General features: G+C 33.4%; 1 protein-coding gene across 1 annotated transcript; it reads left to right on the top strand.

Moving 5' to 3' along the window:
- Positions 1-8,812: 8,812 nt before the first annotated feature.
- Positions 8,813-42,209, top strand: LOC132743719 (DNA-directed RNA polymerase III subunit RPC1-like). Its single transcript, XM_060732276.1, has 4 exons — positions 8,813-9,040; positions 19,343-19,478; positions 21,557-21,708; positions 42,196-42,209. Exons 1-3 carry the CDS (start codon positions 8,997-8,999, stop codon positions 21,698-21,700), a joined length of 324 nt encoding a protein of 107 aa, XP_060588259.1. The 5' UTR covers positions 8,813-8,996; the 3' UTR covers positions 21,701-21,708; positions 42,196-42,209.
- Positions 42,210-69,632: the final 27,423 nt, after the last annotated feature.

Consider the following 69,632-nt stretch of genomic DNA (forward strand, 5'->3'; position numbering starts at 1 on the left):
AGGGTGACTACTATTATGCGCTAAATTTATAGTTTCTACTGAAGGTGGATTGAAATCTCAACACAATGTTCCGTTTTATATATTTTAATGTTAATCTTTCTTAGTGGAATACCACAAATAATATATAACATATACACAGGTTATCCTTATGTTTACAAATAGATATTAAAAAACAGTAACAAATATTTCTAGTGGAGAGCCACAACGTTATCACTTGGAAATCCAAAATCTAACTGTTCGATTTCTCTATCTTTACAATATTTCTAAAAATGGTTTCGTTTTAAACTGACCAATAAAATTTTAACATTTTTGTGTCTTAAATAACAAAAATGATCAATCAGGTTTCAATACAAAATAAGGTAACATAGCAACATAGAATTTATAACAACAATCATCACCTGGACATTTTATCAGTAATAAGGTTTAACAACTTATTAAGTACAGACGGCTAAATTGACATTATCACCTAAATATAATAAAACTTTTAGCACAGTTGATTGGACAAAGAGGAAAAGCCATATTTAATCTTCCGGTTACATAATTATTAATTTGACATCTGTTATTAAAACATATAATATTTGTAACTTAACATATTTGAAATTTCACACATTGTTTTGAAAATTTGACCTTTTAGAAAATGATTATATTTATAAATCTTTGTGTTTAAAAGAAAATCATCATGCATATTTATTCATTTTTTTTTTAAAGAATTTTATCATTTTTCTGCTGCACAACACTACGTTGAAAAGGTGCGACGATCGATAGACATTAACGTCGCATAACGTTGCAAATGACGTCGGCGTGCTCCGGGTGTTTGTTATAGAGGATATTGAATGAGTGTAGGTTTAATACTAAATTTATTGAACGAGTTGAATAAAATCATATTATGCGAGCCTCTGGCGAGCATAATATTGTTTTATTCAACGAGTTCAATAAATTTAGTATTGAATCTACACGAATATAATATTCTATTTATCACATATATAGAATAAGAACGGTAAACTGTTAACAAAAGTCATTTTTCTTTGACGAGCCTATAGTGTAACGCTAATATTAGCGCGCTTTAACGCTATGTTTATAGTGCAAATGACGTGACGTCAAAGTGTTATTACACTAGTGTAATATTGTCTAGTGTAATATCGTTTTTATTAAATAGAGGATATTCAAGTTTTTTCTATAAATACATGATTTATTTTCATTGATTGGTATGAAATAAATATTTCATGAGTGGCGGTAGCCACGAGTGAAATATGGTAATTTTCATGCCACAAGATGAAAATAAATCATGTATTTATAGAAAAAACTTGAATTTTCTGTTTATTATATACATTTTTCTCTTTTTTGCGATAAAATTGGAAAGACTTTCCCTTAAATTTTGTGTACTGGCAGAATTTAAAAGAAAGTAGTCCGGCAAGACACCAGTGAAAATACGGAAAATATGTTTCACTGCAGTGAAAAATAAATTTTTACAGTGAAAATTTTTACGGAAAATGAAAATACGCATTTTATTCGATCAATATTTCTCAATATTTCATTTATAAGTATTAAATAAATGGCTTTATTACACTCCTGCGCCGCGGTTTATGTGATAAATATGGTTATTTACTATTTTTATTATGTTTTAGTTTCTGTGTGTATGATGATGATATTTTCAGATACTGTACAGTATATATTGAAATAAATGCGTATATATTTATATTTACGCTAACCCGACTACAACGTGTGCTATAAAACAATTCTCAGAACTTCCCGAACAACCCTCGTATTTATTGTTATTTGCAGATGATACTGTTTTAATGTCGTATTCTAGAGATGGTCTTCAGAATATTTTAAATAACTTATATACATATTGTACAGATAGGGGGATAAGTGTTAATATAGATAAAACAGTTATTATGGTTTTTAAAAAGGGCAATAGATTAATTTTTTGATAATTGTAAACTTAATATTGTCACAAAATTTACATATCTCGGAGTTACATTATCGTCTAATGGTTGCTTTTTACAGGCTCAAAAATCTTTATCACAACAGGCAATGAAAGCCCTGTTTTCTCTTGCTTCATTATTTGATATCGTATCGTTGACTGTATTGGAAAAATTAAGTTGTTTGATTCCATGATTGCTTCTATTATGAACTATGGGTACGAAATATGGGGATTCCATAAGGCCCCGGATATAGAACGGCTGCATATGAAATTCCTGAAACAAATATTGAAAGTGAGACAACAAACACCCAATGCTTCAATATACGGGAAATTAGGAAATTAGGTCGATTCCCTATGATTATTTTACGTAAGATAAGAATTATCCGATACTGGTATAAAATTATGAAAATCCAGATTCAATTATGTTCAAATTATTTAATATACGTGATGGAAATGGCAATCATATATGTATGTGGTCGAAAAAAATGTTAAAAAAAGTATAAGGTGATACTGGATTTACATATCTATGGAATAATGTTTCTTTGTCTAATGTGCAAATTCAAAATGTAATACAATGCATATATGACCAATATTTACAACAATGGTTTTCTGATCTTAGAACTCAACCTAAACCTGAAACGTATTGTTTACTGAAAACAGATTTTGAACCAGAAAAATATATTTCTTGTGTTAAGAATGAAAATCATAGAATTAGTTTGACCAGATTTAGATGCTCTGCACATAACTTACTTATAGAAGAAGGAAGACATAGAAATATAGAAAGAAACCTTAGAATTTGTACCAAATGTACATCACTTGTCAGTTGTTTATATTATTATTTCTTTTTCCTTTTTCTTTTTTGTAACTATTCTCATCTTTTGTCGATAAATAAAAAGAACGGTAATATAAAACGAAATTATACCCTTAGAGAGTGTCTAAATTACGTGACTCTCCACGGTTTTTTGTGGTAACATATTTCAGATACTGTACAGTATATATTGAAATAAATGCGTATATATTTATATTTACGCTAACCCGACTACAACGTGTGCTATAAAACAATTCTCAGAACTTCCCGAACAACCCTCGTATTTATTGTTATTTGCAGATGATACTGTTTTAATGTCGTATTCTAGAGATGGTCTTCAGAATATTTTAAATAACTTATATACATATTGTACAGATAGGGGGATAAGTGTTAATATAGATAAAACAGTTGTTATGGTTTTTAAAAAGGGCAATAGATTAATTTTTTGATAATTGTAAACTTAATATTGTCACAAAATTTACATATCTCGGAGTTACATTATCGTCTAATGGTTGCTTTTTACAGGCTCAAAAATCTTTATCACAACAGGCAATGAAAGCCCTGTTTTCTCTTGCTTCATTATTTGATATCGTATCGTTGACTGTATTGGAAAAAATTAAGTTGTTTGATTCCATGATTGCTTCTATTATGAACTATGGGTGTGAAATATGGGGGTTTCATAAGGCCCCGGATATAGAACGGCTGCATATGAAATTTATGAAACAAATATTGCAAGTAAGACCACAAACACCCAATGCTACAATATACGGGGAATAAGGTACATTCCCTATGATTATTATACGTAAGATAAGAATTATCCGATACTGGTATAAAATTACGAAAAATCCACATTCAATTATGTACAAATTATTTAACATGCGTGATAGAAATGGCAATCATATATGTATGTGGTCGAAAAATGTTAAAAAAATATTAGATGATACTGGATTTACATATCTATGGAATAATGTTTCTTTGTCTAATGTGCAAATTCAAAATGTAATACAATGCATATATGACCAATATTTACAACAATGGTTTTCTGATCTTAGAACTCAACCTAAACCTGAAACGTATTGTTTACTGAAAACAGATTTTGAACCAGAAAAATATATTTCTTGTGTTAAGAATGAAAATCATAGAATTAGTTTGACCAGATTTAGATGCTCTGCACATAACTTACTTATAGAAGAAGGAAGACATAGAAATATAGAAAGAAACCTTAGAATTTGTAACAAATGTACATCACTTGTCAGTTGTTTATATTATTATTTCTTTTTCCTTTTTCTTTTTTGTAACTATTCTCATCTTTTGTCGATAAATAAAAAGAACGGTAATATAAAACGAAATTATACCCTTAGAGAGTGTCTAAATTACGTGACTCTCCACGGTTTTTTGTGGTAACATATTTACTAAGAACTTTAACAATTTGTGGTTTTGATACATTGTTAAATGAACGTACTGCAGTTCAGCAAATGATATGAATAAATACTCTTTTTACGAATTATTTTACCACTCAAATTATATATACATTGTACATTTGTTTAAAGAGCCTCTACTAACATTGTATTTATTACTAACCACATTTATTCATGTTAACATGAAATGTGTGTAATAAAGGAAATTTGACTTGACTTGACTTGACTTGTAATATGAATGCCATTGAGAATGAATATCACTTGCCAACTTATTATTGTCATTGGCCTAATTTATTCAAGTGTAAAAATCTTCTTAACTTATTAAGCTAGCTAAATATATATACCAATCATTTTCTTTAAGAGGATGACTATTAATAATTTATGTATTGTGTAACCTGTGTTATAGTGTTTTTTTTATGTTCAAAGTATATAATTGTTATTATCATGCTTTTCTCATGTTCAAAATATGTATTGTTTTGCCTTGTGCCGCCAGAATACTATATGTATTGGCGATAAACATTGTATATATGTTAAAGCCAAATAAACATTGAATTGAAATTGAATTGATGTAACGTATGACACGTGCACATGACTGTCGGCAGCAATCAATGCGCTAATAGTATTATACGATGATTGGATTATTGGATTTTCGCACTTATCGTAATCGACACACACTTATTAAAGCCCATCATCAAAGGTGTTTATTCGCGATTAATCAGTCACCAATAATAATAATAATAATAATAATAATAATAAATGTTATTTTCGTAGACTCGACCTTACACGGCAATTTCAGCTATTTACGTACGATGGTATTTTTAGCTCAAACTTCACTTTTTAATAAAAAATTTTTTTTGGTTCTGAAATTTTAATGTACTGTAAAATCATTCAAAGAATGCACAAATATATAATTAACATAATTATTTAAACATAACATAACATAACATAATCTTTATTTCTCTCAATACATGTATACATGCAAATTTGAGGAATTTACAATAAATGTTAAATTAAGAACTAATGTAATATAAATAACATAAGTATTTTCAGTGAATAGTTAAGTTCTTATCTTTTGAATAATACATTTAACACATTTACACAATTTGAGAAATTCAGATTTGTTTTTAGTACACATAATATTTTCTAATTTAAAAATGTTTGGTCGTTGATAATATACTTTTTTCAAAAATCGTTTTCTTTCTTCGTTAAATTGACAACATTCAAGTAAATAATGAAATTCGTCACCAATTTTATTTTGACAATTAGGACAAAATCTTTGGTTAATTGGAGTACTGGACCAATTACTCGTTTCTATTGGAAATCGATGATTTCTTGTACGAAATTTAATAAAATAGTACAGTAATGAACTATCTAAATTAACCAAGTACGATTCAAATCCAAATGTTCTTTTAATTACTCTATAAAACATACTGTTACTCGAATTTTCAATTTTAGAATACCACTCATTTAAAAAAAGATCTTTTAACTTTTGTTGAACAGAAAGTTTGAGCCACTCAGAGTTTGTAAATGTGTTGTCGAACCACATTTGTGATAGATCACATTTGATTAAAATAGTTTTGACATTAAAAAACCATGGAAATTTCTTTTTAAGCAAATTATCACTTAAACCAGCTGTTGAGTGTAGTAAACTATTATAGACAAGAATTGACAATTTATTATTGACGTTAACACCGTCGTTTTTACATAATTTTGACCAGAATGATATTATCCTTTCTTCGATGTCAATAGCTAGAGGCATACAACCGGTTTCTCCATAAACAAAATAATTTGCTGTTGACTTCTTTAATTTAAGAATAATTTTTAAAAATGTCGAGATTACCAAATCCCCAAATTTCTACACCGTACAGTAAAATCGGCTTAATTGTTTTGTTAAATAATTCAATTTGTAAATCTATTGGAAGATTGAGACGATTAGAATTTTTTACTAAACTATACATGGCTCTTGTAGCTTGGCTTGCGATATGTTTTTTACATTTTAGAAAAGAACCTGTTTTACTAAAATAAATTCCAAGATATTTGTACTCATTTACTACCACGATAGGTTCGTTTTTGAAAGTAAAATTATACATGTGTTGTCTACCTTTAGAAAAAAACTACGATCTTTGTCTTTGACGTATTAACCTTAAGTTTCCAAGCATCACAGTATTGTTCATATATATTTAATGCTTTTTGTAAATCATCTGCTGTTCTGATATTATTACCGTATCGTCAGCATAGAGTAATATAAATAATTTTAAAAGACAGAAAAGCTCATTTGTATCACTTCCATTTACCAATGTTATTCCATGTACGTTACTATCATTTAAAAAATACGATTCTAGATCGTTTAAAAATAGTGAAAATAGCAATGGCGATAAATTTTCTCCTTGTCGTACACCTATATTACAAGGAAAGAAATTAGAAAAAACAAGAATTTACCTTAACACATGACTTAATGTTACTGTACAAATTTTTAATGACCTGAAAACATTTTCCATTAATATTTAAGTTTATCAGTTTTTCCCATAAACCATTTCTCCAAACTGTGTCAAATGCTTGTTTAAGATCAATAAAGGAGCAAAAAAGCTTTTTTCCATTGTTATTAAGATAATGAATAATGTGTTGCAAAACAAATAAATGATCTGAAGTAGAAAATCCTTTCCTAAAACCTGCATGTACATTGTTAATTATTTCATTAGATTCAACATAATCAGTTATTCTTTTATTTAAAATACATGTAAAAACTTTACCTAAACAACTTAACAAAAAAACTTTACCTAAACAACTTAACAAAGTTATAGGCCTATAATTTCCAGGGTCAGATTTGTCCCCTTTGTTTTTATATATTGGGTTGATTATACCAATAGTCCATGATTCAGGAATTATACCGGTATTTAATATTTGGTTAAAAAGTTTAACATATATTGTTTTCATTAATGGAAATGTTGCTTTAAGGTGTTCATTTACTACATTGTCATATCCACTGGCTTTATTATTTTTAAAGGTTTTGATTGCATACTCAATTTCATTGTCTGTGATTGGAACATTAATCTGTTCGTTACTTTCATTTACTTCATTAGAATTTGGTCTATCTATAATGTCATCACTTTCATCATTTTTGAAATTTACACTTTTAAAGAAATTATAAAGGTCAGTTAGGTCAGCCTCGCAATTTTGTTTTTTTTTTTGTTTAGAATTTTCCAATAGTTTCGTGGGTCTTTACCTTTAAGATTTTGCAATTTACTTATACTTTCTTTTTTCTCATTTTTATAAAATTGTTTTAACGTGCCTTTATATATTTTTGCGTTTTGTTTCAAGTTTTCCTTTGTGGTTTCGTTTTTTTCTTAATTTATAAAGATGCTTTGCAGTGTGAAAATTTTTTCTAGCCTTTTTGCATTTTGGTCCAAACCAAGGTTTGGAATTATTAGTTATTTTTTTGTTATTAATATCTTTTATTTTTGTATGTCCAAAAATTTCACGGGACGTATTTGAAAATAATGACGATATGGTTTCAGTTATTATGTCAGCATTTTCTTGAGTGAAATTATTATTGACTTCAAAGTTATCTAATGCTTCATTAATGTTTTGTATTTCATTAACATCTATCTTATTTAAAAACTCATTTGTTTTAGTGCTATCCCAAAGTTTTATGGTAGGTTTCTCCATTTGTACACATCATTTGCTCAATTTAAAGCTTAATTTAAGTTCCACAGGGTTATGTACGTCTGACATTAAGGGGCAAAAGTCTAACACATTAAGAGACACAATTTGCTTAAAATAGTTTGAATTACAGATAAAATAATCAACAGTACTTGTGCCTTTACACGTTGTTTTCCCCGGAATATCCATATTTGTTCTACCGTTTAAAATGTATAGACAATTAAGTTTTAAAAAATCGAGTAATTGGGATCCATAGTTGTTAGACGTTTTGTCACTATTTATACGGGTCCGTTTAACATTAACTGCCGAGTCGAACATACTCATCTCAATATTATATTCTGAACAAAGCTCTTCTAAATTTTGACTTTCAAAAAAATCTGTGTCAAGTATAATATAATCATCTAAAGATTTAGTTCTGCTATTGAAATCTCCAAATAGGCAAAATGAGTCATATTTATCAATAAAATTACTGTAATCGTTCTGTATCTCTAAAAAGGGGTCCTCAACGGAATATTCTGAATATTCGGGTGGTATATAAATAACACCACACAATAGATCATTATCAGTTTTACATATTGATTTTGACACAGTAAACCATAACACCAATTTACAATCTGTTTCTATGATCTTAACGTATTTTGAAATATCTTTTCTGACAAATAATGCTAAACCCCCTGATTTACGACGAGTTCTGATATCATGTCTATTTTTCATAAATACATCATGTATTTTATCTCTAAATGTCTGTGGTTTAAAATCGAAACTAGGCTGCCCTGAATTTACAAAGTTATTACAGCAATATTGTATTATTGGTTTACAAGAAACTAAATGTGATAACTTAGACTTTATAGATTTACCTGGTTACAGATAAATGCACTATTTCAAAAATAAATCTTGTTTTCGTAGCCGCGATCTTATTTTCGCGAAAATAGCTTATTCTCGGCTATTATTATCCTAAGACTGACGGAAAGGGCCGAGTAGTTGCGATTGGGTCCGAGGCAGGGGGATACTAATCGACGGTCAAATACCGTCGATTTTGCGGAGACCGTCGATTAGTATCTTTGCCCCTCCGAGGCAGTTCCGAATGGGTCGGAAGTTTGACGGAAAGGGGCCGAGAAGTTGCGATTTTTGTATGAACTGATGTAAAATCCACGCTTATTGAAGGTTTTAAAGTATTTCAGTAATTATGGTAAAGGAGCAGTTCAGGGAAGCTGACGTTGCTAAGAAAATGCAAGTTACAGTTTTTAGATTCGCATTTTATTTCAGGGCCGGTGTAGCAATGGTAAATTATAATTTGTAATAACGATTCGCCACAGCAACGATTCGCCACTAACGATTCGCCACTGAGTAATAACCGATTCGCCACGTGTTAAAATACAAACTTTTTCACACCTATTTTCAATTATTGATAAAAATGATGAACTTACATAAATATGATATTTTATTTCTTTTTCTCACATATCAAACATATGTATTGTAAGAGCTCTTTTAGTTTACATGAAGATGTATATTTAAATGCAGATGAAAAAAATTCATATCATAACTGAAGCATCGAAAGGAATAAACTCAGTAATGTGTAATTTTGCACAAGACAATATAAATAAATATTTGCATGTACATAATGTTAAAAATGTAACAAATTTCGGTACTTTTTACAGAATTATTATAAGTTATCTGTGACATATAACCTGTCAGGAATATTTATAACGAATTTATAAAGCTTCGAACTTCCTTTTTTTTAAGAGTAAAAGTAAGATTTCCAGCTCTTAAAAATATATGGAAATTTATCATGTTTCGTGAAAATATTCTATATTTCACTCAAACAGAAAACATCTTAATATATTTCTTTAAAACTAAACCCATCACCCCTATTTATTACAGAGTAATTCAATAAAACTTCATCAATCATTCAGGTCAACCATAATGTAAGGAAATGCAACATACAAAAACCACAACTATCTTTTATTGCCCATAACCAGAACTCTTTTTCAATTCTTTTACAAGGTGTTCTGTTACTTGTAACTTCCTCATTTCCGAAGCAGTCTTGCGGGGGTATTAATCACATTTAGTGATAGTTCTAGTTTAAACTGATGTAAATTGATAGAATTTGGATAATTATTATGAATTAAAGAACTTTTCTTCTTAATTATTTGCATTTAAAAGTTAGAAGTCCTCAAATATAAAAAATTGTTGCATTGATGTAAATCAAATGCTTAAATAAACTTTATTGAGAACCAGTACTTCATGAATTATATATCATCATAGCGATATTCAAATACACATTTGTTTAATTTCCGTGCAATATACATGTACATTTTATATGAATGTACACATATAAAGGCGTACATGTACATGTATATTTTGTAAAATAAAATCAGAAAAAAATCCAATGTTATAACTCAATTTGATGATCACTTCTCCCTAAATTTCAAAATGTATCCCTATTTTTCCTTAAGGGAGAAGATACTTCTCCTTAAATTTTCTGTCCATTGTAGTCCCCGATTTTCCCCTAAAAAAGCCAATATTTTCCCCTGGAATGCCCTGTGCACTTCACCACCAGAAACATGACTCCTCATGTACAGACATAATCAAACCGAGTCTGCAATTTTCTTGTAATTTTGTTGTGATTAATGCACTTTGTTTCCAGATTTTTATACTTCACAACAGCAGGTATCAAGTGCTGTGTGGCAGCTGTAAAAAGTTGCCCTGTACTTCACTTTAGTGTTATTATATTTTTCTGGTCCTTCGGGATCATTGATGCCAGCACCATCAAGTGTTGAGAATTGAGTACCACTCAAGCTGGCGTGAGGGATGTGACACATATTTATTATCCCTCATGTATAGACTCAATTATCAAACCGAGTCTGCAATTCTCTTGTAATTTTGTTGTGATTAATGCTTCAGAGGGATCACTTTGTTTCCAATTTTTGTGCCCCCACTTTAGTTGCTGGCATTTAGATTTACCCTTGTCCGTCCTTCCGTCCGTCTGTCCGAGCAAACATTTTGGGTTTAGGGGCTATATAACAGTAAAGAGAACAAAAGAGAACAATAGGTTCATTCCGTGATCAAAGGGTTTAGGGGCTAGTAGCCCTTAAGAAAACAAAGAAAATAACAAAGAAAATAGCCCCTAAAGCCAAAATGGGACATCCATCCGTCCGTTCTCTTTTGTGTCACACGTAACTCAAAAAGTATTTGACCTAGAGTCATGAAACTTTACAGGAATGTTGATCAGCATGTGTAGTTGTGCACCTGGGTATTTTCGTCTGGATATTTTTAGTATTTTTAGAGTTATTGCCCTTGACTTAGTAAAATTTTGCAATTTTCAACTTGTATTGCATGTAACTCAAAAAGGATTTGACATAGAGTCATGAAACTTTACAGGAATATTGATCAGCATGTGTAGTTGTGCACCTGGGTATTTTCGTCTGGATTTATTTAGTATTTTTAGAGTTATTGTCCTTGACTTAGAAAATGTTTGCAATTTTCACTTGTGTCGCATGTAACTCAAATAGGATTTGACATAGAGTCATTAAACCTTACGGGAAGGTTGCTATGCATATTTAGTTTTGCACCTGGGGTTTCGCTTGTGGATTTATCCAGTATTTGTAGAGTTATTTCCCTTGACTTAGTAAAAACTGTTTCATTATGTTGCTATTTGTTCCTTGAGTGCTTGAGTTAGAATCAACCAACTTTACAGGAATAATGATCAACATCACTAAATTACAGGAATAGTGATCAACATCACTGTGAAGCTATGCACCTGGGACTTTGCATGTGGATTTTTTTCAGTTTTGTTAGAGTTATTGCCCTTGACTTACAGTAGTATAAATTTGCAATTTTCAACTTGTTAATGCATAGCTCAAAAAGTATTTCACTTGTAGGCCTGAAAGTTTACAAGAATGTTGGTCAGCATGTGTACTTGCTTGGGGTTTGCTTGTGGATTTATTCAGTATTTGTAAAGTTCTTGCTCTTTACTGAGTAAAAGATTTTTAGTTTTCAAAAAATATTTGATCTAGAGTCATAAGATTGACAGAACAGTGGCGCGGTGGGGGCACCCGTGTCCTATGGACACATTTCTAGTTATATACTGGAATCAGCTCGTCCGTCTGTCCGTCCTGCTGTCCGTCGGTTTTTTCTTGTCCGCCCAATAACTTAAGATTCCTTTGACCCACAGTTTCATATTTGGCATGGAGGTTAGTCATTATTAGTAAATGACCCCTATTGATTTTGAGGTCACTGGGCCAAAGGTCAAGGTCACAGGGGCCTTCAGTAAAAAAGCTTGTCTATCCAATTGCTTAAGAATGTTTTGGTCAACAGTCTTCATATTTGATATTGGGGTTGTTTATGACCCCTATTGATTTTTATGCTCCCCGAAAAATTTCGGGGTAGTATATAGTCGGCGCCTTGTCCGTCCGTCCGTCTGTCCGCACTCACAGGAGAGTAATTATGTGGCTAGAGGGACAATAGGTAACTGTTCTTTCTCTTTGATGTCATTCATTCCGTAATGCTTTTATGTGGCTATTTTCTTTTGCGTGGCTAAAAAGAACAATAGAGAGAACAATAGAGTAGCCACATAATTACTCTCCTGTTAGAACGTCCGTCTGTCCGTCCGTTTTCTTGTCCGGATCATAACTTGAAAACCCTTGGAGATAATTTGTTTAAACTTCATACAGTGGTAGAGGGCATTGAGGGGGAGTGCAGTGTCAAAGAACCATAACTCTATTTTGCCCGGTTTTTGAATTATCTCCCCTTATAGAAAAATCTTGTCCGGGGCATAACTCTAAAACTATAAGAGATATCAACATGAAACTTTGTAGGTGAATAGATCTCAATGGGTAGATGTGCAGTGCATAAGAACAATTACTCTTTTTGTCCTAATTTTGGAGTTATTGCCCTTTGTTAATTTCAACACTTTGAACTTTGTCCGGAACATAACTCTAAAACTATAAGAGATATCAAGATGAAACATTGTAGGTAGATAGATCTCATTGAGTAGAAGTGCAGTGCAAAAGAACCATAACTCTGTTAAGCCTCATTTTTGAATTATCTCCCCTTATAGAAAAATCTTGTCCGGGGCATAACTCTAAAACTATAAGAGATATCAACATGAAACTTTGTAGGTGAATAGATCTCAATGGGTAGATGTGCAGTGCATAAGAACAAATAACTCTTTTTGTCCTAATTTTGGAGTTATTGCCCTTTGTTAATTTTAACACTGAACTTTGTCCGGAATATAACTCTAAAATTATAAGAGATATCAAGATGAAACATTGTAGGTAGATAGATCTCATTGAGTAGAAGTGCAGTGCAAATAAAACCATAACTCTGTTAAGCCTCATTTTTGAATTATCTCCCCTTTTAGAAAAATCTTGTACTGGACATAGCTGTAAAACTATAAGAGATATCAACATGAAACTTTGTAGGTAGATGTATCTCAATGGGTAGATGTGCAGTGCACGAGAATCATAACTCTGCCTTGCCTAATTCTGGAGTTATTGCCATTTGTTTATTTTTACTTTTTGAATTTGTCCGGAACATAACTCGGAAACCATAAGAGATATCAACAAGAAACTTTGTAAGTTGATAGATAACAGTGATTAGAAGTGCAGTGGAAAGAACAGTAACTCTGCCTTTCCTAATTTTGGAATTATTGCACTTTGAACTTTTTCCAGGGACATAACTCTAAAACTTAAAAAAGCTACTCCTGAAAGTGCAAGGCCTAGAGCTTAGATATTTTGAGTTTAACATCAGCTAATGAAACTCATTAAAAGAATTGAAATTATGGCCCTGGGGTCAAAATTGGCCTTGCCCCAGGGGGTCATTGATTTTTCTTATATGTATAAAGTAAAAATCATCTTTTATGTTTTGACAAAAGCTAGAGGTTAGATATTAGGCATGAAACATTGTGTAGTAGACCTCTACCAAGATTGTTCAAATTATAGTCCTCGGGTCAAACTTCGCCCCACCCTTTGGTGTTATTAATTTTCATTATGTACATACAGTATAAACTTAAAAAAATCTCCCCTCTAGGGAAATTATAAAATATATAAATCTTCTGCCATGAAAATAATATCTACACCTAAGATATTTGGTATGTAGCATAACACCACAATTACTTGTATGAGTAAATATCTTTCAGCTCTAGATTTTGGACATTATTATTATTAATTCTTTCTGCAGGGTCAGTTGTAGGTCAGTGAAGGAATTCTACTGAAATATGAAATTAGGCCTAAAGAAAGATTATATGTGTTTCTTGTACCTTACATACAAAGCTCAATTTTTCTTTTATTGAATTGTTTAAAATTTTCATATTTTTCATTTTCAACCTGATATCTGTTTCATGTGTTTGTAATTTAATTTTGATATCAATTGAGCTGTTATTGATACTTTGTTAAACCATTTGACCTTTTTTCTTGTGTTTTGATGTACAGACTTGAAATTTGGACCAGGAATTTAATTTCTGATGCCGAATTGAATTTTTATACGAAATGACCTACTTTTGACATTAATGATATTGTTATGCCCCCACTTCGAAGAAGAGGGGGTATATTGCTTTGCATTTGTCGGTCTGTCCGTCCGTCGGTCCGTAGACCAAATGGTTTCCGAACCCTTAGGTCTAGGAACTTCAAACTTGGTATGGTGATTGGTCATGACCAGAAGATGACCCCTATTGATTTTGGGGTCAAGGGGTCAAAGGTCAAAGTCACATTGACCTTGTAGGTAAAAACTGTTTCCGATCAATAACTAAAGAACGCTTAGGCCTAGGAACTTCAAACTTGGTATGGTGATTGGTCATGACCAGCAGATGACCCCTATTGATTTTGGTGTCAAAGGGTCAAGGTCAAGGTCACATTGACCTTGTAGGTAAAAACGGTTTCCGATCAATAACTAAAGAACCCTTAGGCCTAGGAACTTCAAACTTGGTATGGTGATTGGTCATGACCAGCAGATGACCCCTATTGATTTTGGGGTCAATGTGACCTTGTAGGTAAAACGGTTTCCGATCAATAACTAGAGAACCCTTAGGCCTAGGAACTTCAAACTTGGTATGGTGATTGGTCATGACAAGCAGATGACCCCTATTGATTTTGGGGTCAATGGGTCAAAGGTCAAGGTCACATTGACCTTGTAGGTAAAAACGGTTTCCGATCAATAAGTAAAGAACCCTTAGGCCTAGGAACTTCAATCTTGGTATGGTGATTGGTCATGACCAGCAGATGACCCCTATTGATTTTGGGGTCAAGGGGTCAAAGGTCAAGGTCACATTGACCTTGTAGGTAAAAACTGTTTTCGATCAATAACTAAAGAACACTTAGGCCTAGGAACTTCAAATTTGGTATGATGATTGGTCATGACCAGTAGATGACCCCTATTGATTTTGGAGTCAAGGGGTCAAGGTCATATTGACCTTGTACTTAATGACGCATTCTGACCAATAACTTAACAACTCAAGTTGCCTTGGTTGATATTTTTATATGAAACTAAAAATGCTTTTGGTATACACATTTGAAGGTCTTATGTAATATAGCAACTTGGCTGTCATTAATGAGGCCTACATGATTCATAGAATTTATGCATATATTATTTGGTAAGATTTGTAATAACTTAAATTGCTGCACACAACCTATGGGGTCACAATAATTATTACCTTGTGAGTAGTCATGACCAGTAGATACAAGATAACTCTTATTAATTGTTTGTTCACTGGGTCAGAAGTCATGTGTAAAAACCTGATCACATGACTAATTGGCTGCCGATAGGGGGCATACATGTTTTACAAACATATCTTGTTTGACCTAGTTTCTCGTTTTTAGCTCACCTGTCACAAAGTGACAGGGTGAGCTTTTGTGATCGCTTTTCCTCCGGCGTCCGTCCGTTGTCCGTAAACTTTTACTTTAAATTACATCTCCTCATAAATCGCTGAGCCAATTTCATCCAAACTTCACAGGAATGTTGCTTTGGTGGTCACCTTTGAAAATTGTTCAAAGAATTTAATTCCATGCAGAACTCTGGTTGCCATGGCAACCGATAGAAAAAACTTAAAATATCTTCTTTTAAAAAACCCAAAGAGGTAGAGCTTAGATATTTGACATGAAACATCTTCTAGTGAGTGTCTATCAAGTTTGTTTAAATAAAAGCCCTGGGGTCAAAATTGGCCCCGCCCTGGAGTCATTGATTTTCCCTATATGGATATAGTAAAAACTTATAAAATCTTCTTTTAAAGATCCCAAAGAGCTAGAGCTAAGATATATAGCACGAAACATCTTCTAATGGGTGTCTACCAAGTTTGTTCAAATAAAAGCCTTGGGGTCAAAATTGGCCCCGCTCCAGGGGTTCATTGATTTTCCATATATGCATATAGTAAAAACTTATAAAATCTTCTTTTAAAGAACCCAAAGAGCTAGAGCTAAGATTTTTAGCATGAAACATGTTCTAATGGGTGTCTACCAAATTTGTTCAAATAAGAGCCCTGGGGTCAAAATTGGCCCTGCCTTGGGGGTCATTGATTTTCCTTATATGTGTATAGCAAAAACTTAAAAAAAAATCTTCTTTGTAAAAACCCAAATAGCTAGAGTTTAGATACTTAGAATGAAACATCTTCTAGTGAGTGTATACAAAATTTGTTCAATAAAAGCCCTTGGGTCAAAATTGGCCCTGCCACGGGGGTCATTGATTTCTTTTTTCTTTGAAAAAAACCAAATTGAGTTTAGAAATTAAGAATGAAACATCTTCCAGTTAGTGTCTACAAAGTTTGTTCAAATAAAAGCCCTAGGGTCAAAATTGGCCCTGCCTTTGGGGTCATTGATTTTCCTTATATGTGTATAGCAAAAACTTTAAAAAAAATCTTCTTTGTAAAAACCCAAATAGCTAGAGTTTAGATACTAAGAATGAAACATCTTCTAGTGAGTGTATACAAAATTTGTTCAATAAAAGCCCTTGGGTCAAAATTGGCCCTGCCACGGGGGTCATTGATTTCTTTTTTCTTTGAAAAAAACCAAATTGAGTTTAGAAATTAAGAATGAAACATCTTCCAGTTAGTGTCTACAAAGTTTGTTCAAATAAAAGCCCTAGGGTCAAAATTGGCCCTTCCCCGGGGGACATTGATTTTGCTTGTATGTGTATAGCAAAGACTTAAAAATCTTCTTTGAAAAAACCCAAATAGCTAGAGTTTAGATACTAAGAATGAAACATCTTCTAGTGAGTGTCTACGAAGTTTGTTCAAATAAAAGCCCTGGGGTCAAAACTGGGCCCACCCTAGGGGTGTCATTGCTTTTAACTATATGTGTATAGTTAAAACTTAAAAAATCTTTTTATAAAAAACTCAACGAGCTAGACCTTAGATGTTTAGCATGAAACATCTTTCAATGTATGTTTACCAAGTTTGTTCAAATAAAAGCCCTGGGGCGCTCTGGTGGCCTATATACAGGTGAGCGACTTCAGGGCCATCATGGCCCTCTTGTTTGAGGTACAGACTTGTAATTTGGACCAGGGGTGTAACTTTTGATGCTGAATTGAATTTCGATATCAGCTGACCTACTTCTGTTATTATTGACACCATTTGAACTACTTTCTTGTTTTTTTGACATACAGACTTTAAATTTTGACCAGGGGTGATTTCTTGGTCAAGTTTGAATATGGGTCACCTGGGGTCAAATACTAGGTAATACAGCCTAAATATTGGAAAACCTTGTTTGCTCAAGGGGCTACTGTTCCAGTCCAAATATCCTGGAAATTGGTCAGAAAGTTATGATGTTTACCTGGTCAAGTTCAAATATGGGTCACTCTTGTTGAAAAACTAGGTCAAACACCCCTTATATGGAAAGCCTTGTTTACACCCTAGAGGCTGCTGTTGTGATCCAAATATCCTGAACATTGGTTCAGTGTTTCTTCCAGAGCGCGTTTTTGCGTTTTTGGGCCTTGACGCAATGAGACTCAATTTGTTTCCATTCTCCATTAATTTACAGTAAATCTCAAATTATGACAATTTCAAATGCATTGCAAACTATTTAACAAATTTAAATATATATCATGCATTGCTTTGATTTTATGACTTAATACCTTTCAATTTAATTGTCCGTTAATCAGACAAAAATCCCTTTCATGCATCCAAGAGGACAATATAATTACATCCAATTAGGCCACATTTAAAAAAGTCTTTGTTTGCTGTCTCCCAACCCTACTTTTTAGAGTTGGGTAGGTAGGTAGGGATTTTTTTTTTTTTTTTTTTTTTGGAAATACATATTAAATGTTTTTGGTTTGATTCTATTTGATTCGATTTAATAAAATGCCAATAAACATTTTAAAATTGATATATCTTCCAATTAATCAATAAAAGAAGTATATTTCTTTTTAATTAAAATACATGTAACAAAAACCAATTTTGAACATTTACCCAACATGTGAGAGGCTGACTAAAACACTCAAATATACATGAATGACAAGAACACTGACTCAAATATACTCAAGTATATTATGCAAAATAACTACTGAACAACAAAAAGCATCATTATACATCAACAGTTTAAAGTCTGCTTACATTTTATCTTCACTTAATGAATAGTTAGTAACACAATCAGAAAAAAAAACTTCAAACACTATGCAACTTCAGACAAGTAAACAGTTAAGCCACAGTCCTAATTGTGCAAATACCAACATAATTTAGGTTCACATTATTCATTTTTTTATATGACATCTACTGGGAATGTCTTTCTTGTGGACAGTGATGCATTTCTCACAAACTGGAAGTACAATCCTATACTTTGTTAACAGTTCAGGAATGCTCTGTGCTTCTAGCTCAGCACAATGGGCACAAATATCTGGTCATCCAATGTTGGAGGCACAGTAAGGGAACTCCATGTGAGATTGGCATGACATCTGCAGTCGTACATTGTACAAACACTCTCCCTTAATGCAGGGCATCTCCTATGAAAACAGACAGAAGGCTAATTAGACTTTATGCAATACAGATTTTGTCCAACATGCAAATATTTTAACATTATTAATTATACAAACACCATGGGAAATATATAAGAAAGAACAAAGTTAGGTTTCTACTTTCAGTTGATTATTTAAAAACATTTTGACATCACTGTTTCAAGAAAATAAGCACAGAAATGTGCAATATCAATACTAATCATCAAAAGTACTGACTGAAACACAGCTGTAATCAAATTCTCAAGGTTGTGTTCAAGAGATCATGTTTCCCTGACTGTCAATTTATTCTTGGAGTAAATACACCTTTGTGTATCGCATTCAGTGCATGGAACAAATAGCCTTGCATTTTGAGCCACTAGAAGACTATTCTTAAAGCCCTGCAATAATGAGAAAATGTGACACCTTTAACATTGAAATGAGTGCTGAAATGGTACCAGTACTGGTAGCAAGACACTTCACCCCCCAGACACTTCACCTCTCAAATTTTTCACAATAATAAAAAAGATATTAAAAATTAAAAAATGGGTACTTTTTATTTTGGCTGAGTATAGTGTGAAATAATGGATTTTGTAACATTTAATTTATATATCATTGCAGAAGCCATGTAACATTTGGTTTGATGACATCTGACCAGATGGGACAGTACTCCCATCTACATGTGGTCAGTAAGAATCTGTACTCTCAAGATGGGACAAGGAAGCCTGTCTCTTATGGTGTGCTTGATCACAGAATGGTAATGTTTTGTAAATGTTAAATACATATTTTTATGCCCCCGGGCATATAGTAATTGAACCATCCGTTCCGTCTGTCCACACTAGGTTAACCTAAAATGGCAAGTTGGATTTTTCTTACATTCTACCTATACCAATGGCTTCATAATTTACACACTTAAACTATTTAACAGAAAATACATGATCTGGGCAAGTTTCATAACTATGGCTTCCATTTTTACCAAGTAATTGCCCTTTTCAGCACTTGGAAAATGAATAATTTGGTAACCTAAACTGGCAAGTTGGACATATCTTAAGTTCCATCCATACTAATGGCTTCATAATTACCAAACTTACTTATCAATACAAAGTAGATGATATTGCCAAGTTATATAACTGTGCCATTCATTTTCCCCGTTATTATCCCCCGCCGATAGATCGGGGGATATTGTGTTGGCGTTGTCCTTCCGTCCGTCCGTCCTTCCGTCCGTCTGTCCGTCAGTCCATCCGTCCGTCCGAATTCTGATTCCGGACTAGTTCTCTGCAACTACTGGCTGGAATTCAACAAAACTTTATGGGAATCATCAATATCAAGAGGAGATGCGCATAGCGTCGCCTTGTTCCGGTCAGATACTTTAACTCAGAGTTATGGCCATTGATTAGTTATGCAGCATGCATATAGACTAAAAATCGTTTCTACGCTACATCTCTGCTACTACTGGCTGGAATTCAACAAAACTTTATGGGAACCTTCAATACCAGAAGGAGATGCGCATATTGTCACCTTTTTCCGGTCAGACACTTTAACTCAAAGTTATGGCCCTTGATTACTTATGCAGTATGCATATACAGCAAAAATCGTTTCCGAACTACTTTTGTGTCGCCTTGAAAAAGGTGACTTATAGGGATTACTTTTGTTGGCGGTGTCGGCGTCGTTGTCGGCGTCCCCTAAGCTTGTCCAGAGCATAACTCAGTCATTATAAGTCGGATTGACTTCAAACTTGGTATGCATGCTTCTTTCAATAACCCGAAGTGCAGTGCACAAGGACCGGTACTCTGCACTTCTTAATTTTTGAGTTATTGCCCTTTGTAAATTTTCATTCTTTAATTTTGTCCGGGCCATTTCTCCTAATGTATAAAAGCTATGATCTCATAGATCCCATTAAGAAAAAGTGCAGTGCACAAGAACTGGTACTCTACATTTCTTATTTTATGAGTTATTGCCCTTTGTTAATTTTCATACTTTATTTTTGTCCGGGCTATTTCTCCGAAAGTATAAAAGCTATGGTCTTGAAACTTCATAGGATGATAGATCTCATTAAGAAGAAGTGCAGTGCACAAGAACTGGTACTCTACATTTCTTATTTTATGAGTTATTGCCCTTTGTTAATTTTCATACTTTATTTTTGTCCAGGCCTTTTCTCCGAAAGTATAAAAGCTATGGTAGGATGATAGATCTCATTAAGAAGAAGTGCAGTGCACAAGAACTGGTAGTCTACGTTTCTCATTTTTATGCCACCGCAGCATCTGCGATGCGGTGGCATATAGCGATTCACCTGTGTGTTTTTGTTTGTATGTTTGTTTGTTTGTGTGTGTGTGTGTTATATAGATTATATAGTGAACTTAAAATATCTTCTTGTGAAAAACCACTAGTCCAATTTAAACCAAACTTGGCAGGATTGATCCTTGGGTGAAGGGCTTCCAAAGTTGTTCAAATGAAAGCCTTTGGGTCAAAATTTGACCTCCAGGGGTCATTGTATTTCCTTATATGTATTTAGTAACAACTTCAAAATCATCTTGTGAAAATCCAAAAGAGGTAGTCTGAGCTTAGATATTTGGCACAAAACATGTTCTAGTGGATGTCTACCATGTTTGTTAAAATAAAACCCCTAGGGTCAAAATTGGCCCAGCCCCAGGGGGGTCATTGATTTTCCTTTTATATACATATACATAGTAAAAACTTAAAAAATGTTCTAGTGGTGGATGCTAGTAAAAACTTAAAAAATCTTCTAGTGGAGGATGCTGTCCTACTGACAGCTCTTGTTTGCTGTTCTTCTGCAGTATTAACCTGTTAATAATTTAAACCTGTTAATTTTTACAGGGTACCAGTGAGAAGAGCAATGATTGTGAGACATGTGGTAAAGGTCTCTGGCTGAATGTATTGGTCACTATGGTTTTGTTGATCTTGAATTGCCATGTTTTCATATTGGATTTTTCCGTACAACAATCACTGTTCTACAAATGATCTGCAAGGTAGTTTTCCAATTCTTAATGTTATTTATAAATATATAGAATATGAAAGGATTGAAGACGGTACTTTTTGTTATCCTTATCCTTCAGGCATCTCAATTATAAATTGATATCCAAATTTGAAGATATTTAACACAACCTACTGGCATATAGCGATTCACTTCTGCCTGGGTGCGTGTAAGATATAGATTATGTAGTGAACTTCAAAAATCCTTTGTGAAAAACCACTAGTCTAATTTCAACCAAATTGGCAGGATCCTTGCAGCGGCCGGCAAAATCAATTGTTCACAGCCTGTTACGGACAAGTGACGATTTTCAAGATTTACTATGTAATATTCTACGGACAATAGATAAAGTGCTTTCACATGGAGACAAATAGGATTTTGCGGCCTTGCTTGCGGTGAAAAATAGACTATCCAAATTTGTTCAAGGTTGATTAGAAATGTCATTAGAGGTCCCTTTTTAAGTTGTCCACAGGCTCAGATAAGATGCGTATTACGCGTAAATTACGCATGGAAAATTAACCGTTACGCATTCAAAACAAAATTTAAGCGTTATGAATACGCACACTAAATCAGGTTCGCAATTGACACATATTCTATTGCGTAACGTACCGAGTAAACTCGGACTTAATTCATTTTTTAATTTCGTTGAACGCTTTGCAAAGAATTCTACCAGGTAACTTCCTGTAGTTCCGACCAAATTCATGGTTGTTATACGTATGTAATAGTATGGTGGTGGAATTAACTTTCGTATAAATTCCTTGCAACGTACATAAACAGTAGACTTTCCATGTAGTTACACGACTAAATCATCGGTTGTTATCGGTATGTATAAGTAAGGTGGTGGAATTAACGCAATTTTATTAAAAAATCCGGTACAATGTCGCTGTCAAAAAGTTAACACGATTGACTCGTATTTTTCAGCCGAAAAAATCGACCCGAAAATAATTGTGAAGTTTATAATCAATGAAATAATTAGCGCTGCCATGTTTTTGAGCAACAGAAACATGTGTCAGCCTCAGATAAAACGTATGCCGTTTGGAAAGACCTGTTCCCAGTGGATTGTCATAAATACAGAAGAACCGTCACAGGTTAATCTTAAATGTTCATTATGTATAAAATTTTCAAATGAAAAAATGCATTAACTACAACTGGTTCTAGCAATATTTCAATAATCAAACCGTTGAGAGACACTGCGAATCTGCGGACCACCAGACTGCTACTATAAAATGTCATTGAAATTAGAAAGTTTCTAAAAAGATCCTACGCTATTAGATCAAGATTTAGAAGAGATAAAAAACTGATATATTGTTGGATTCAGACATTTTTTTGATAAGATCGGTTTACTCTCTCATGAATAATGAATTACCAATTGAAAAACTTGATGCAATTTTGGAACTTCAACTTGTTAAATTCATTAAATATGCACATACAGAAATTTGAGCTGGCACTACTATTACAGAAATTCAAATGTAATTGTTGCTGTTTAAAGAAAAAACTTGTTGTGGTGTTGGGGTACAGGTTCAAGCTATAAATTTGCCCCATTTGTAAATACAAACTCATTGTATAGCACACAGATTAATTTTGGCAGTCAACTGACTCTATTAAACAAATTGAACCACTAAAGAAACTAGAAAGAAAAATTTGCCAAAACCTTTACCATTTCATATCTGCATCAGGAAATAGGACATTTGTGCCTTAAACAAATGCAGGGGTTGTTAGATGAGCCTAAGCTGTCTGTTAAAGAACCATAATTCCATTCGTTGGCTGGGTCTTAAAAAATGCTGTTGAAGCCGTCTATGATAATATGGAGCCATACTTGCAACATTGTCTAGCAATGGCCGATGAAAATTCTACAGCTAAAGGTTTATAACAAAGTCACTTTGCTTCATATAAAACGGCAATTAACTTTTAGCTCTTCATGTTGGACGTTCATACTATCCTGGTGGTCCTATGTTGTGAAACTGCAGGCAAAGAACCTTATTTTTAGTGAATGTTCTCCCTAATAGGACAGTACTATGTGGAGCCACAGATTGAGTCCAAATGAAATCAGAAGAAGGTGATGGATTAGTAGAGATGAAAAACAGCATCTGACGTGAAAGATGAAAGGCCTTTTATAAAGGAGATGAGCTTTAATATTATAGCAAAGATATAGAATCAGATTTCAAAAATGTTCAAACATAATTATTTGGATAACTTGGCCAATAAATTAGAAGAAGACTAAAAAAGAATGAATAGTGACACTTTAATATACTTGAGTCAAGTCTTAGAACCCATCAACAGTATGTCATCTTCCTGCTGATACAAGTAAGAGTGCTCTAGAATGTTTGGGAAATCAGTTTGGAGTTGAAAAACAAGTGAAACAAGTGGAAGGAGATCTGATTAATAGGATATTTTCAAATTGACATTTAACTGATGTAAATTTTTCTTATTTAAACAATTAAAACTTAACTTGATAGATAACATGTTTACTTGCAAACAACATTGTCAAAAAATTAAACACAAAGTTTATATTTATTTTTAAAGAATCTGATATCTAGGACTTTCAAAATATATTATAATGTCACTATATTGCTTCCTGGTTTATTTAAATAAATAACATATTGCATTTTATATTTACAGGGACAACAGAGACTGTCACTCATGTTGATGAGCCATTATTAGACAAAACAAAACTTGGGGAAGAGTTGAAAGGGGTTTATGGGATGGTAAAGGCACATATAGGAACATTTCCGTCAGTGACCTGTGCCAAAGATTATGTCTGTGAAGCACAGTCTGACATATCCAAACATGGCTAAGTTAGCTAAAATAGCCTTATGCATGGAGATTTTCAAGCCACAGAGTGTGAGCGCTCATTCAGCACTCAACAGACTTAAGAGTAACATTAAGTGGGACTTTTATATTAAAGTTCTATCTTATCTTTATATTTTGAATTTATGGCAGCAGTGGATCTACTCTAGTATATAAATTTTGTTAGTAAACTAAGAAAAGTTTATAAGTAATATGATTCTAATTATTTTTGAATGCAAACTGCACTGATTTTATGCATTCTTGAAAATTGTTCTTGAAGTATATATGTTGTTGTTCTATCTCATTGGCAGGCTCATCACTCAAAAGAGATTTCACCTTGAATCACTGACTGAGGGTTAGCCTTTATGGAGAGCCAGTCTCTAGAGTATGACCTGTTACCAAGACACAAGACAGTGGTTTGGTCAAGAATCGCAGAAGGAAGCGCCTGATGCAAGATTATAAAAACCAAGAGAGTCAAAAGCAGAAAGACAATGACTGACATATCTTGTATAATGCAGTAAAAACATGGAAGCATAATAAATGTTTTTTACTCCTTTCCATACATTTTAAGGAGTAAAAATACTCCAGCCAAAATTTCAGATTTCAAGTTTTACTCATTCACAAAAAATCAATGAAGTAAATAACTCCATGCCACTCTAAAAATTATTCTGGAGCCCTGTGTCCAAATGGTTCTTGGTATTGTTACATAAGTAGGTCATAGGGCCAGAAAAAGGAAATTATAAAAAGCAAATTTTAAAAAAATGTTCTTGTCAAAATGGTACAAGGTGCCAGAGCTTTGATATGTTGGTATATGACATCATCTATAGGTCTCTACCCAAACTTGTTCAAATTTGTGTCCTAGTGGTCAATAAATTTTCATATCCCTTGTGTCAAAATTGGCCTTTGCCCCTGTGAGTCATAGGTTTCCATTATTGCTTCCTTGCTTTTTTGTGTTTCTATTTTTTTTTGTCCATGGGCCCGTAATTTTATCAATTAATCCCTTCGATTTACAGATAAAAATAAAATTCGCATTCAATGAACTCCCTTCGATTATTATATTGGTTCCCCCTTCGGTGATTTGCAGCACTGTCATATTAATGACATGAGAACCGGAAAGCAGTTCTGCTGTACTGAATTCGAAAGCTATAATAGCTATAAATGTATTTTGCATTTTTTGACACTATAGGCTATAAAATTTGATATTTCCCTTTTAGTTGTACATGAAATTCATTTTGTTACATTTTGAATTCACATTTACACAACAGCATATCGAGATATATATTAGTGATCGAATTTGTCCAATTAAGATTTCAGGCATAAGACTTTTAATAATTTTGCTTTTTATAATTATTCTTAATATATATTCATGAAACTAAATGTTTAATAATAACTATGTTGATATATTGGTTGTTTTGAAATTATTACAACTTTAGTATATAAGATTACATTTCATTGGTATTGTTGGTAATGCACGGAGGGTAAGTTATCAACTTTTTGTGCTTCAAAATTAACTCTTTTAAGGGCATGACTGGTGGATGTCTGGTGTCCGTACTCAACAGCGAAAACTGCTTTTGTGCCCGTACGGGCGGATAGACACTCATTAAGCATAGACTATAGATAGATAGATCGCATTCATTGGTAACAACAGAAACTTTGATCTGCAAGTTTGAAGATGAGGTGTATTGTTAGCTCGACTTTTTTTTTGGAAAAAAAAGTAGAGGTATTGTTTAGTCAGGTCGGCGTTGGCCGTTTGCCATTCCCCGTCCGCAAACTTGTACCTGGATCATAACTTTTTTATTTCTTGGTGTAATTGTCTTCATACTTGGCCACAACAACCCTTGGGACAAGACCTTTCAGTGCCAACTAACCTTGACATTCATCCATAAATGACTTTGACCTTCAAAGGTTAAAAGTTCCAATTTTTGCTTGTTCATGCTGTTACTTTGGCTGTAATTTGTTATTTTTGAATGGATGTCTTCACCTTGACAATAATATCTTCAAGGAATCCTTCAAAATTAACCGCCAGAACTTGACTTTCACATAATACTTGATTGGAAGTCAAATTTTGAATTTCCATTTTTTGCTATTATGCTGTAATTGTTTTTTTGAATGGATTGTCTTGAAACTGAACATAATACTATATCTTCAAGATAACTTTAAAAACTATACCGAGACTTGACCTTACCTCATGTATGACTTGTTTTGAAGGTCAAATTATTGAAATTTCATTGTTTTGGCGGTAAATGACTGTAACTTTGCTATTGGGTGAAGGGATAACCCATAGAACAAACATTTCTGGACCAACTTGGGGTTTATTCAACTCAAATTGCGGGCTTTTATGACCGACTTGAAGGTTAAAATACTGAATTTTCTCAGATTTGGTGCATTAAATAACATAATTAATATATTTATTGGTGTGTGTGTGTGTATACATATATATTGTAAACAACAACAACAACAAGATTGCGTAATGTTTCTATTATAGACTTGCGTTCATTGTTTTCTATCTTATAGAATTTATTGTTTCTATTTATAGAATTGCGCCATTGTTTCTATTTATAGAATGCGTCATTGTTTCTATTTTGAAATTGCGTTCATTGTTTTACTACCCCCACAAAAAGTTTAAGGGGACGGAACAGCTTCCGCTCCGGCCGCGCCCGGGCGCTGTCGGTTTTCTTGTCCGCCCAATAACTTAAACCTGACCAACATCTTCATTTGTATGGAGTTAGTCAGGATGAAGTAGATGACCACTATTGGATTTTGAGGTAGCCAGGTCAAAGGTCAAGGTCACAGGGGCCTTGATTCAAAAAGCTTGGTCGCCAATAACTTAAGATTCCTTTGACCACAGTCTTCATATTTTGGCATGGAGGAGTCATGACGAGTAGATGACCCCATTGATCTTTGAGTCAACTGGGTCAAAGGGGTCAAGTCACAGGGGCCTTTTACTAAAAAAACTTTCTGCCCATCACTAAATCCTTGCCCACAGTCTTAATTTGGCTGGAGATAGTCATGAACGAGTGATGACCCCTATTGGATGAGGTCACCAGTCAAAAGGTCAAGTTCACAGGCCTTGACTCAAACTTGTCCGCCCAATAACTAAGATTCCTTGACCCACATCTTCATATTTGGCCATGGAGGTAGTCATGACAATAGATGACCCTTTTATTTTGAGGCAACCAGGTCAAAGGTCAAGGTCACGGGGCATTGAGACTATAAAAAGCTGTCCACAGCCATCACTAAGATTCTTTTGACCAGTTCTTCCATTTGGCATGAAGGTATCATGAACGTAGAACCCCTATTGATTGAGGTCACCAGGTCAAGTCAAGGCTCACAGGCCTTGACTTTCGAAAGCTTCGCAACTTAAAGAAACCTTGTCCACCACTTATATTTTGCATGGAGGCTAGCCCTGATATAATGACCATTGATTGAGTAATGGGTCAAAGGTCTAAGGCACAGGACTTTGACATAAAACGTTTGTCGCGTCCAAATAAATTAAGAAAACCTTTGATCCCATAAGTCTTCATATTTGGGCATGGAAGGTTAGTCATAAAGTAAGATGACCCTATGATTTAGTTGACGGTCAAAGTCAAGGTACAGGGCTTTTTGCAAAAGCTTTGTGCCCATAATTAAGATTCCTTTCACCCCCAGTCTTCATATGGCAGGAGGTCAGTCATGATAAGTAGATGACCTTTTGATTTTGGATGTCACTGGGTCAAAGGTCAGGTCAAGGGGCTTGATTCGAATAGTTTCTTTCCGCCCAAAACTTAGACAACCTTTGCCCAACAGTCTCATATTAGCAGGTTAGTCAGATATTAGATGACCCTATTTATTTTTTATTAAGCTGCGGTCAAAGGTCAGCACAGGGACCTTGACTTAAAAACCTTGTCCGCCCAATAACTTGAGATACCTTGGCACAGTCTTCACTTTAGCATGGAGTTAGTCAATTTAGTAGATGAGCTCCTATTGATTTTGAGGTCAAATGGTCAAAGGTCAAGGTCACAGGGTTGAACTAAACAACTGTCCCCCAATAACTTGAGATTCCTTTGTACCCACAGTCTACATATTTGCATGCGAGGTTAGTCATCGATTAGTAAGATGACCCTACTGATTTTGGGGTCACGGGTCAAAGGTCAACAGTCAACAGGGCCTTGGACTAAAAAACTGTCCACCCAATACTTGACATCTTGGCCCACCAGTCTCATCTTTTTTTTCGTATTTGGCATGGGGTTAGTCATGATTAGTAGATGACCCCTATTGATTTTGAGTCATGGGTCAAAGGATCAAGGTCACAGGACCTTGACTTAAAAAACCTTGTCCACTCCAATAACTGAGATTCCTTTCACTCACAGTCTTCATATTTGGCATGGAGGCTTATGATTAAGCTAGATGGACTCCTATTGATTTGAGGTCAACTGGGTCAAAGGTCAACGATCACAGTGGCTAAAACCTTGACTAAAAACTGATTTTTCAAATTTACATTTGGAACATGAGAATACATGTCTAGCAATGCCACTGGCTTTAGTTACCTAGATTAGCAGGGTGGTCTGTCCTTGAGTTCTAAATGGCACTGTTGATTCTGACAAGATGGTATGCGGGGGTATTCATGCATGACAGTGGCAGTTCTACGTATTTGTAGAAATGCGTCATTGTTTCTATTTAAGAAATGGCGTCATCGTGCTATTTTAGCCAATGCGTCAGGGTTGCTATTTAGAAATTGCGTCATCGTTCTATTTTTGAAAATTGCGAATGATTTTATTAGAAATGCGAAATTGGTTGCTATTTTTAGAAATTGCGTCATTGTTTGCTAATTTTAGAAATTGTGTCATTTTTCTATCTATAGAATGCGTCAGTTGTTTCATTTTTAAAACTGCGTCATTTGTTCTATTAGAAAATTTGCATCATTGTTTCTATTTATAGAATTGGCGCATTGTTGCTATTTTAGATGCAATCATTGTTCTATTTAAGAAATTGCGCTCATTTTGCTATTTTTGATTGCGTCTTGTTGCTATTTTTAGAAATTAGTCATTGTTCTTATTTCTGAATTGCGTCATTGTATTTATTTTAGAAATTGCGAAATGCGTCATTGTTTATTAGAAATTGCCGTCATTGTGTTATTTTAGAAGTTGCGTCGTTCTATTTGAGAAATTGCGTCTTGTTCTATTTATAGAAATTGTGTCATTGTTCTCTTTTTTTAGAAATTGCGTCATTTTTGCTATTTTTAGAAATTGCCGTATTGTTTCTATTTTAGAATTGCGTCATTGTTGCTATTTAGAAATGCGTCCATTTTTTCTATTTTAGAATTGCGTCATTGTTGCTATTTAGAAATTGCGGTCATTGTTGCTATAGAAAAAAAATAATGCATATTGTTTCTATTTATATGTAATTGCGTCATTGGTTGCTATTTTTAGAAATTGCGTCATTGTTGCAATTTTTATGAAATTGGTCATTGTTTCTATCTAGATTGCGTCATGTTTTAATTTTATAGAATTGCGAAATGCGTCATTGTTTCATTTTTAGAATTGCGTCATTGTGTTATTTTAGAGTTGCGTCGTTTCTATTTTGAGAATTGCGTCACTGTTTCTATTTATAACATTGTGTCATGTCATCTTTTTTAGAATTGCGTCATTTTTGCCTAATTTTACGCCATAATCGCATCATTGTTTCTATTTTAGAAATTGACGATCACACTTCGTACCATATTTTTAGAAATTGCTCACATTTTTCTATTTTTTTAAGAAATTACGCGTTATGGCATTTTAAGAATTGCGTATTGTTTCATTTTAGAAATTGCGTCATGTTGCTATACTTTAGAAATGGCGTAAGTTTCTTTTATATTATTATAAAAACTATAAAACAATACTATGGTGACAGACAGACAACTAAATTAAAAAAGGAACGTCAAGATATGTTCAATAGATTTCTATGTTTGCGTTTTAAAAAAGTAAAAGTCGAGCGTGCCCCAGCCTGCGGTGGCTCTTGTTTTTTATCCCCGGGCATAGTATTGAATTCCGTTCGTCTGTCAGTCACTTAAATGGACTAAAGGCCATCTAACTGTAAACCAGACAAATGAGACAATGAGATGTTCATTCCGTAACATAGAAGGGGGCATGGCCTCATTAACAAAGGAAATAACAAAGAAATGCCCTTTGTTTCCATTTTAAGTGGCACAGACGTTTTCGTCTGTACGAGGTTAATCTAGAATGGAAGTTGGATTTTTTTTAAGTTCTACCTGTACTAGGCTTCATAATTCACACTTACTAATCCAACAAAGTAATATGAACATTGTCAAGTACATAACTAGGGCTTCCATTCACCAAGTATGGCCCTTCCAGCACTTGGAAAATGAATATGTAACCTAAACGGGCACACCGTCCTACGGCAAATACTCTATGTTCTATCTAAACTAATGGGCTTTTAGTTTTGACACTTACGTTATCAATACAATGTCCAATGATATTGCTAGTTATAATAATGTTGTCACCATTTCCCAGTAATTCCTTTTTATCACTTTGGAAAATAGGCCTTTTGTAGTTAACCTATTTTTCCGCCAAGATTTGGATTAATCAAAAATTTCACCCTATTACTTAATTTATTTAATGATATCATTCATATTTGTAGGTGATCCTTTTAAACGGTCCTCTAATTTGTGCGTTCGGACATCTCTAGTCAAGAGACTTTGTGTAAATAAGAAATCTAAACATTTCTGCTCTTTACCAGCCTTACAACGCAACAGCCGAAAGAACATCCAAGATTTCGCCGTTTTCCTCATTTAAAAATCTTTCGATACACAATTCAAACGTGGCCCCAGCTTTAAGTTTTTTCCAAACTAAAAGCGCTGCGCATTTTTCGCACATCGTAAAGCTTGGGCCAGCGTTGAATTTTCATCGAAAGATTTTGTCAAATAGGAGGAAAACGGACGATAATCTGATTTTATTTTCGGCGTTGCGTTTTGTTTATACCGTGAATTAAAATGGGACCACATCGAAGAAATAATATTGCTGGTCAATGACAAAGAATTATGAAAATATGCGCACATGGCAAAATACAGTGATATGAGTAGGGTGCGATTTTTTCGGGAACATTTTTATCATTATAATAGGATGTTGAACATATGAAATTTTTCAAACGGCTTATATTAAATTTTTTTGATATAATATATGATCAGCGTAACATGTGCTGGGTGGACAAATATGCATTTTATTTGGATTTTCAAGGCGTTTGGCAGCTCGCAAACCCAAGTTTGGCTGGGTGCAGTGTTGGGTCAAAGTTGAACAGTGGCTTAAGAAAATAGATTTTTAACACTGTTGGCCGCATACAGCCTTTATATATTGACAGATTTATTTCATTTTTGGTAGCAAATTAAGTTGGATGATATCTTTCCTTTGATTTGGAGGTTTAGGTCAAGTTGGTCAAGTCACCATGTAAAATAGATTTTTTACACTTTGCCATACAGCCTTATTAAATATTTTCTGAAGAACTGAGCCGGGGGCATTGTGTTTGCAAACATTTCTTGTGTTATGACATGGCTTTAAAAAGCAAGTTCAGCAAAAAAGTGATATTATCTCCATTCAATGTAAACAATAGCTTTTATATATCACCGGATGTCGAAGTAGCTTTATGTCTTTGCACTCGCAATAGTAATTTCGGTCGATGCGCGCCTAGAGTGTTCGAGTGAATGGTCTGTCTATCAGTATGAAAGGAACCAGTGTTTGTTAGCTCGACTTTTTTTTTTTGGAAAAAAAAAAAGTAGAGGGTATTGTTATGTCAGGTCGCGTGCCTTTTGCGGTTGCGTCGGCGCGGAAAAACGTGTTTACTTGATTTCATAAATTTTTTTTCGTTGTATTTATCACGGCACAACAACCCTTGGACAAAAGACCTTTCAGTAACCACACTACCTTGACCTTCATCCATATGGACCTTGACCTTCAAGGTTACAAGTCCATTTTTGCGTTGTCAGGGGTGTGTGAGTGGCTGTTTGACTGGTTGTAGTTTTTTGATGGATTCGGGTTCAGAGCGGGTGGGAAGCAGTGAGATGAGATGTGTCAGGAGAGTGACGTGGTGTAAGGATGATAGCGGGGGAGGGGGCGGTTGACCTTTGCACTCGATTAGTGGAGCATTGGTCTTTGAAGTAAATTATTGAAGAATTTCATGGTGCAAGTACTGACTGTAACTTGCAGTTTGTGAGAGGATAGGACGGGTCAGATTGGAGAGGGACAAGTACATCGTAAGGGACCAGACCTTGGTTGTTTTCAACCGAAATTGCTTTGGGCTCGTTAATGACCTCCTTGAAGGTTATGACTGATTCTCAGAGGTGCATTATTGGGTGTGTGTGGTGTGTATGTATATGTAAATGTATGGATGTATATAGTGAGGTATGGTAGGGGATAGGGGTAGGTGGGGGGGGGGTATAGGAGTATGAGGTAGTAGGGGGGGTGAGTAGTGGGTGATAGTAGGTAGGGGGAGGTAGTGAGTAGGGGGTGAGGTATAGGGTGTGAGGGGGTATATAGTATGATATGATGGTATATATATCTATATAGTATATATAATATAAAGTATAGGTAGGGGAAGGTGTGTTATAGTTATATATATACATATATAGAGTATAGTAGAGGTAGGGTAGGCATAGATGATGAGGTATATCAAATGTATATACATAGTTTACTTTTTTATATAGTGAGGTATGAGCGTAGGTAGGGATAGGGGTAGTGAGGATCAAGTGAGATAGTAGCAGGGTAGTAGTAGGGGGTGGGGGAGGCAAGTTTTAGTGTAGTAGGAGTGGTAGGGTAGGTGGGGGTAGGGTGGGTGTTTTGTTGTGTGTTTTTTTTTGAATATATATATGCCATATATAGGAGTATGTAGTGCTAATATATATAGTATATATAGTCAAAGAATAGTATGAGCATATATATACAGTGGTGTGTGTATATATATAGGATAGTGAGTATATATAGGTAATAGTATAGTAGGTAGGTAGATAGTAGTATGGTGAGAGTATATATAGGGTGTGAGTGTATATACAATATAATAATTATATGCTATAGTTTTTGTTTTTTTTTAATATATATTATGTATATATAATATGCATTTATATATACATATGTTATATCAAATATATATATCATATAGATACATGGTGATATATAATATATTATATATACAGCAATCCTCCATTTACAGGCAACGGGTATTTGAGACCATACTGGGGTTATATAATGGGGCCATACAAAGGCTCGCAATCTGGCAATGTGTAAAAACGATGTATGGGGCGTAGCTACCTCTAACATAGTGCCCGTAGGCCGGTTTAGTAGTAAATGAATATATGTCCCCACAAAATTATATATGTTTTTATGAGGGTTTTATGTATTGTCAAGTATGTTTTCACCTATGGTAAAATTAAATATGATAGTTTAATATATAACTAAGTACCGCCTTAGGTGGGTTGGAAATGTCAAATTGCCTTAAATAGTGCTATACATCAAAGCACTGATGTAAACTGGAGGGAGGCTAGAGAGAAATTTCAAGCTTATAGTATGTTTCTTTTGCTTAAATATTACAAAAATAAAAAGATAGTGCACATTGCGCTATTTATCCTTACTGTTGTGTTCCCAACATGTCATGATATATGCGTTAATGTGTTGACTATTCATGTTTGTTAATATTCCAGAACATTTAATTGAGGGTCTACATATTCGACTGTTTTAATCATGCAAATGTTTGAAAAAGCCTAAAACTGGTCATAATAAATGACATTACAGCAAGTATGACGACTGTTTCATTATCAGTAACAATAACATTGTTACAAACTGACGGTTTCCTATCAAAATATTCTAGGACTGGTTTCATCAATAAATACTTTTATTCATTTTAAATATATTGACAGATAATAACAACTGGGGCAGAGTGATGCAACATTTTTATGACATAAAAATTATACACGTTAATGTACCATATGGAATCAATAAGATACTGTCTTGTGGATGAGAAATTTCATGCTCTACGGACAGAAGGTTGTCTTCTCAAAGAAGCAATCTTCGAATAAATTCAAGTTTCGGAAAATTAATCCCATTTCATTACGAGGCGTCGGATAATATTAAGCTAAATATTTCTTGAAAAATACTGCTCTGCAAAGCTTATTCAAAACTGAATCACCTAAGTGAAAGATTGATCAGGAAGTATATTCTTCTTTTTTACCGCCAAACTCACCAACTTAATGTGTAGTTTATCGATAGATCTTACGTGTGATTTTTAACCTACTGAGCCTTGAAATTCATACTGCGGAAAATCTGTTTGTTAACAGGCGTGTGCGGTTTTATTACGTTAGGTTTTCCTGTCGGACGGACCATTTCCGCAAATAGGATTGAGAACACGAAGCCGTCAGGCTAGAATGGTGTTTATAAAATGGCGTTTTGGGAAGTTTGTTGAAACATCTCCAAATCCTCCAGAAGCGTGCACGTCGCGAGAAGGCACACGGAAGGTCATAGTCAAGTCATCATAGTACAGAGGTGATTTGGTTGACCTGTCTGACTTTACTCGGAGGTTTGGGGCGCTAATAGCATCCGTTTTTGGTTTGTTGTCGTCAGAAAGTTGAATGCCTGACGGTAGTGTCGTCTCCTTAACAAAGAACGAGAATGGGGCTTCCAGGAAGAATCTGCTTTAAAAGACGTCCCAGATGCTATATATTCGGACATACTGGTTATTCCGGCGCCGGGGAGTATAAATAAACTTAAAACACACACACTTTGTTTGAAACCAAAACAACGACAAATTTTCTGTAGTAATTTTTCAAGTTTGAAAATGAATAAGAATTTCTTATGCCCGCCCATGATAATTTTTAGAACACAACCATAAAAGTTCTTTTTTTTATTTTTCAAATAAACATGTAATCACGTTCAGCGCGCGGCAATAGTGGTTTTCAAATTAAAGTTCGTAAGAATGTTAATGACTTCCCGAATGCTGCCGACTGTAAGTAATTTGTATATGTACGCGCGTTTTTTTTTTTTTTTGTTTTTGTTTTTTTGTTTTTGTTTTAGATTAAAGCTTGCTATTCTGTTAATAATTTTTTATGTATCTCATAGAGTCTTGTATCTGAAATTTTGAATTTTTTTATTACACATGGATATCAAATATGATGTAATGCCCTATAATGAATAAACTTTCTAATTACACAATACGGGGTCATAACTGATCTTTGCGTCTTTCTCTGAATTAGTTATTTCCTTGTTAAAACATATTGGACCAAATATTTCTGTCATTAACTGTTCACTTTACTTCCATTTTGTTGTACGGAACACATGTTTCTATTTGTGTTCTAATACAAGTTCGAAATCTATAATCAGTTTAATGGGATGACACCGGGTAAACGACTACTAGTGTACTCTTGGGTCATGTTTTTTACGCGACAAATATTTGAATAGTTATCTAATTGGGAATTAAAGATTGAGATAAGCTTACATAACAACTGTTGTTGATTAAATTCCTGACCTGTCTAATTCCTAATCTATGAGATTAGTGAATATATAAGACTTTCACTCAAATATTCTAAACAACTAAGAAGCACATGTTTAAATTTTCCTATATCAAATAAAGAGACTCAGAGTAGGCGATCTGTCATTGCCAAAGATACTTTTATGTAAAGTTTTTTGGATTATGAATTATGTTAAGATGAAAATATAAGTATTGCTTTTTTTTATTTTGCTAAGTAAAAAATTTAATATTGTCTGGAATTTTTCGAGCGCCTCCATTCAGGGTTTTTGTTTAAATAGTTTTTTTTTTCGGCGATAATGGTTAAAAGAATATAATGTTTTCCAACTCTATATGTGTCATCACCATCAGTGAATTTTTAGTTAAATGTAATGCAAATTTTACTAACGACAGCTAACTGATTTAGGCGGTTTATGAGCGTTTCCGCGTACAGGCTCCTGGGGTGTACAAATAAGTTAGTTTTCCATTAGTTATCACGCAAGCATGATCCATCGTCTCTGATGTAAGCGACAGTTTACAATTATTTGTCTTTAAAATTTCAAGGACTATAATATTTACATAACAACAAAAGAACATGCATGATATTGGAATAGGTGGTTGCCAACCGTTCTAGTTAACTGACCCGTCATAAACAGTTTCGCTGCGTCGTAATTGGAAATGATGTTATAAAAAATCATAAAGAATATTTGCCACTGAATCAACGCATTTCTTATAAATTTTAAATTTATGTTTTGTCTAACAAAATATTGATCGTTATTATTTTGAAGGGTTTTCATTGACCAAGAATAAGTTATTACACGAGTAGTATTGGACTAAACCATTAAGCGGCAGTATGACGTCACGGCAGTAGTGATTTAAAACAAAATGCAAGAATTTTTCAAGAGAATTATTTCTTTACAAATTGCAGATTAATTAAAGATGAAAATTATTTTCATATTGTACAATGGTTCTTGTGATGAGTGATGAGTCAGCCTTTAGAAAAAATCAAGGTAACTGATTTTTGACCTGATTATCTCCCACTGGCAACGGGATGACTCTAGAGAATAACCCGGTGGTTCCACGGTGGCGTATGAAAGTCACGGAGTAGTGATTAAAACAAAAAATCAGAATTTTTTTCCGAGAAAATTATTTACTTCTAAAATTGCATGATATGAAGATTAAGAAGGGAAATTTTTCATATGTAAATGTCTGCTGATGAGTGATGAGTCAGCTTAGAAAATCAAGCCTATTTTTTTGACCGATTACCGCGGCAGTAAGATTTGACAGACGGTTATTAACAATTGGTCGGCTAGCCTCCAAAAACTGACTGCATGAAATAATCGGCACTCAACTCGGTCTTATAATAGCCCCGTAAGTGAAAGATATGTGTGATAATATACTATATAATATATATATCATATATATTATATACTATATATATATATCTATCGATATATATATATATAATAGTTCACTATCTTCAGTCTTACGGGCCATATATAAGACCGAGTTGGAGTGGCCATTATTTCATGCCGTCAGGTTTTTATATCGGCCACTTTAGGCCTAATAAGAACATTTTCCATACAACAAACTAAGGGGTACTTAAGTTATATTATAAATATAAAAAAATATTTGATTTTACCATAGTGAAAACATATTGGACCAATTAACAAAAACCCCATTAAAATATATCATTTGTTGGGACATTATCATTTACTACTGAAAACCGGCCTACGGGCCACTCATGTTAGAGGTAGCATATGACCCATACATCGTTTTAAAACATTGCCAGAGTTGGCGAGGAGCCTTATGTATGCGCCACATTAAATATAACAGCCCCACAAGTACATGGTCCTCAAATCGACCGTGCCACGCATCCGTAATGGAGGATGTGTTTGGTATAATTATGATATTAATAATTTTATATATATATTCAAATATATAATACATCATCAATAATTAAATAAGATATACTATAATATTTATGTTATATTTACTGTATTAATATACATTAATATATATATAATATAGTAGTATATTATTTATATATTATTATTAGTATAATTATAAATATATCGGTTAATTAAATATATAATAAAATTATAATATATATATATTTATATAACAGAATATATATTTACATGTATATTATATATTTTGATATATAATATAACATTATATATATACTATTTATGTGTACTATTATCTATTAAATTAACATTCTTCCACCATCTTACTCAGGGATCAATTACTGAGTTCCGGAATTGGACAGACAACTTAAAGTATAGGAGGGTTTAGTTATAATTATTAGTGTAGGGCATCAACTCCAATATTAATGAGTCTAGCTGAAACTCTAAGGCTAATTGCTAATATTAATATATATTTACATATTTATACATGTATATTATATATTTTTTTTGATATATATGATAATATATATATATCAAATATATATATATATACAATTATACATGTATATATTTATATATAATATACATATATATATACATTGTTATATATATAATATATATATATATATTATACAGTCGAACTTGGTTCGCTGCGACTCGGAGGGCGCTGTGCAAATTCTGCTTCGAGATCGGGTAGTTCTTCGAGCCAACCGAGGTCGAACTATTATTACGTTGATCATAGCCTATGGTTAATAGCAACATTTGGCTCCGACCCCACTGATAAATACGTCGAAATAATGTTACATTCAGAATTATTATCCCGTGTTTCAATTAATGTATACGGTAATGTTGTGTTATCTATATTATGCATCTTGTAACTTGGTTCGAAGTTCGATTGGCACCTCAGACCACTTGTTGAACAATGTTCAAAATATATTTATATGTTTATAATGGGATTTTTATTAAATTTTAAAAAATGAATTAATGAAATATTTAAGTAAAAAGTTTACAGCACCATTTATTTGTAGTCATTTACTTAGAATAAACACACGTAAAGTATCATTCTATAGAATACATAACACTATTTACAATTCACGTTTACATGAAACTACGTTGTAATTAAAGCCGTCCGGATAAACAGTTATTCATTATTGAACTTTTGCACTATTTCACTATTTCAACAAGTTCTTTTCTTTTTATTTGTTACCCATAACAACGGCAAATAAACATATTATTGGTAACAACAAATCGGGTTACAACCCTCTTATTTGTAATCAATTAACCTTAATTGCCTTTGGGTCATATCACGAGGTGTTACACTGTGTACGGACTGTCATTTATTAGAACATGTCCGGACTTGTCTTTTTGTGTTCGACGAAAAGGTGTGATTTTCAACTAACTATATCTGCCGAAGGGACCAGAGATCAGGTGTCGAGAGTTCGAGCGAATCGGTGGTTCGAGCGATCCGGAGGTAGAACAATATATATTAATATAGGAATTTTTGCGCGGGACTGGGCGATGATGTCGAGCGAAGGGAGGTATTCGCGCGATCGAGTTCGAGGCCGAACGATAGTTTAACTGTGATATTATAATTCTTTTTTTTTGAACTATATATTATGCCATATATATATAAGATATATTTATTTAGATATATATAATATTATATATACTGCCTATATACTATGCATGTATATAATAATATTCACCTCTTCTCATCCCTGGCTCTGCTATGCAGCAGGCACAGAGAGGATAAAGATCGCTTGACTGCGGTGTGTTACACACACATTATATATATATACTATATATAAATTAGCGTCCATTTGTTCTCTATTTTTTTTAGATAATCTGCGTCATTTTTTCTATTTTTAGAAAATTGCGCTCAAATTTTTTTCTATTTTTAGACAATTGCGTCATTGTTGCTATTTTTAGAAATTCGTCATATTTTTTCTGATGTTTAGAAATTGCGTCTCATTTTTTTCTATTTTTTAGAAATTGCGTCATTGTTCTATTTTTATAATTGCTCGTCATATTTTTATTCTATTTTTAAGAAATTGCATCATTGTTGCTATTTTTAGAAATTGCGCGTCCAATTTTTTCTATTCTATTTGGAAATTGGCCTATCCTATTATGCATTGTTGCTAATTTGTTTTGTTTAGAGAAATGCCGTCCATTTTTTTTCTATTTTTTACTAGAAATTGGCGTCCAATTTTTCTAAATTTTCAAGAAATTGAGCATATCCATTGTTGCTCATTTTAGCAAATTGGTACAATTTTTTATTTAGAAGTTATGTCTTTTTTAATATTTATTAGAAATTGCGTTCATTTTTTTTCTATTTACGAAATTGGTCCATGTCTGCCTATTTATAAGCAAATGCGTACTGGGCTGCTATTTTTAAGAAAATATGCTTAATGTTTCTATTCATCATTATCCAAAATATATAAACAAAACTATATGTGACAAGACACACCACAGAACCAACTAAATTTATAAAAGGAAACGTCCAAATATATGTTACATTTCTCCATGTTTGCGTTCTAAGAAAAAGCTAATAAAGTCGAGCGTGCCCCGGCCGGAGGTGGCTCTTGTTTTAATTTGACATGCAAAAAATGCGTGTGATCATTACTATATTATAATATTAAGTTCGCTTTTGTTACTATTTGTATATTTGTTAACAAATTATACTAATAAAAAAAGAAAAATATTACATACATCGTATCTAATATGTAGCGATTGCAACCTAACTTTTTGTGAGACTTTTTATGATTGGCTAGCTTGAATGGTGTTATATAAACATGAACAAACATGTCATCAGACTATTTTATATTTATTAACATTTTCATGGAATTGTAATATTGTTATCATAATATTAAATTTCATGGCATTTGATGAGGAAAATGGATTTCAATAAAAGACACAATGTAGACCAATTTACTGCTTAAACATTAACCACAAAATTCACATCTCCACTGCAACAGACATATGAACAATCTTGCCAAACCTCAGAAATAAAATAAAACAATAAAAACACGTTTTTTTTTTTTCCCATGTTATTTCTTTGTTAGCTCGACATATTTCTTTGGGAAAAAAAAAGTAGAGGTACTTGTTCTAGGTCGCGGCGGGTTTGCCGTGCGTTCGGAATCATAACTTTTATGATGCCCGAAAGGGCATATCTATGTTATACCCTGGCGTCCGTCTGTCTGTCCGCCGTACGTCTGTCCGTCCGTGAAGTCTGTCTTACGTCCAAAAATCTTTGTGAAAGCAACTCCTCTTAAACCGAATGGCAACGCTGATTTTTGCTTTCTTAACTTCAGGGATGAAAACAACCTTAATGTGTGAGATGGTAGTAAGGAAGGAATTTTTGCTGCCACCAAATATTAACAGAATTCTAATGGCCTCTTGTTGACTTTTTCACTATATACTATGTAGAAATTGTGTGAACGCAACTTCTCTTGAACCGGATGGCAGATTTTGCTTAAACTTCCAGGAATGATCACTAAATGTGTAAGGTGGTAGTGAAAGCGAAGGAATTTTTGCTGCGACCAAATTTAAACAGAATGTATGGCCCTTTGTTGATTTTTTCACCTATATACCATATTAAGAAGTTTGTGAACGCAAGCTCTCTTATGAACCCGGATGGCAGATTTTATAAAAGTCACATAAAATCTTACATACGATTGCCATGCTCTTGTTTGACGAGCAATCGCTGCACATTTGGGGCATCCGCTGTCCTTTAACACGTTGCCTAGTTTTTTTTTTGTTCTTTTTATGGCTTTATATGAATGAATTTGTTCCGCTGTCTTATCATTAATATGACAGACTGCGAATCACGAATGGGACAACCAAATATGACTTTACATAATAGAAAATCAAAAGAACATTCTTGCATCCCAATTTATTTCTAGCTGTAATGCAAAGGGATTAATTGATATTAAAGCAGGCTACATGACAAAAAAAAATAGATTAAACAATAGCTCCGCGCTGTGTGGGCCGAGCAATCAACATGAAACTATGAGGTAGATAAATTCCTCAACTGAGTAAAGTGCAAGAATCTTCAAGGAGAAAGAACATAATTGCCCTTAAAGAAGTCATGAAAATTTCAAATCCAAACTTAAATTTATCTTATTGATGTGAAGACAAATAATGTTAGAACATTTGGAAAAGATTCTATAAACTAGTCTGTCTCCCCTATGTGCAAAATTATTCACTAAAAAACTGTTTTCTGACAAGGGTGTAGGTGTAGTTTCTGACTTTTGACAATTTCTAGTTTTATCAGGTAATAAGAAGCAGTAATTTCAAATGGTTAGGAATTTGTGCATCTTTTGTTTCAGTCCTGCAGTAGGGTTGTTCATTGCCAATGATATACCGGATAGTCATTTCTGGAAAGTTTCAAGAGATATGACTTATTACAGAGAAAATCAGCCAAAAAGAAAGTATGGAAAAATGTAAAAAGGTTTTTGTTGGCCATACCTGTTCCGCTACAAATGGTTAAATGCTCAAATACATGTTGTTATTTAAGTTTCGTGGGCATACACAGTGCTAAAGATGACGCTTTTGTGAATTCCACATAATTGTCCGAATTCCATCTCACGTTAGTGCGTATGTCCGTCCGTGCATCAATGCCCATGCTTAGAGTACTTTGTGTGTAGCTTCATCTCATGAAACCTCTCTCAAATATTTTTAGTCCCCTACCGGTTACCTACCGGTTATACTGGAGGGACTTTAGGATAACCCTCCGTCTGTCGTCCATCTGTCCGTCCGTCCACAAAACTAGATCCCCCGATAACGCAACAAAAAGTGAAAATACTTTTTAAGAAAATTTATATAGGGATAGATGGCAGTATGGAGATTATGCACGTCTTTTTCTTTTTTTCCTATGTGAAAATTCTGGTTGCTATGACAACAAATAGACTGAAAATATGGCAAATTTACACATAAACTTGTTCCAGTGATAAGGCAAACAAGTACTGGAAATATTTTTATGAAACTGAAATATGGGTAGATGGCAGTCTGGAAATTATGCACATCTTTTTTAGCTCACCTTGCACAAAGTGCAGGTGAGCTTTTAGGATGGCCACACCAAATGTGTCCGGCGTCCGTGCCACATTTTTATTCAAACAACATCTCTACAATACACTTGGCCAATATTAATCGAAACTTGGCAGGAATACTCTTTGTATGAAGCTCTATCAAGATTGTTCAAGAATGCCATTCCATGCTAAACTCTGGTTGCTATGGCAAGTAAAAGAAAAAACTTAAAAGTTCTTAAACTTCAAAATGGAAAGGGCTAGAGCTTAGATTATTTCTCACAAGGCATTAGCTTGTTTAGTTCCTACAAAGTATATTCAAATTATGGTCTAAAGTTGAAAAAATTGCTGGTCTCTGTTTTGGGAGTTAAAGGTTTTTTTATTGCAAGGTTACATAGACTTTCTTTTCAGGGATAAATTGAGATAGTTATCTCTGTATTTTTCGTCTCACAGACATTATTATGAAGATTTTTCTGTTAAAGCATAGGGAAGGATGAAAAGTTTGTGAATGTGAATGTTAATTGAAATCAGAGTCAATCAGAATAGCACAAATTTGAGAGCTACGGTGAAGTTGATTTCACCCATTTTCAATAATGGATTCTTCTCATTAATTTCGTAACACCATCAGAAAGGAAGACTGTGTCATTTCCGAAATACAATGTAAATATTTCGGTTCTTGACAATGACTTGCACATTTTATTGTGAAGATATTGCACAAAGAAACGAAAGTGAACAAAAAATGTTGTTTTTTTCCACAAAAATTAGTTGATTAAGATAAAAGTTTATTTCACAGTACGGATATTACTTTTTGTATCCTTCCAGTTTGCGGAAAAATCATATACTACACCACCTCCTACTGATGAACGAATATATGTCAAAATATTTAATTCTGAGACAAACATACGATTCAAATCATTAAATAATGCATACCAATCAGTTTATAAAAAAAAAACTTTGCCTCAGAAAACAGTCTGTATCAATCTGACCTCGAGTTGAATTGATAAATTTACTAAACCGGAAGTTCATGACGAAATGTCCGCCAATCAAGTAAATTGAAGAAATTTTGTAACAAATGAAATTGTAATTTCATAACAAAAGAAGTGAAGATGAATACCAATTATCGGTGTGCTTCGTTGAAACAGGTATTTTGTTAACTATTTGTGAAGTATTAAGGCATACATGCAGTATTTATGTTAAATATTCACCTCCCGACGTCCGTGTTATGATTTATTAAAATTATACATGTACACATGTGTTATTGACCTCAATAAATGTAAGTGAAAATGGAACAATAATTACCGGTAATTATTATCCATGGTGCTAGCAATACTTAATTATCTTTATCATATTGTTAACTAAGCTAGAAAATTGCGAATTTTAAAATAACTTAACCTCATAATATAATCAATTTAAACTTGAAAATTTTCTCAAAATGACTGCAAACAGTAATTTTTTAATTCATTTTTGAAACATGAAGAATGGTTCATGTAGAGAAATAAGAGAAGAAAAAAACTGAATTGACTCATGAAAAGTTGGTCAAACATCTGCCCACGTGAAATTCTGACCTTCCTGAGATTACCTGCTGTTTGTTGCTGTTTTTTTTTTTAGAAAGGGTGTTCTAAATATGATAAACCACATGATGCTTGGGTCAACCTGATACCCCTGAGTAAACACTATCAAAAAAATATTTTAATATTTAAACACTGATGGGATATGATATCTGTTACAAAACTATAATACTGGTTTTTTCGATAAAAAATTGACATACAGTCGAGACTGCCTTAGCGACCCCCTGATTTCAACGACTCCCTGGTCTTATCCGACCTTGTTCAGTCCTCCCAACGTATTTCTATATAAATGGTACTGAATTATACGACTCCCTGTCATATGTGACAAAGCGACCCTAAATTATCTGGTCCCAATGCATTGCTTTGTCTGATTTAAACGACTTCACACCTTTTAATTGTCCGTTAATCCAGGTAAATAATACCTGTTTTATCACCCAGAGAGACAAAATAATTAAGTCCAATTAAAATCCAGTAGTCAGATACTCTTCAAACAAACTCTACACACCTCTGATTACATTATATATGCCAGGTGTCAAGTGACGTAGCCGTCTGGAGTGTCCGTAGCGTCTGATGCAATCGATGTGTTTAAACAAATTGAGGTCACAGGTGGTTATGAACATAATGAAGCTGAGTAAACTGGATTAAGACTTGTGTTTAAAAAATTATGGAGTGCCAACGGAAGATTTTTTTTAGGCAGAATATTTTTATATTTTATTTTACCTTTTCTATGGTAATAGGGAAAAATGTTGATACCAGATTAATAATGGATATGTTTTTTAAAAGTATGATATTTATTTAAGGGATTGAATGCATCAAATTCAAGTTTATTTTGTACCATAATGATTCAATATTAAACTAATACAAAAAATAAATAAATTTATATGATATAAATACTTATTATATTTGCTTTACAGGGATTCTTATTTTATTTACATTCAAAATATTTAAAGTACCCTAATATAAGTATGTGCTATTTGCAATTGTGTTAGATATTTTCCTTCACACAGTTATACAGTATATATGTTTAAGTCACAATGATATATAGACAGATAGATGGTATTGAAATTTTAATTTTCTATGAGACTGTATTAAGAGACTCCCTGTTCATATGTGACCTTTTCTCAAGATCCTTGGAAAGTCACATATGACAGTCTCGACTGTATAATGAAAAAAAAAATACAGTTTTTACCCAATCATGTAATTGAGACTTTTGATTCCGGGCAGGCAGTTGGGTCATTTCGTAAACAGTTTTTCTCAGCAACTAATCAGAGCCTCATGATATTTATTATGCAGCATTAACGAACATTGTCCCATACCATCGGGCTTCGATTTAGAGTCTGTCGCTCATCCACTTCATATTACTGACTTAGTTAAATTCATAAAATGGTCATACTGGTTCGAATTTTTCGTAACAATTTTCTCATTAGTTAAATTCATAATAATGTGTCAATGGTACAAATTTTTCGTAACAATTTTCTCAGCTAACTATTATTTACAGCCTCTTTGATGTTTGGTATAACAGCATTACTGATATGATTCAGTATGTGGCTCATCCACTTTCAGTTGTCATGAAATTTTCGGCATTAATTGTAAATGGAAGGAAATTCAGTAACAGTTATTCGTAGCAACTACTAACATATCACAGCCTCTTGGATATCTGGTATTGTGGACTGCAAAGTTTCAGGTCTATCGCTTATCACTTCCTATTTACCGACTTAGTTAAATGATCGATAATTAATGGTCAATGGTAGGAAATTTTTGTAACATCACAGCCTCATGAGTTCATGTTGTTTGGTATACAAATGCAACCCGGCCCCATTTTTGTCTTTGACAGCCATTTTTAATTGAAGTATTATTCCAAATTTGTACTTTGTCTTGTTAATTATGATGTCATTGTTAAAATTTTTCATGATGTAAACACGCTACAGGGAGTGTTATTTTTTAGCAATCTGTACTTTAAAGAAGAGAAAAAAAGAGGTATTTCTATACACTTGTTGCAATTCTGTTGCTGTCGGCCAAAAAAACATTACATTTGACCACTAACCTTTAAATGAACATTAAAGAATTTTATAAACCTGTTGCTTGTTTTTTAAAAGAAAAAATACTTTAATAAGATCTATTCCTTAAGGTGAGCGATATAGGGCCATCATTGCCCTCTGGTGTCTTTTCTTCCTATGTTGGAAAATTCTGCGTTGCTATTGACAAACAAATAGACTGAAAATATGGCAAATTTAACACATAAACTGGATCTATTGAGGCGCGTCCTCTAAAAAAATGTTTGTTAAACAGTAACCCGACCCAAGAATTTTCAAGTGGGTAGTAGTGTTTGATTTTTTTTTTTTACATTGAAAACTGTACTCCCAAATATAAAACATGGAATTTCAAAATGCAGGACAAATATGCTTTGATAATCTGGTAACAATTTAAAAATTGGATAACAGGAATTCTTATTTAATAAAGAACTACATTTTATTATTTACCCCCGCACAACAAATGTAAGGGGGATATAACTGGAATCAGCTTGTCCGTCCGCCGTCCGGGCCGTCGGGTGTCTGTCGGTTTTTAAGGCTCACCTGTCACAAAGTGACAGGGTGAGCTTTTGTGATCGCTTTTCGTTCGTGTCCGTCCGTCGTCCGTCCGTCCGTAACTTTTACTTAAATGACATCATCTCATAAACCACTAAGCCAATTTCATCCAAACTTTCACAGGAATGTTCCTTTGGTAGTCACCTTTAAAAATTGTTCAAAGAATTTAATTCCATGCAGAACTCTGGTTGCCATGGCAACCGAAAGAAAAAAACTTTAAATATCTTCTTTTAAAAAACCATAAGAGCTAGAGCTTAGATATTTGGCATGAAACATCATCTAGTGAGTGTCTACCAAGTTTGTTCAAAATAAAGCCCTGGGTCAAAATGGCCCCGCCCCCGAGGGCGTCATTGATTTTCCCTATATGCATATAGTAAAAACTTAAAAAGTCTTCTTTTAAAGAACCAAAAGAGTTAAAGCTAAGTATATTTAGGCATGAAAAACATGTTTCTAATAAGTTGTCTACCAAGTTTGTTCAAATAAAAAAAGCCCTGGGGTCAAAATTGGCCCCGCCCCGGGGGTCATTGATTTCCCTATATGCATATAGTAAAAACTTAAGAAATCTTCTTTTAAAGACCAAAAGAGCTAGAGCTAAGATATTTGCATGAAACATGTTCTAATGGGTGTCTTACCAAGTTTGTTCAAATAAAAGCCCTCGGGGTCAAAATTGGCCCCGCCCCGGGGGTCATTGATTTTCCCTATAATGCATTGTAGTAAAAACTTAAAAAATCTTCTTTTAAAAGAACTCAAAGAGCTATGGCTAAGATATTGAGCATCAAACATGTTCTAAATAGGTGTCTACCAAGTTTGTTCAAATAAAGCCCTGGGGTCAAAATTGGCCCCACTCCCAGGGGGTCATTGATTTTCCCTATATGCATATTAGTAAAAACTTAAAAAATCTTCTTTTAAAGAACCAAAAGAGTTTAAGCTACAGATATTTAGCATGAAACATGTTCTAATGGGTGTCTACCAAGTTTGTTCAAATGAAAGCCCTGGGGTCAAAATGCCCCGCCCCGGGGGGGATCAATTGATTTTCCTTATATGCATATAGTAAAACTTAAAAAATCTTCTTTTAAAGAATCCAAAGAGCTATGGCTAAGATATTTAGCATCAAACATGTCTAATAGGTGTTACCAAGTTTGTTCATAATAAAAGCCCTGGGGTCAAAATTGGCCCCGCCCCAGGGGGTCATTGATTTTTGCCTATATGCATATAGTATAAAAAACTTAAAAAAATCTTCTTTTAAAGAACCAAAAAGAGCTTAAAGCTAAGATATTTTAGCATGAAACATGTTCTAATAAGTGTCTACCAAGTTTGTTCAAATAAAAGACCTGGGGTCAAAATTGGCCCCGCCCCGTGGGGGTCATTGATTTCTTTATATGTGTATTAGCAAAAACTTAAAAAATCTTTCTTTGAGAAACCCAAATAGCTAGAGTTTAGATATTAAGCATGAAACATCTTCTAGTAAGTGTCTACAAAGTTTGTTCAAATAAAAAGCCCTGGCGGTCCAAAACTGCCCGCCACCAGGGTGTCATTGTTTTTAACTATATGTGTTATAGTAAAAAAACTTTAAAAAAAATCTTCTTTCAATAAAGCCCAATGAGCTAGAGCTTAGATGTTTAGCATGAAACATCTTCTGATGGGTGTCTACCAAAGTTTGTTGCAAATAAAAGCCCCTTGCGGTTAAATTGGCCCTGCATAGTTGGGGGGGGGGGGTGGGGAGCCTATATTACAGGTAGCGACCTCGGGGCCATCATGGCCCCTCTTGGTTTCTTGTACCGCCCAATAATTAAGATTCCTTTGACCACAGTCTTCATATTTGCATGGAGGTTAGTCATGAACTAGTAGATGACCCCTAATTGTTTCAGTCACTGGGTCAAAGTCAAGGTCACAGGGCCTTGACTTCAAAAAGCTTGTCCGCGCCCATAACTTAAGATTTTCCTTTTGACCCACAGTTCTATTCATATTGCATGGAGGAATAGTCCATTGACGAGAGAGACCCCTATTGATTTGAGGTCCACCAGTCAAAAGGTCAAGGTACACGGGCCTTGAACTGCAAAAAGCTTGTCCGCCCAATAACTAAGATTCCTTTCACCACAGTCTTCATATTGGCCATGGAGGTTAGTCATGACAAGTAGATGACCCCTATTGATTTGCGAGGAACAAGTCAAAGTCAAGGTCACGGGGCAATGACTTATAAAAAGCTTGTACCCACCCAATAACTTAAGATGCTGACCAACAGTCTTTCAAATTTGCATGGAGGTTAGTCATGATGAGTAGATGACCCCTATTGATTTGAGGGTCACCAGGTCAAAGGTCAAGGTCACAGGCGTGCCCTTACTTCAAAAAGCTTGTCTGCCAATACTTAGAAACCTTTGTCCTACACACTTCATATTTTGCATGGAGGCTATCATGATAGCTAAGAGACCCTATAAAATTTTGAGGCACTGGGCAAGGTCAAGGTCACAGGACTATTGACTTTAAAAAAAGTTTGTCGCCAAATAAATTAAGAAACCTTGATCCATAGTCTTCATATTGGCATGGAGTTATCATGATAAGTGGATAACGCCTATTGATTTTTAAGTTGACTGGGTCAAGGTCCAAGCGTCACAGGGGCCTTGACTATAAAAAAGCTTGTCTGCCCAATTAACTTGAGATTCCTTTCACCATCAGTCTTCATATTTGGCATGTGAGTTAGTCGATGCATTTAGTTGATGACCTTGATTTTTATGTCCACTGGGTCAAAGGTCAAAATGTCACAGGGGCCTTTGATTTTTTGAATAGTTTGCCGCCAATAACTTAAGAAACCTTTGACCCACAGTCTTCATATTTGGCATGGAGGTTAGTCATGATAAGTAGATGACCCTATTTATTTTATTACACCTGGGTCAAAGTCACAGTCACAGGACCTTTGACTTTAAAAAAGCTGTCCGCCCAATGACTTGAGATTCCTCTTGGCCACAGTTTTCATATTTGGCATGGGAGGTTAGTCATGATTTAGTAGATGACTTCTATGATTTTAGGTCAATGGCTCAAAGTCAAGGTCACAGGGCCTTGACTAAAAAAAACCGTCGCCAATAAGCTGAGATTCCTTTGACCCACAGTCTACATATTTGGCATGGAGGATTAGTCATATTAGTAAGATGACCCCATTGATTTTGGGGTCACTGCGTCAAAGGTCAAATCACAGGGGCCTGACTTTAAAAAGCTTGTTCCAGCCCAATAACTTGACATTTCCTTTGGCCCACAGTCTTCATCTTTTCGTATTGCTATGGAGGTTAGCATATTAGTAGCATGAACCCCTATTGATTTGAGAGTCACTGGTCGTCAAAAGATAACGGGTGAGCAGGGACCTTGACTTAAAAAAACCTTGTCCTCCAATAATTTGAGATTCTTCACCACAGTCTTCATATTGGCATGGAGGTTAGTCATGATAAGTAGATGACTCGATTGATTTTGAGGTCATTTGGGTCCAAAGGACAAGATCAAGTGGCTGAAAACCTTGACTAAAAAAAAACTTGATTTTTACATTTTACATTTGAAGCATGGATTAAACATATCTTAGCATTCACTGCCTTTAGTAACCTCAGATTTAGCAGGGTGGTTGTCCTTGAGTTCTAAATGGCCACTGTTGATTCTGACAAAGTGGTGTGCGGGGGTATTCATGCCATGACAGTGGCAGTTCTAGTTGATAAAGTTATTGTAGAAGGGTTTTCATACCAGAACTATTTATGACCAACGTATGACTAAACCTGATTACCGCCGCAGTATGACGTCACGGAGTAGTGATTTTGAAAAAATAAACAAACAAAAATCAAATTTTTTTTAGAGAATTATATCTACAAATTGCAGATAATGAAGTTTAAGAATTTAAAATATTTCATATTGTAAAATGTCTGTGGATGACGGGAGTGATGAGTCAGCCTTAAAAAAATTCAAGGTACTATTTTTTGACCTATACCGTTGCAGTAAGATTTGACGAATGTATTAACATTGGGGAGGCATAGCCACCCCAAAATTTAAAAATCTTCTTGTCTGAAGGTACAAGGATAGAGCTTTGATGTTTGCTATATAATATCATCTATAGGTCCTCTACCAAAGTTGTTCAAATTTTTCCCCTGGTGTCAAAATTGCCCTGTCCGGGGCATTGATTTCGCATTATTTACACATAGTAAAAAAACAGAAACTAAAAACAAATGTTTTCTGAATTGGAAAAGCTACAGGCTTAATATTTGCATGAAATGTTGTTGTGACCTGTTCAAGATAGGCTTGAATTAACCCTTGCATGGCCCAATGGTCAGTGACCTATTTTCTTGTCTTGTTGTACAGCAAAAGATTTTTGACCATAATCACAGAAGTTTTAGTTGCTAAAATATAACTTTTAAATATTCAAGGACTAGAGTTAATAGTGTGACATACTTTCTTGTCCTTTTGATGTACAGCTATGAAATTTGAACCATGGCACAGATTAAGATGTTAAAGTGAACTTGATATTAGTCTCGACCTAGAATTGACAAAGTGTCTATTATGTTGTCTTTGAGTAGTCATGAAATTTAGGCTGTTGTGAAATATGACCTTCACCAAAACCAAAATCACTAGACTCAACTGCATATATATTCCTACTCTGATCTTTTTTTGGAATAACAATAGATTTAAACCACTAACTAATCATAAGAATTATATAGGCGTCAAATGATCTATACATCATATGGCAGTCTTCATTGCATAGAAAACAAAAAAATCTGTTTCACTACATTACTATTTAGTGTGTGATTAAATGCGTGGAAATACATTTTTCACAATGCAATCTTGTTTCAATTTCAATGTTATGTTTTTTACAGGCCATGCGTAAAAAAAGTTGCGTTCTCTTAAGATATTCACGATCAGTTTAAAAAGACAGCAAGGGAGAGAATCCAGTACTGACAGATTACCTTAAGTTCATTTGAAGCTGCTTTGAGAGTATAAAGACTGGAACAATGCTTGGTAAAAATCAGGTAGATGCAAATTGATAATCGCATGATAAATGAAAGAGAATTGATATTTATATGAAATTTGCACCATGTGCACTGTTGAACTTTGATGTACAACCATAAGCAGAGATTAAAATGTAAAAGATTGAACTTGACATTAGCTGATCTTAGATTTTTGACAAAGTGACATTACTGTCTTGTCTTTTGTGTACAGCCATGGAAATTTCAGGCCACTGTGCATAGTTTTAGATGTAAATTGAACTTTGTATCAGCTACCTTAAATTATGATGAACGTGGACCTCGTTAGGCTCATTTCCTTTGCACTTTTATATAATATAAACAAGCTATAACATTTACAATGTGCACATTTTATATGTTGGATTCAACTGACCTAGATATTTGACATCTAGACACTTTCTGTTTTTGATGAACACATGAAATTAGGACAATGTAATATAGTAAATAGTAAAAAAATATATTTGCATGATGTATGGTATAGTGACCAAACATTGTCAAATCTTTTAATAAACACAAGCTTTTCACTCTTTTACACAAATAACAGTCTGTACTCAGGTGAGTTTTTTTGCCACCGCCAGCATCTCAACAGATGCCGGTGGCATTATAGCCCGATTCACCTGTGCTGTGTGATGTGTGTGTTGTGTGTGTGTGTGTGTTTTGTTTGTTCTATAGATTATATATTGAACTTGTAAAAAATCTTCTTGTAAAAACCACTAGTTCAATTTCAAACCAAATTTGGCAGATTGATCCTTGGTGCAGTCATTCGCTAGGACGAGGTGAAGGGCTTCCAAAGTTGTTCAAAGAATTTATTCCATGCAGAATCTGGTTGCCATGGCAACCAAAAGGAATTATAGAATGAATTAAAAAAATCTTCATGTAAAGACCAAAGCCTAGAGCTTAGATATTTTGCATAAGGCATTGTCTGTAGACCTTCTACCAAAATTATCAAATTTAGCCCTGTGGTCGAAAGTCGGCCACGCCCCCGGGAGTCATTGATTTCACTATATGTACATATATAGTCAAACTAAAATACCTTCTCTTTAAAGACCCAAAAGCCAGAGCTAAGATATTTTTATGCATAAGCATTGTCTGGGGTAAGACCTTTACAGAGATTGCCAAAATTATAGCCCTGGGGTCAAAATGGGCCCTGCCCCGGGGTCATTGATTTCACTTTATGTAATATTGTAAAAATCTGTAAAGAATACCTTCTTGTAAAGACAAAACCAAAAGGCCTAGAGTTAGATGATTTGCATAAGCAAACTGGTAGGACCCTTACCAAGATGTGCAAATTATAAGCCCTTGGAAGTCAAAAATCGCCCCGCCCCGGGGGTCATTGATTTCACTATATGTACATAAATAGACAAACTTAAAATACCTTCTTGTTTAAAGACCCAAAAGCCTAAGCTTAGATATTTGCAATAAGGATTGTCTGTAGACCTTTACAAAGAATTGTTCAAATTATAGCCTTTTTGGGGTCAAAAACGCCTCGTCCCGGGGGGTCATTGATTATTCGACTGATATGTACATATAGTACAACTTAAAATACCTTCTTGTAAAGACCCAAAAGCCTAGAGCTTAGATATTGCTTTAAGGCATTATCTGGTTAGACCCTTACCAAGATTGTGCAAAATATAGCCCTTGGTGAAAGTTGGCCCTCCCCGGGGTCATTGATTTTCACGTATATGTACAATATAGGAAACTTGAAATACCTTTTTAGCTCACCTGAGCTGGCTCAGGGTGACCTATTAGATTGGCTGAATTGTTCCATCGTCTTCGTTACGTTCCACATTGCTTGTGAACACACTAGTGATCACACTTATGATCAATCATCATCACAACTTTGTCGAGGATGCTTGTTTACTAAATTGCTCGGATAGTTCGAAAACTGATCATTTCGGATGGGAAAACTAGGTCAAAGGAGCTAAAATAGAAAAACCTTCGTAACACTTTAGTGGTCACATTTTTGACCCAATCATCATCAAACGTGGTGTGTCAAATGCTTGTTTACATTATTGCTTGGATGAGTTTACCATGCGGTCATCTCTATGAAAAATCTTAGGTCGACAGGAGCTATAAATAGAAAAACCTTGGAACAGTCTGTGGTCACATTTTTGACCCAATCATCATCAAAACTTTGTCAGAATGCTTGTTAGTCGATGCTTGGATAAGTTTAAACATGATTTATCTCGGATGGAAAACTACGGTCACAGGAGCTAAGAAATAGAAAAAACCTGTGTGAACACTCTAGGTCACATTTTTTGACCTCAATTATCATCAAACTTTCGGTCGAAGATGCTTGTCTAGGTAATTTCTCGAATGTCAAGCTCGAAATATGGGTTCACTTGCGTGTCAAAAACTAGGTCACACTGCTTCAAATATGGATTAATCCTTGTAACACTAGTGTCACATTTTGACATACCTGTCATGAAACTTGGTCAGAACGCTGTCTAGGTAATTGTTCGGATGAGATTTGACAGGTAGGTGAGCGATCTAGCCGGCCATCTGGCCTTCTTGTTGTAAGGACCAATAAGGGCCTAGAGCTTAGATATTTTGCATAAGCATTGTCTGGTTAGACCTTCTACCCAGATTGTTCAAAATTATAGCCCTGGGGTCAAACATCGCTCCGCCCCGGTTCATGGTTTTTACCTTATATGTATATAGTAAAAACTTCTCTAGCCAATTGACAAATTGCTAGAGGTTAGATATTTGCCATGAAAACAAATGTGTAGTGAACCTCTAGAGCAAGATTTCAAATTGTAGGTCTGGGGTCAAAATTGCCCTCCGTCCCCGGGGTCATGATTTTCAATATATACATATAGTAAAAAAATCAAAAAACTCTTACATTGGAAGTACAAGGCCTTTGCAGCTTTAATATTTTAAATGATACATCTAAAGGTAACTCTACAAAGTTGTTCAAAATTTTGCCTTAGTGTCAAAATTAGCCCCGCCCGGGGGCCATTAGGTTTTCCTATTGTATATAGTAAAAAACTTAAAAAAATCATCTTCTCCTAAATTACAAATTGCTAGAGTTAAGATATTTTGCATGAAACATTGTTGTAGGTGAACCTCTAGCAAAGATTGACAAAATTATAGCCCTGGCGTCAAAAATTGGCCCCACCCCCAGGGGTCATTGATTTTTCACTATGTACAGATAGTAAAAAATTAAAAAATCTTCTCTGTCTGAAGTACAAAGGCTTAGAGCTTTGATATTTCGGTATTATAATATTAATCTAGGTCCCTCTACTAAATTGTTTTAAATTATGCCCTAGTGTTAAAATTGCCCTGCCCCAGAGGCAATAGCTTTCCTTATATGTAAAAGTAAAAAAACTTGAAAAATCTTCTTCTCTGAATGACAAAGGCTAGAGTGTTAAATATATGGCATGAATTTAACCATGTGCACAGATAAGATGTTAAAGTGATACTTTGATATCAGTGACCTAGATTTTGACAAAGTGTTCTTACTGTGTTGTTCCTTTGATCTAGTTGCATGAAATTTGGCTGGTAAATATACCTTCACTACCAATTCACTAGACTCAACTGCATTGATATATTCATATATTTAACCACTAATCTGATAATAAGATTAGATAGTCAGGATCTATGGCATTATGACCAATCTTCATTTTTATAGAAACAAAAAAATCTGTTCCTCCACTACTATTTAGGTGTTGTATTAAGCGGTGTGGCACCTTAGCATTTTTTCACAAAATGCAATCTTGTTATGTTTGCTGAAATAGGTATGCTTAATTTTGATGAAAAATAACTGTAATTGTATTCCAAAGTTTAATACAGTTATGCCGAAATAAGGAAAATACCAAATTTTTGTTCAAGTACAAATACTTTTTTTTTTGAAACAATTATTTCACTATAGGCCTGTATATGCTGAACGCTAAGATACATTTGTACATTCTCTATCATTTGATAGGCAGAAAGTATGACCTTGACACCAAATTCACTAACTCAACATTATTGCAATGACAAAAAAAAACAACAAAAAAGAAAAAAATCTTCTGTTACCTATACTAATTTTAGTGTTTTATTAATGCTGTGCATAGCATTTTTATAGCCCAAAAGAATGTGCATATAATGTTATACCCCTGCCGTCCCGTCTGTCTGGCCGTGCGTCTGTTAGCAATTTGGTCGGATTTACATAACTTAAAGTTCCATTTGGCCGACAATTACAATATTCAAACTTCACTAGCGATGACTGTCCATATTGAGTAAGAAATCCACTATTGATTCGCGGTCAACAAGGTCAAAGGTCACTATTACCTTGATATTAATTCAACCGACAGCTGTTAAAATTTTATAGATGAACAACTAATTGTCCCAATTACATTGACGTCCTATTGATTTTAATGCGTCATAAGGTCAGGGTAAAATGATCTTTACACTGAAAATTGGGGTTTCGGAGCACAACTTAAGTTACATGTAGCCATACAGTGTCAAACTTCATAGGATGAATTGTCAATATTGAGTGAGTTAAAAGACCCCTTAATAATTTCTTGGTCAGAGGTCAAAAGTCAAGGTTAAAATTGAAAAGGTTTTAGCTCAATAACTTAAGTATTAATCAACCTACAGCTGTTAAAATTGTATAGATGAATAGCCATTCCATACATACCACTATTGATTTAGGATCAAAAAGTCAAGTCAGGGTCCACAATGACCTTAACACGTTGAAATTGTGTTTCCAGAGCATACTTAATTCCATTTGGCCCCACAATATTCAAACTTCATAGAGGATGATTGGTCATATTGACTAACAAGACCCAAGGTCACTAAAACCTTAAAACCGAAAACAGTTTCCTCTCAAAAACATAAGTATTAATTCAACTTACAGCCTTGTTAATATTAGGTATGAACAGCATTTCAATACATGAACCCCTATTCATTTTAGTTCAGTAGGTCAAGGTCAGTCACATTGATCCTTTACACTGAAAATTGTGATTTCTGATCATAACTTAAGTTCCTATTTGGCCCACAGTGATTCAAACTCATAGGATGATTGCCTATATTGAATAAAAGACCATATCTTATATTTGCAGGTCACAAGTCAAAGGTCAATATCAAATGACGCCTTAATATTACTTTTTCGGGCATAAATGTTCCGGTCTGCGATGCTCGTTGTTCACAAATGCAATCATGTTTGTATTAATTGTTTACAGGCTGTTCTAAATCCACTTTTTGGTGAAAATATATTTAAAGCATTTTCCAATGAAGTAAGTACAGTTAAGAGTGTGCATAGTTATTATCAAAATTAATGCAAAAACAGCAAATTACTACCATGTACAAGTTTTTTTCTATTCTTGATCTATTCTTTGATATATCAAATGCCATAATTATAGTTGTTAGATATACCTTTATGAATCCAGCATTTGTTTTTTAAAGTATTATGTGAAGTTGAAAAATAACTGAATTGGACTTCATAGTTATTTGTACCAGTATCGCTACAGTTGCATTATTGATAGTTTTTCTCTTTTCATTGTGATAGGATATTCCACTTTTACTAATTGAACTCTAGTGTAGCTCATCCAAAAAAGATTTAATTTCTAAACAAGAATACCTCGCACCTCCTCTCGTATTTCAGCCATCAGTTGTGTTCTGATCTCAGTGGCACGGTAAGTATTTCAATATTTCTGTCTCTCATTATTTGTTTAAGAACACTAATGCTATAACATGTATTGTAATTTGGAACATATACTTCATTTTAACACTACCCTGACACTCTTGAAAAAATGTAAGACTTTTTAAAGCTCACCTGAGCAAGCTCAGGTGAGCTTTTGGATCGTTGAATGTCCATCGTCTGTCGACCGTCATCATTCTACAAGTTTTCGTTAACACTCAAGCCAGTCACATTTTTGCCTCGATCATCATCAAACTTTGTCAGATGCTTAATCTACGTAATAGCTTAGATGAGTTGGAACATGGGTCGTCTCGGATAAAAACTATGCGGACAGGAGCTAAAAATAGAAAATCTTGTTTAACATCTAGCGGTCACATTTTTTGCCTCAATCGATCATCAACTTTTGTGCAGGACATGTTGTCTTAGGTAATAGCTCGGCTATGAAAGTTACAAATATGGGTCATCTCGTCTTGAAAAACTAGGTCACTGAGTCTAAATAGCAAAAAACCTTTTATACTTCTAGATGTCACATTTTTGACTCAATCATCATCAAACTTGGTCAGGATCGCTTGTCGTTAGGTAATTACTGGATCGAGTTCGAACATGAGTTCATCTCGGAGAAAAAAACGTAGTCTAACAGAGCTAAAAGAGGAAAAACTCTTTAAACACCTCTAGTGAATCACATTTTTGACTCAATTATCGATCAAAAGCTTTTTTCAGGATGCTTTCTGACACTTAGTGCTTATGTTATGAATCCAAATATCCTGGAAATTTGGTTCTAATGTTTGTTTGATGATTTCTAGTCAAGTTCTAACAATGGGTCATCTTTGATGAAAAATTAGGTCACAAACCGCCCAAAATATGGAAAAACCTTTATAACACTCTAGTAGTCACATTTTGACTCACCTGTCATGAAACTTGCGTCAGAATGCTTGTCTAGGCTAATTGTTGGGATGAGTTGATGGTCAGGTGACAATCTAGGGCCATCTTGGCCCTCTTGTTTAAAGAAAAAATTCTGTTAATAAACTTTCCTATTGACCAAAGATAACTAATCCTTGAAAATTTGTAGCAGTTGCAGTATGCTTGATAAAAGACAATTTGTTGACTTTGAGTTACCTGTAAAGAAAAAAAGAAAAGGCTCACTCACCATAGAATTCTTTACAAATTATTGTCTTGTTTCAATTAAATTTCATTGGGCGAGTTGTATGTCAAAAATTTAGTTTACTTGTACATACTTTGAGGAGCATTCTTATCAATGAGTTAACCAACAACCCAGTGAGGACTGACAGGCTGTTAAAATGAAGTATATAAATATTCTTAGCAATATTAGCAGCATAACATATCTCCTTTTTAAGTTTACCTGTATGCAAGTAAATGTGTAAGCTTGTATAATCTTTGACCCTATATAGTTTAACTAAAATGTATATAGTGACGATTCTGAGTTCAGAATTATAGTCTTCACACATAAAACACACATGCTAAAATTAAGTTAAAACAATCTCTTTGAGTGTAAATGATCAGTGGTTTAATGTGATGGTGATGGTAAATAAACCAAAAACACACATTTTATGTGAACATTATTGCATTATTAATATTCATGCTTTATTATCAATATCAGTATGATGCGTTTTAATAGGAATGAGGTGATGAGTAACAATGCAATGACAAGATTATATTCCTTATATTGATGTGCATACAGAAACACAGAGCTACTGGCTGCACACTGCAAATAACCTGCACCATGATCGTTGGTGCGTAATTTTTATCTTTTGTAATATAAAAAGAACATAAACAGTAAAGACCCATTCATATCTAGATTTACCTTCGTTTTTATTTGCCCCCGGCATATAGTAATTGAACCGTCTGTCCGTCCGCCGTCTGTCCGTCCGTACGAGGTTACCTAGAATGGCAAGTTTGATTTTTCTTAATTCTACCTGTACCAAATGGTTACTTATGTTTACACACTTACTTATCAATACAAAGGTACATGATCTGGTCAATTTCAACCAAAACTTCAGGATGGACCTTCAGTGTTAACAGTTTAATGTAAATTGGCTCACTTGTTATCACAATCGCTACACTAGAAACATAGTCACTGTTGACGGTTGCACAAAAAGAACACATGCTAATGTTTCGATCTGTTTTGAGCAAGTTCACCTAGAAATGAATGGAAAAGTGTGGCTAAATATTTCGCTACGAAAAACCGGAAAGGCCATTGATCCTTGGTGAGGCTTCCAAAGTTGTTCAAAGAATTCATCCATGCAGAAATCTGATTGCCCATGGCAACCAAAAGGAATTATAAGAATAAATTTAAAAATCTTTCTTGTAAAGATCCAAAAAGGCCTAGAGCTTAGATATTTTGCATAAAGGCATTGTCTTGGTAGACCTCTACCAAAATTTGTTCAAATTATAGCCCTGCGGGTCAAAATCGGCCCCCCCTGGGTCATGATTTTCAATATATACATATATAGTAAAAATCAAAAAAATCTTATGTCTGAAGGTACAAGGCTTAGCAGCTTTATATTTGTTAAATGATATCATCTATAGGTATCTACCAAATTGTTAAATTTGCCTCTAGTGTCAAAATTAGCCCCGCGGGCCATAGGTTTTTCCTATATGTATATAGTAAAAATTTAATAAATCATCTTCTTCTTGAATTACAAAGTCCGCTAGAGTAATTGTGTGGCCACCTTGACAACATGTTATTAGTGATTCAGGCCTAACAATATATTGTGACAAATTCATCTCCAGCCTCTCGGGGTTCAAAAATTGCCCCACCCCGCAGGTGGTCCCAGTCTGAGATTTCACTATGTACATCACATATTATAGTAAAAAATCTTCTTCGTCTGAAGGTTAAAAAGTCTACCACACATGCTCTATGTGAAGCGGAAGTTTATAATAACAAATAAACACAGAAAAAATTCATGTTCGAGGTAAGCTTCTTATTATAATTAAATATATCCACATCAATGTATCTAGCATCTGTTTCACACTATATTAACCACAATATATGAGGCTATTCAGACCTTAATATATGCTCCACCTAACAAAGGATTGTTATATTATGAGCCTCTTCACGCCCCATGAATGTTTCTCCTAAAATATGTTCTTTCTCCTGTACACTTTTATCAAAATTTAGGATAACCCTTTTGTTTTAAACAATCGATTCCTTTCTAGTGTCTGACAAAAAATTAATCAAAATAGGAAATGAACGTGAGTCCGAACGTTTACAAGACCGATTTCAAATTAACTATTTTCACAATGACATCTATTGAATATGGAGATACCCTAAAAGCTTGGATGTTTATGGAGTTTTCAACGTTAATCAGTAGTTTTTAAGCAAAAAAATACGATGACTTAATGCTGTTTTCTACCGTGCGCCGGGTGCCGTGTATGTGCTTATTTTAAAGGAATATAAAACCATTATTTATTGACGCAGTTAGTTGTTCGTTTCAAAACGTCTTGATATTATTTTACATTGTATGCTGATAAAATTTCATTACAATACTCGTATAACCAATCACTATCGTTGTGACGGGTTGTAAATGACAAAAATTATCAAGTTGATAAGCCATTGTTACATGTAAAGGCAACTTAAATATAACATAAGATTTGATGATACGTTTTGATGAATGCTCTATAGGCAACAGCAACTAAAATATACAATGTATAAATATACAACTAGAACCAAATTGAATATACATTACAGAACAGAAAATCTCTTGCAGTTTTATCAAAAAAAAGGTTGCTTGTTATCTTTGTAAGAAAATCAATGTCTTAAAGATTCAAGATTTTCCAATATGTGGCATAACTTAGTTTTTATACGAAGACCTAAAAATGTATTGCACTCACAATCTAAAACGAATCCTATAAACAATAATTACTCGGCAAAGATCAATCGATGTTTTGTTTCTTTGTAATGAGTGTTTGTTTTGATATGATATCAAGATCAAAAATATCTTCAGAACATAATTTATCGCTTATGTTATCTGTTTATTGATGAAAGGTATTGAAGTGTCTTTTGAGGTTCAGATAAATAACAAAATGAGTATTTATATCATGCATTTGAAAAATATAAATATGTTTATTAACATAATATTATATAAAGATCATAATGAAAAATTAATGCCAGCTCATATATGCAGTAGGTTTCAAATCTTTTGGCTAAAACTTGTCTAAATATTAAATTATGTGATATTGACGAAATTATAATTCATATATTATTTTAAAAAGTATGTTAGTAAACATATAGATAAGATAAGTGTTTCATATGTGGCAAAATTGTAAAAAGGATGCGCTTTCCGCTTGATAGTTTTGAAATTAAATATTTCTGAATCAATTTATTGCATAACAAATGAATTTGTATTGTGATTATTGTTCTTCACTTTTGTAAACTCAAAGTGAATAGCGTTTTGTTACAAAATTTGCATTGTGTCTTTCTTTGTCTTTCTTCGTCTTCACCTATTCTTATAAATTGTGAATCTGTGATCTTCTACAGTTGAAATGTGACTTTCATTTCATGTTAGGGATTTTTACATAACATCAGGTAGCTTTGTCGTAAAAATATTTGTTGATTAAGCATTATATAAGCTATCCCCATCCTATAGGTATTGCATTAAAACAGTTGGTAACATAGACGTAACATTTTGCAAAGATCTTTTGACATTCATTTGCTAGAGAATACAGGTATTACCTGTCGAGTTAAAATCGTTATTTTGCAACATAATATAACTGGTTTAACTGCATGTATTGTTTTCCGCTCAATATATAATTACTGTTACCATGGTTAATTCTAGATTGTTTAGCTGTCACATGATGTTAACTTTTCTGCGCATTTGTTGTATTTTGCCTTTTCATATACAATTATGGTAAAACAGATAAAACTGCTTGAACTTACGTATAATTATTTTAACATGAGCATTTCTTTCTTTAACACAAAAAATCAAATAACGGGCAATAGCTGTTATCAACGTTATATCGTTTGTTCATGAAAATGATTTGCCTGTTTGTATTCAACCACATGCAAGTATATTCAGCAATTGTACATAATTATGAATAAAAAAGAACAATGTTTCATTGAATCTGATGACGTTAAGTATTGTTACCAAAGACGAAATAAATAAAGAAATGAATAAATAAATAAATAAATAAATAAATAAATAAATAAATAAATAAATAAATAAATAAACAATAAATAATGACAATAATAATAACGATAATAATTATAATTTATGCTCATAATAATTATCATAAAAGAACATGAACAAAAACAGTTAATGATCTAAACCATTATATGTTATTTTGGTTTTGGAGTGATATATGTGGATATATTACCTGTCAAGATTTTATATCACCCGAGCCATTAGGCGAGGGTGATATTTTATCTTGGCAGGTAATATATCCACATATATCACTCACAAACCAAAATAATAATTTTATTACCCTTCCCCTGTAGAGTTAAGACGATTTTAAAATAAATCATTGCTACTTCAAATGAAACGTCGAAATAAGATTCCCTTTAGGGTACCCCTTCTTCATTACATGACGTCACATAAATACATGACGAATTTTCTTTCGAACCTAACAAATGTAAACAAGAGAAAAGGAGTAGTCTGTTGAACGCACCTTTTTGAAATTAATATCAAGCTTTCACAAGGTAATGTTGTTTAGAACATGGGGTACCCGACGGGGAAATTTAGTGTGTATATTACCCGTCTGGCTCGGTAATATCAATTTCTTTCGGGTGATCAATATCCAATCAAATAGGCGGACAATTCTGGAAGGGTAATAAAGACTTTTATTACTGAGCAAAAGGCAGCCATTTCCACGATCAGTTGCGTCAATTAATTACCCCTTCGTGTTGGTCAATTTCAATCTTCTTGTGTCAAACGACAAAGCTATCAGAGATGTTACGTAACGGAATGTGTTTTTACCCATTACCGATTTTACATATTCATACCGTTTTATCTTATTCACATTTTTTGTATTTTTCGTCCGCGCTTTTGATTCTCGTAATAAAATGAAGATAACATTGCAGCGTGCGTACCGGTAAATATTCGCATGGTAAACACGAGTTAGACTTACTTATACTAAAAAAACATCTTACAAGAAGTTTTGAAAAACTAATGGTTATAAAAAATGCAAAATCTTATTCTATTTATACACTCAATAAAGACCCCTTAACTTCACGAAATATATTTTACCGATTCACCAATTGGTCTTGCACCAGTTGGAAAATACCTCTTTAGAATATAATTTAGGATAATGAAAAACATTTAATGATGAAAGCTGTTTCATTTGCCTTTAGAAAAACATCATTATTCTGACAAATTTATCGCCAACTTCTGTCAGAATATAAATTGTATATACTGCGGTATTATTCACATGTCGTATAGTGATTGTTATTTCACTAAAAAAACAATATCAAATTTGTATGTAAAAAAAATACGACGATCAATGATGTTTTTTTTAAAGTTTTGTCACTAATGAAAATCAGCAATGCTTACTTATTTGAAGGACTTCTGTTTTAGTATTGTTCTCGTAAGATGAGCGTTAAAGGGTACATACAGTAAACAACAAAGAAGTATAACTACATAAAATGAAAGTGATAGGGATATTTTTTATCTTATTAATTCTACCATTTAAGTCTGATATCTCCCCTGTGCGTGCTACATTAATACTCACTGTCAGATATTGGTTATTTGTGGCGTAAATCATTAGATATGTCTGGTCAACACAATTATTTGTGTCGGTTCTCGTAATAGCTATTTTGAATACATGAGTGGCTCAACAAAAAGAACAATTTACGAGAAGACAAATAGAAATGGTAGTGAAGTATTTAAGTAAAAAAAATGCCATAGCTACGACTAATACAGCATAACATATACATGCACTTCGACTGGTTAAGAAACATGTTTTTTCAGATAAAGGAGTATTTCCTTGGTGATATTAAGCGCAATGGTGTAAAAGTTCTTAAAGTCATAATGATATTAAGTTCTTACATTGCAAAAATACAACATAAGCCTAAAAATAAATTAAGGCTGATGAAATCGATTTTCTTTCAAAAACATCTCACACGAAATGACAATATCCAATTCGTCACCACGTTTTACTCGTGTCATTTATCTGATTAAGATATCATTTCCGGTATATTAAATTATTGTTGTAATGAAGTTCACATTATAAAGGGATTATAAGCAGCTTACAACCTTATGAGCTTACAACCTGGTTTTACCTTGTTTAGACAAGTTGTAAGTTATATCAATAACTGACATCAAAATCATCATGTTTAAAGCAGACTTTTTAATTCAAACATTATTATCTTATGTATTGTATCTGTCAGTATAAATACTGAATCCGTTGTAGGGTGGTTATAATTGTTTTTTAAACCACATGCCCCTCACCGCTGTTGTGTTAAATAACAATGGCAGGCACTTGTGATTCTGAAATAATGCACGAAAGGCTACCTGAAGTCTTCCTGAATATCTGAAAAGTTGCCGTACGACCTTTACTCATAAATTAAAAATACCTCTTTTTTCTGATATGCGTAAATGTAAATGTCATCGTGTTGATTTAAATTGTTCATCAGATATTATTATTATTAAATTATTATAATTATTATTATAATGTATTAAAATCTAATGATAAGGCTTCAAGAATATAGATATAAAATATTGTCATACACGATTCAACATTATTGATTGACTTTCGGCGAACACAGAAGTATTTCTTTATGTTCAAAAGATAATTATCACACAAAATACATTCACTTTCAATTGATAAAGTTTTTCGACTGTATATGATTATGGTTTTCTTGGAAGAAAAGAAAAGAAAAAAAAACAAACAAACAAAAAACCAACAACAAAATAACAACACAAAACGGTCGAGCTCAATTAAAGGCTGCTTCCCAATAACAATTCATTAAATCTTCTCTGAGAGATTTTTCTCGAATAAAGCATTGTAAGATAAAGGCAATTAGATATGCTTTATCGCTTTTTGCTTTATCTTTAAACTGTAATGTCTTTTGACGTGCCATTTAGGTTTATTAGTAAAAATGCTTCAGAGAGGTCAAAAGCCTGAAATATAAAACTTGAAATTCTTACATAGATCAATTTATGCACTATAATTGAAACGCAAAATATAATAACTATTGATGATAAACTATGGAATTTCAACTCAATTTAATGATTCCTGGCATGATTATGGTTTTTTAAGCTTTTTTCTACATTGAAAAGGATTATTCTTACCGCCGCCAGTATCCTGAAAACTGAAAATGTGCATACCGGTATACTACGTTCAATATGGAACAAACCTTCATCATATAGTACAGAAATATCTAAAAAAAATTTATGTCCTTTCATATTAAAAAACACACAGTGAAGACTCAATTTTAAAACCAGACGTATAAAAAATACAGTTTAAAAACAATGTATATGCATTAATTAATTGTCAAGTAAAAATAAGGATTTAAGGTCTTAAAACACTGTGTATTCCTGCCTAAAATGTTTGAATGATTTTACATCATTTCAAATGCACACAAAAGCAGCACAAATACATATCGGTATATTATTGGAAGGTATATTGTAAATGTTGTAAAATCAAATAAACACTGTGTATTTCTGCTTGAAATGTTTGAATGTTTTTACATCATTTCAAATGCACACAAAAGCAGCACATATACATATCGGTACATTATTGGAAGGTAAATGTTGTAAAATCAAATACACGTTGCCGCAATAAAACATGCCTTTAATGAATGTCTCTACTAACAAACGATGTATTAAGTTGATATAACCATCATATTATAATCAGTATAATATGTATGCTATCTGATTACTGCGTGCTTTTAGTGATTATGATACAAAAACGCTTGATGTTCATATTGTATTTCGCAACTTTATGAATAATTTCATGGAAAATATGTCACGTTCGCAATCAAAACGAAATAACCTGATTAAAAATAATATCAGCTTTGTCGCTTGTTGAACGAAATTAATATCAGATTGTATATAATTATACAGCCAGGTTCTTGATCTTTGATTATTCTCTGATAACACGTGTCACAGCTTAAAAAATGTGGTTCGCGTATATTTCAGTGAACTGATATTTTGTGACTTTAACTGAATCCTACTATTACTAATTGATAACATATGTTACATATTTAAACGTGTTTGGAAAAAAGGTCATGATTATCGAGTAAGTTGGTCACAAAAAGCCATGCAAGAACAAATAATATTGGAACAAAAGAAAGTAGCCTTTGCCAGTGAAATCCCGCAAAGTCATAAACATAGTTTTAACTTAAAGTTAATTAACTTAACATTAATTTTATTTATATGTTTATAACAAATAATTGTCAGTGCAAAAATCGAAGTTTGGCATGCGCATTTAATCAGTCAGTAGGAAAAGGATTACTGCTCGTATATATCAGTAGACACGCGGGACAGCGTATTCACGGGACAGACGACCAAGGGTGGAACTTTATGTCAGCCTTTACTTTGGGCTTCGGATAACGAATCGTAATCCGAACGTTCGGATATCCGTACTCCGGATGTCATCTTTTTGCTTTAGAATTACTATTATGATGATATTGTTGAAGCACTAAAATGCATTGTATGTAATATGTCGATACTAAATCATGACTATAACACATTTTTAAACACATATAGTCACCCTTTGGTTCTAACTATACCTTATCTGTAAGTAAAAACGTGTAACCCATTCTTACAGCAAATGGCAATTCAATTCATGCCTGTTGTCCCTGGTCTTGTTTCCTTTATAATTAAGCCTGAACTATATAATATTTATAAAATTGTATTAATTGAATTTTAAAGACAGTTATCATATTTAATTAATATCTTTGTGTGTCGTGCAATATATATATATACACACAATAAAGTGCATATTTTCGTATAAAAAGAAACCATTAATATGTAAATAAAACTATAAATACATATAACAAGTTTCATCATACGTCTGGCTAGATGACAATTTAATTCCAAAATCGCCTCTTAATATCCCCTAACGTATAATAAATGACAAAGAAAGATACACTTATATTACAGAACAAGCATATGCGATAGAAATTTCAAGTAGCTCGACGGCCTTGGATGCATATATATCATGAAGGTCAAGATTTTTTTTTATCGAATGCGGCATTAACTGATTATTTTAGTATGCATTTAAAGTGACGTAATATATATTTTAAATCTTTCTCTCGTCAAGATTAGATTTTATTTAATGTGGACACTAATTAATTAGTATAAAATATAGTATGCATAATTTAGTTAACATTTTAAAGGACGTGATAAATACTCAAAATTTTATCCTGTTAAAGTTTAAGATTATTTCTTGTGGACATTAATTGATTGTGATATGTAATTTTTTTCCTGTAAAGGTTTGCTTTATTCATTGTGAAAATGAATTGATAAGGTTTGAATAGAGAATTCATCATTTAGTAAACATTTCAAGCGGCCGCTATAGACGTCATAATAGGCGTACAGCGTTTTCTATTCATTTTATTTTTCCACTTTTTTAACCATGTGTACAACATTTTCATTGTTATATGATATCAATCACACTCATTTCAACACTGTAACATGTGTATTACATAATTGAAAAAAACTCGCTGGTATTGCATTAGAATACTGTTTAACTGTATCATTACATGTATTAATCATAATAAAAACCTTTTATCTAAATGGTAGTCGATGGAAATTCTTTTACATATCAATTTCTTAACGTACAATAAACGATTCAGTAACATTGCAAATACATACGAAGAAAATGTTGGACCATTGTCAGAAAACAGGGTATGAATGCTCAATTGGCATTTAATCTTAAAAAGGAAAGGTTAGTCAATATATAATCTAGTTTCCTTGACATAATTGTTGTTTCACAGATGTTTGTTATTTTTCATCACTTGCTTATTATCGGATATCCTACTATGCTTGTGAGATGTATCATTATGCCTTGAGAAATGTTGCATATAATTGAAGACATATCGTTAATATTGTAAGATAAACTCATTTAAATTAAGTGCAATAAAAATTTCAAATGGCAATTGCGCTTTTTACATGCAAATAATTCTTAGTCTCTTAGACAGAAGTGCTTTCGATTTTTCTATAGAATTTAATATTATTATACTTATTATTGTGTTCTTACATTTACATGACTGTACTAGTCATATAAATACAATTTAAGGTTTTACCATTTCAGTGTTACTTAGGTTCTAACTAAATGTCATGGATATATAAAAGGGAATTTTAAGAATTTGCAGTTGACTACTTTTTAATACTATTTAGTTTCTTACAAAAACATATATTAGACAAAATACATGTATTGTGTTTCAACTTGATCCTTACCTTGCAATCCATGTACCATCATATAACATGATCTTAGAATAACGGTAACTGTTTCTATGAAATACGGTTCTGTCATATAACAGTATGTTACACTATGTTTTTTCATGTAACAGTTTAAATGAAATATGGTACTATCTGTCATACAACAATATGCAAGAAATATGGTACTGTCATGTGATAATATGTTGGAAATATGTTGGAAATATGATACTGTAACAAAACTGTATGCTACAAAAAAAAAACAAAGTAAGAAACATGGCTACTTTGATATAACAATCAACTTAATATGTACAAAATTTAGTATGTAACAGAAATGAAAGCGTCATAAAACAATAAGAAAATTAATTATGAACTGTCAACAATTTATCACGACCAATAAAAATTCATGTGTAGTACTTTTTATCAATATCTGGACGATATAATTGTTAAAGTATCAATTACAGACGCATAATAAACGATCTGTTTTACTATGATTGTATTGAATGTACAATTTATTAAGAACCAAATAATGTTAAAAAATAATGACTCGTCGAACGTCAATCAACGTTTCATAATGAGTGTTGTCTGATAAGAAATGAAAGATGAAAAGCAACACCAGGCATGTTATATCCGTCTTC

The sequence above is a fragment of the Ruditapes philippinarum genome, unplaced genomic scaffold, assembly GCF_026571515.1.
Source record: "Ruditapes philippinarum isolate M1 unplaced genomic scaffold, ASM2657151v2 ctg12510_1_1_1_1, whole genome shotgun sequence".
NCBI lineage: Eukaryota > Metazoa > Mollusca > Bivalvia > Venerida > Veneridae > Ruditapes > Ruditapes philippinarum.

Bases quoted from the DNA above. Each gene is read 5' to 3' on its own strand.
- LOC132743719 (XM_060732276.1), top strand. From the start codon at position 8,997: ATGGTAAAGGAGCAGTTCAGGGAAGCTGACGTTGCTAAGAAAAT. The intron at 9,041-19,342 runs GCAAGTTACAGT...ATATCATTGCAG, and splicing joins GCTGACGTTGCTAAGAAAAT to AAGCCATGTAACATTTGGTT. The intron at 19,479-21,556 runs GTAATGTTTTGT...TAATTTTTACAG, and splicing joins GTGTGCTTGATCACAGAATG to GGTACCAGTGAGAAGAGCAA.